The sequence below is a fragment of the Battus philenor genome, unplaced genomic scaffold (assembly GCF_028537555.1).
Source record: "Battus philenor isolate CCGP_79_NKW_IND1 unplaced genomic scaffold, ilBatPhil1.0.hap1 SCAF_2, whole genome shotgun sequence".
Lineage (NCBI taxonomy): Eukaryota > Metazoa > Arthropoda > Insecta > Lepidoptera > Papilionidae > Battus > Battus philenor.
In genome coordinates this window covers 14,136,923-14,209,011 of record NW_027181682.1, presented here as the reverse complement: position 1 = coordinate 14,209,011, position 72,089 = coordinate 14,136,923, and the positions used below count along the sequence as shown (strand labels likewise).

Here is a 72,089-nt window from a genome sequence, read left to right as displayed (position 1 = left end):
TACTTTAGTTCTGCCATCAGCAATAAAGAATTTCGGAAAAATCAGATAAATAGGCGTATAAGTATGACGAAAAAAGCAAAATCGTAGCTGAGAAAAACAAAGAAAAACTGCAACATCACTATAAAAACCAAAATAAAACTGGTTCTTTTTTTCTCCTTACTGAGTTACAGGTCAAAAACGTATCTTGAATAAAGCCTATTGAGATTCTGTACATGCTTTCGAGATGTGATGTTGCAGGATGATGCTACGAATTTCGTGGACCGTGGAGTGTATACACGAAGATGTGATTATTTACGTGCATAAGCATGATTGTGTTTACGTCGCCGTAACTAGTCATTTTTTATTTAATTAGATTAAGTTTGAAAGCCTTTATGCACGCAATTATGAAAAAAATATCGCAATACGTGTAGTATTCAAAAGAAGGTGATCGGATTCTATACGGAAATTAAATGCATGAGATCATATTGTCACCGAATTTCTTAATTGTAGCAGCTTTTATCGTTTATCTTTAAGCGTTTCTTTATCGAAGTAGTTGTATACAGGTTGATAACACCAGAGGTTTCGATTTCCTGAAGCAGCTTTGGATCCCATACTGAGTGGCAACCCAGGCCAAAGTCCCGTTTGTAAGCCTCTCTGTCTCTATGGAACGATCGTTTAAATTTCCCTAAATCTCCGGGACCTCTGAGGTTATTGTTCCCTGTTCTAGATATTTTTAGTATTTTCCAGTTTAATTATTGCCGAACAGAGACCATTTGTCTCAGTAAAATAAATAGTTACTCTAATCCCAGTCATTTTTACTTTTGCTTACTTCTTTTTGTGAAAAAATATAAGAGGCCTCACGCAAAACACGAGGCAAGTTAGAGGTAACAGAATGTGTTTGGTAATCTAACTGTGAGTTTCTAGAACAATTGTATTTTGACATAGAGTTCTTTTGACAGCATCTTATATATGATTGACAGTGAATATCACCATAAATGCGAGTGCAAGTGATCACAGAGATACTGCTACAGTTGTCATCTACAAAATACTAAAACTATTCCCATTATATTCACAATGATGTTGAAGATGTATTAAATAATAAAAATAATAAAGCCATCATTCCTAGTAACGATATTTTCTTACATCACAAAGTTTTATTAGTATAGAAGGCAGTTATTATGTAGACGTTTTTGAGATGTGTTTTTAATGCAACTGGACGGCATACTAATGCATGCTCCTATACCATGGTTGCATAGACTTATTAAGACTAGGGGCCACTCGGGCAAATCACGAACTGATGGCGGCCCGGCCGCCGAATAGAATTCAATATTTTTCGAATGTACGAGAGTATTATTTTTGCTGTCGGCGGGCCACCAGAATTCGACCGGCGGGCCGCGGTATATGCATCTATGTCCTATACTAAGGCCCTCAAATTTATTACTTGATTCTCTACTTCATGCAATAAGCGAGCACTTGAGTATTTTTAATAAATTAATCGGATTACGATTGACAATCTGGAGAAGCTGGTGATTTGCCGATGTAAAGTAGGGAAAACTGCACTTGAACACAGTCAAATAATTATATGGTCCCATCAAATCCACTGTAAACTTGACATCATTATGTACGACGTCAAAAATATGTTTGACGTCTAGTCAACAATCAGAATTCATGGCGTGACGTCATAAGACGGAAGATGGCGGAAGGAGAAGGACTTTAGGAATTAGGAATAAGAATAATATATTTATATAACTTGTTGCGCTTTATGCGTGTTTGGCTTTAAGCACATTGCTCTTTCCGCTGATTAGTCAGTGACGGTCTACAAGGCTATGATTGTAAATCAAATTTTCGACCACTGGGTGATCCTGTTCGTTGAATACTTACATTACTGCGATACGCTTAAATTTATATGTCTATATTTTGACAAGATCTGTTTTAATGTAGCTTTTTTGGTAATAATTACATTTTTTGCTATTGTTTGTGTGTGTATTATTATAGTGTGAAATAAATGTTTATCTATCTATCTATTTAAAGGCAGTGTGACCACATCTCTATGCGGTTAGGATAAGGTCTTGTGATCGTTGAGTATAGGTGTACTCTATGGCGCTTGAAAGGACAACGTTATAAAACCGGAATGTATTAGGATTATTAGTTTGTGATAAAATAAGATGGGAAAAAAATAAACAAACAAAATTATTAATAGATGATAGTTTAATACACTCGTGACAGATATGTACAAAACTTTGTTCTATTTACAAGCCGATCATTTGAGTATTTCGTTTATATTATACAATGTTATCTCGTTAAGGTCTACCAGTATGATACTGGTGCGGAGTAGGCTGCGTAGGCGTAAGGTGATCGGGTCAAGTATGCAGGGGCGGCGACGGTGCGGGCGGAGAGGACCGGACCGGAGGCGGTATAGTACGCAGGGGCAGCGAAATTACGGGCTACAAATGAATGAGCGCCGGCAGCGTATAAAGATGGTGAGTAGTACTTTTGTGCGTACAGGGGAGCTGCGGCGTACAGTGAGGGAGCGGCGAAGGCACGAGCGGCCACTACAGCGGGCGCAGAGGCCACGACAGCAGGTGCAGAGGCCACGACAGCAGGCGAAGAGGCCACGACAGCAGGAGAAGAGGCCACGACAGCAGGAGCAGCAACGGTGCGTGCATCGACTACTGCCGGAGCAGCAGCGGCAGCTACAACAGCGGGAGCAGCGACGACAGGAGTGGCTACAACAGCTGGGTCTTTCCTCACAACCGCGTTGAAACCATTGACGTCATCGGCGGTGTAGTCTACGGTACGCTTCGTGCCATCAGCGTCGAGCAGAGAGTATTGTCCAGCCACGTTACCGCCGACGCGTGTTTCAACTTGGCTCTTGAAGTCGCCGGTGTTGGGGTCTGCTACATCGTAAGCGAAGCTTGTGTAGTCCGCGTCTACTTTCGCTACTGGTACCGCCGGCACCACTGAACTGTGGGCCACGGCCACCAAGGCGAGCACTACGACGAACTGTAACAGAGAGGAGGTGAGTTATAATCACATTTTTAAAAACACTCATTTAAACTTATCAAACACTATGTATATAAAACAAAGAGTTGTAATAATTTAGTATAAAAATTCTAATAATATTTTTAATCCCTTATAAAGAGTAAGCAAGCAATTCTGCACGTATTTAATAGCATCAGCCGCAAGCTACATTCTTAAGTAACCGCCAAAAGAATATTAATGTACTTCTTCTACGTGCACGGTATAGTTTGATAACATCCTGTTATTAAGAAAAAAAACTAATTTTTGTGGACAATAATGTTATAAAAGATAAAATATGAATAATCACATAATATAGGTAAAAGAAAATGGTTTTACAAAAAAAAAAAAATTTGAAATTGGAATGCAAAGAAATAACTCTTTATAGTCGACACAATATATTTATCACTGTACAATATTAATGATAGCACTTCACTTAGTGTAATCACCTTAGCTGACATCGTTTAGTCGGGAGGATTTCCACTCGTTGAATGAATGCAGACGAATGTGGACGGGAGCTTTTATACGGATCATACACGCGCGGGCGTGGCAGCTGGGTACTTGAAGATCTTTAAAAAAAAACGCGTGCACGTCAAGCTATGATCATTACGATGTATCCGGAAACGCAAGGCCGTTCGCTGATCTTGATGGAAAGTATAGCGGAGACAAAGAAAGACATGGTCTTTAAGAGTTCATTTTGATTATTAATATCATACGACATTAGTCAATCTTGTCCACGTGTGCATATTATAAACATTGTTTGTGATAACTTATAATGTAATTACGATAATATATTATTACGATTGATAGTAGGTGTAAAAGCTTTAAAAGGGGTGAATGTATAGTATGTTTGATTAATGTATTGAAACTGCATCTTAAAAATTAGTAACTTTTGAAATAATAAATAAGGTAATGATAATATAGACGAAAAAAGTGTTTTGAAAACTCGAATTAGAACATATCAAAATTAATTAATGTTTACCATCTGTCTCTGCAGAATGTTGTTCCAGAAGTAATAGGTTTGTCGCATTCCATTAGAAAAAATAAATGTAAGTAACATATTTAAAAGTGTTTAGTTTAAACAAGTTTAGAAATAGGTGTCTAAAGATTTTTGTTGACAAATAAGTTATATATTCACCTCTCTAAAGTTTTCTACCTTTAATCAAACGCCATGTATTTACTATATAAAACACATAAAGCAGAAATACGTATCTGTTGTATTTCAGATCAAATAAAACTAATTATTGAAAAATTAATCTGTTTGAATAACAAATAGGAAATTAATATATTTAGTTATATTTATAATTTAGGATAATCGATTCACTTGTTTGTATAAGTGAACATCCAAGGTTAATAGAAGATAAAACATGTTAACCTTTATAAAAATTGTACATGAAATAAGTAATCTAAGGTGTTATTAGAATTTGTACATTTTATTTAATTAATTATATTTAAAATTATGAATAAACTATGAAATTCTTTGTATACAAGAAAATGACAATGCAATGCTCGTGAAACATTTCAAAAGCGAGCTTTGACTAAAAATATTGTTGAGGCGTTGCATAACGGAGTCAGTATTTATTTTTTCAGAACAATTGTAACAGTTTTGGAGAGTGATTATTTTTTATGCAAAACCTTTTGTATTTAAATAACAGAAGATGGCTTGCAGACACTTGACTTGGTGACCGCTTCTTTGTTTTTAAATTGAAACTGTACTGTTCAGTGTGAACAAGTCCGTTTAAAGCTAACGAGACCTACATACATTATGAAGATACGATTGTCGGAACTAACATAATTACGTCACAATTTCATGTGAAAATTTTACACGAACAGTGTTATTGAATAATCACGTGATGTATTAACTAAGTTTACTTTAAAAGACCATTAGACAGTTCACCATTTATTGAATAAATAGGCATTATTAAATAAATTTTACTATTCATGGATTAGTAAACTTTATATATATATATATATATATATATTTTTATATATATATATATTTATATATGTATATATATATATGTGTGTTTGTGTGTGTATTTATATATACAATTATAATGAATGAATGAAAACCAGACATGTCAAACAATGAATGTACATGACACTGTCAATAAGACAATATTATGTTATAAGAAACCAAATATATTTGATTTCAATGATATCTAACAATATAGACTTCTCAAAAAATGAGACCAATAACGTATAGAGCTTCGAAGACAGACGTAGAGACATTTTTGCTTTCCAAAAAATACCTCAGAATAATCGTATTTAAATGTGATATATGTATTTATAATATAAGGTCCAAGATAAATAACTTAAGTATGACATGGACCGGAAAGTAATGTCGCGTTCTTAAGTAAAATTCACACGACTACATTTTTACAAGTATTTATTTCTAATTATCAATATATTCATCATCGTTATCAACAACCTTTTGTCATCTAGTATACAAATTTTCAATGCCAGAGCGGTAAAAATCAATCGGTTTTTCTGAATATAATAATAAAATAAATATATCGGCAGCAACGACCTTACTTCCGATCCCCCCAATATATTTGTATTCTAGATTAATAAAAAATGATTTATATGGGCGCCTATTTTCGCAAACAAACTACGTATAGTGTTTGGCTTATTTGAAATTAAAAAAAATAATGTAGGCAAAAATTTTAATCGTGAGAAACATTTTTTGAACTTTGCTAATGTCTGGACAAAAATAATATTTTAAGCTTGCGGTCATAAATCAAGCACATTCCTGTTAACCTTGAACAAACTAAAATCAGTTTACGGAAATGTTTCATGACTTATTGGTGGATTATGAATGTACAATTTATAGAGCAAACTCATTAGTTTGAATGCCTTAACATAACCTTTTTTTGCACTAGTGTTATTTAGTATCTAGTTGTCGCAATGATTCTCTAATAAAATTCAAAACGTTTTAATTTTTCGACGACATATATGAAAACAACATAAATTATCTCTGGAGCTTGTGCGTGGGTTCTCTTCTTTCTGAAGTCGATGCTGACATCCTAACGAGTTTCGCAGAAACAGAGCAGTCCGAGAACTATAAGAAACCGTTTTGTAAACAATTGGTAGTAACTGAAGATTTCCGGCAAACCTTTACCTCATCTTGGAAATTTCTAGAACATTTCCCCAATAAACTGCAAGGGCTGGTTAAGTCCAGAAGTGGACGTTCTACGGCTGAATTAATGATATGATCAGAGTAAATAAAATGTTGCCTATACGCTGAGCTTACATGATAAACAGTATACAAAACAAAATAATAATAAGTTTGAAAAAGATGATCAATGTATCATCTCTAACGTCATGATGTAAGTAAAAAGGGTATCCCATTCAGAACAAGTCGCGAACAAACCGTGACACTGATATTTCATAGACCCATCGCGAACTTGTAAACATTTGTTAAAATAGTTTTAAAATAAACTAAGCGTACTAACATAAACAACGAAGTTAGAAAATAAATAAATATAATTATATTAAATATTAATACATATTCTAGAGACAGTACGACATTGGTCTTCCAATGAAGCATAGCTTAGAGAATTACTTAGAAGTTTCATAAAGAATGCGATTAAACTAGTATTTCATACAACCCAAGATAAACAGGTATTTAAATGAGAAAGGGTATATTTAACCATATTTACAGATAAGTATCTTTAATGAAGTTATGGTATTCAGTATGTTTAATAGAGTTGGTCAATTGTCCAGTAGATTTAAACTGTGTAGTTACATACACCCTTCCACATTCTTCCATTTGACTTTTGTTCAGAACCACTTTTAATTCATAACATAAGAAAGATAGCACTAGGAAGAAGTATATAGTTTCATTTTTAAAATTATAAGTATCAAATAATATTGTACCTTTGTATAAAATATTGTTATATTATATAAACAACCTAGTTAGAATTAGTTCGTAGTTGTATAACCAGTTACTATCTACTCCAACCGAATATACCTAGAACAAGGTCTAGATATAATAACAGCCTACGTCTGAAAGGTTTTAGTCATTTGCTCTTTCGTAGGACACATCTATTTGATATTTAAATAAGGACAACATGAATAATCTAACTAAGTACTCGTCGTTGTTAAAGGTTCAATTTTTATTTAACTAAGTAACCAAGGCCCTTTGATACCATGTTTTACATACATTTAAACATATAATTAGTCCAATAAAATACTTTAAAGCAACTGAAAAAATACATAGAATGAATATATCAGTATCATTTTGTGACGCCTTCATATTAAAGATAAAAGTTTTTATATCACTTTCATTCTTATTATATTTGACGTAAAACAGTAGAGGACTGAGACTTGAGTTCGTAATTCACGGGTTCGATGCCTGGGATACAATCTTATATATTTGTACGTGTGTGTAAGACAGTTCACAAAAAGTTTTCGAGGATCGACAACAGCCTTTGTTCCGTATCTTACCATAATACCACACTGCGACCGCCCACATGCCAGCAAAGTATGGCGATTATGGTTTATCCTCCCATAGATACCTTTGGGGGAGACCAATGCCTTGCAGTGTGCTATGAGCTGAAACGACAATAGACAAGAGGTTAGGATTATTTGTTTCGGAGAGTTCGCTATAACAGCTTCTCTTTATTTCAACAATATAATCGAAATCCTTTATTAAAAATGTACTATATCTTGATATGTCTAAAGCAATGTTAGCCTAATTGTCAAGGACTTGGTTCTATGATTTTAGGTCGCGGTTACGTCTTCAAGTTTCGCGGTGATTTACGGCCCATACGCTATTATATGAATTATAACAATACACTGCATGGAGACTTTGCAGAAAAAAAAATTCTATTAATGTTCAATAAAAACGTAAATAAAAAATAAATAAATAAAAATTAAATAATATTTAAATACGTTTATACGTATGAAGTCAACACGGGTTCAAAACCATTAAAACCCAATAAAAAAGTTCCCAGTGATAGCGCTTTATCATGTAGCAACCCTAAAAAGTATGAGTGTGTGATCTACAGAATGCGCTGGATCTTTCATCCCTGTTTAGTAATGTTTTTCTTTGTTTGTCATTATTTGACCTTAAATCATTAAATGTTCTTAGTGAGACAGTTATAAGGTAACAATTGTGACAAATTTTATATTTCTTAGTTAGTACTTTCTTACTGCCTTTTGTTACTGTTTATCTCCAATAAAGTAAAGTATAAATGCGGCGTCTACAAAAATAAATAAATAAATTAATTAAAATAATATCTATCATCTCCATCCAAAGCTTGTCTGGTAGAAATCGCCTCGAGCGATAACACCGCTTCTTGTACCTCTATATAAATTGTTTCTATTTTTTTATTTATTATCCACGGTGAACAAAAAGTGTATTTTGAACTCCCAAAAGTTATACAGGTTGATTAGAAATAAGTGTAAAAGCTATCAAATGAGTTATAAATTCGTTTAAAAACTATGACGTTTACACCTATGACTAATCATCCTGTATTTAATTCCTGTATGTAAATATAAAATATAATTACTTTAAATTAATATTGCCTTTTAGATCTGAGCTAGTTATTATAACCTGGGAAATTATAAAGTTCACACCATTTCCTTTTCAAATTGTTTATAACGTGGATATCGCCTTTGATATTTCTAACAAAGTGTTGTTTGTAGTGACACATATTAAGTAGACGCAAGGCCGACAACTGTAATTATTCACTGCACCGGTCACTGTATAACGGAAATATAAATTGCAAGGAAGCTTATAATAAATATTTCGACAGCTTTTAAATAATATATTAAAAAGTATTAATTGTTACATTTACATATCCTTATATACTTGTTACATTATACTATACTTCTTCGACTTTTATTATATTAGTAGTGAATTAAAAAAAAAAGTACAAATCCTTTGACAATGCTGCGAGGGTTCCTAACAGACTGATCTAGGAAGAACTAACGACAAGATCAGTCGCGAATTATGACAACTTTCACAAATAACCTTAATACAGTAATATAATAAGAGTAATTGAAAAGGTTAGTGGACGAGTAGTGGTAGCCTGGCAGTAAAGGACTGGGACTTGCGATAGAAGGTCGCGAGTACGATTCCTGGGATACAATCTTATAAAATTAAAACTTTGTGTGCTAATTATATAGGGTTGCCATTGCTCCCAAACAAGCTTTCATAAAATGAGTAGCAGCATCTTCAGCGTACCATAATACCACACTGCTATCGCCAACCCGCCTGCCAAGCGTGGCGATAATGATATGTCTCCCCGTAGATACATTTAGGTGGTACCTATGCCTTGTAGTGGGCGTATATGGGATAAAACGTCGACGAGAAATCGAAAATTGATATTTCTAGTTTTCTGAGAGAATAATTTTCGATTATTATAAATATCATACGAAAAAGGAGCATTTTGTAATTTAATGAGTTTATGTACCATAGACAGCGTCAATGCCTTTGTTTTTACGAGAATAGCTAACATTTTCTAATTTATTTTGTTTTCGTTTCTGCATCTCGCGCTGTTTACTAAGCTATTCCGATTTCGCCATATCGACGAGTCAAGCTATATATAAATAATTATCTACATTGCCGAATGTATATATATATATATATACACATATATATATATATATATATGTGTATATATATATATATATACACATATATATATATATATATATATATATATATATATATATATATATGTATAACCCCGTTTTCCCTTCCTTGTTCACGTCATAAATTGAGAATGACATGGTTTTATTGGATAAAATCAGTAAAATGTGCAGTAACTTATTTAAGACTATTGAAACCGCGTGTTTCAAAGTTCGCGTTTTACTTTGCTCGTATAACAGTTCACGCGCTGCAAATTAAATTTATCGTTAAACAGCGGCACCGATCGGTGTTTATCGATTGGAAAATGAATATAGTTATTCCACAAAAAAAAATCCACCATTTATTTTTTATGTTGAAAAGCAACAGGTCAATTACTTTTGACAGTACAGTCAGCTAGTATTTTAACACGTATATTTTATGCAAAGAATGTTTTGAATATTTTTTCCTATACGTAACTATTTTCTAAGTTAGTTTTAAATAGGAATGAACTCCAGAATATTTTGTGTAAATAAACATTACTACTCACTATCGGTGAAAGGAAATATCGACCGTCATATGTCCTTGGACTAAAATCCAAGAGATAAAAGACCAAAATTCAAAGGCCACGCATAGCAACCCCTAGATGAGGTCTGTGTTCCTAAAAACGAGGACTTTCGAAACAATATAAAAGTCGCAGTGTATGAATATAAATATAGCAAAAAAATTTTCATAACTTGAAAATATTAAAATAGATCTTTTATTGATATTAACATTCTTAAGGCGATATATGTTTGAATTAAAGTTTTGTTACTATATTAACATAAAAGCCATGTACAGTCAGTTATGTTTGCTTTTATCACAAAATAATAAACGGGTTTAGATTGCTCTATATTCATAATTCAAGGCAGCCGCTGCTATAAAGTTAGTCATTTACACTAATTTGATTAATCTTATTAATTTTATTTAATTATATACTATATTTTAATACACTGGTGAATATTTATTCGTAACGCGAACTTAACTTTTCGCGATTTAACAATGTTGTGTCAATGATATATATTATTTATGAAGTAATAATAGCACAGTAGTTTAATCATTCTCATATAGAACGTAGGTCTAGTTTTCGAAACACTGTGTGACGAGTACACTTTGTATGTCATCGTTTCAGCCTATTGACAGCCACTGCAAGGCCTATGCCTTATGGACCTTTGGTCTCCCCGAAAGATATCTATCAGGGAATATACCATAATGGGTTCACTTGTCAGGCGGGTCAGTGACCGCAATGCTATGTTATAGTATGCAGAGGACGCTGCTACTCATCCTAAGAAAAGTTGTTTGTAAGCAGTGGCAATCCTATATAATTAATGCAAAAAGTGTGAATTATAAATAATAATGTATCCCGGCAATTAAACCTGCGATTTGCTATCGAAAGTCTCAGTGCTCTACCGCTGTGCTAGCTTTACTCGCTGCTGCTTTGTATGTAGTATACTTATTATAACTACTTTGGAAAGAAAACTCTGGTGAATAATCTTGTTTTAGTTTAAAAATTATTCAAACGATACAAACTGCCAGCTTTGAGAATTATGGATAGTAACACCTTTTTGATAAGTGACTTCTGTTCTAACCATGTGAAACAGTGGGGACAATACAAATATATAAATGTCTTAAATAACGTCTGTAGTTCTGAGATATAAAATACTTGAACGAAGCTAAACATGGTTAAATATTTAGCTAACCCTTTTTTTATATTTACGGCAGTATTCATTGGTCTACATGTATATAAATCTTCGAAAGTAATTTCATTTTACCGTCTCTCATTCACATTCGTACTTCTTATTCTATGCTGGTCCTTTGTAATATTTAAGCTTTTGGCCGTTCAATGCTATCTGTTCTTACGATTTTGTAATATTGAATAGATCCATAGCATATTTAGAATATTATTATGTTATTAATAAATATGTTATCATACCAGTACATACGTGATCAAGGATGGACTTTTAATTGAAGGGCATGGGTTCGTATCCAGATAAGAGTGAATACATTATGAGAATTATTTAATGACTTTATAGTGATTAAGTTCCAGTTGACTTTCTGGTGAGTAAGTTCCATCGTGTGGAAGCCAGTATATGATAAATGTGTTAGAATACTAATAGCGCAATACTTACAACTCTTCTCTTCCTTTTAGTAAGACTCTCTTCGTGAGAGACCACATATGAATAGTGGAGACTTTACCACATTAATGATACTATATTGCCAGTGGTCTCCGGAGCTTAAGGTTTTGGAGAAGAGACTAAGGACTGGCACAGGCAGTGCAAGACGTTTACCTCTAGGTGGACATACATGGGGACATAAAGGAGACCTACGATCAGAAGAGAACGGTTGATACAGGTAAAATAGTGATGATGATAAATGAGTAAAATTTCTGAACGAATTTTACTGTTGAATGGTACTGTGAAGTATATAGCAAATCAAAGATGTATTTAATGTGGTTATATGCAATATAGATAATAAAGACAGAGGAGAGAAAATAAATAAAATAATTTTAATTTTATTATTTTTGTGATAAAATCTATTATTTATTAGATTGTTGTGCTAGAAAACAATATAAACAATACAATTACAGTTCAGTTAGTCGCTGGATGCCGGAAGCGTAAGACCATGTCGATCTTTGGGAGAGACAGATGCCAGTACGCATACTGTAAGGCATCTGTCGATGACAGACGCATCTATCGTCTGACATGTTGAATATTAGTCCAACACAAACAACTAAACTATTCGACGCACGGGTCTCTCGGAAACACAAGTCGGGCTCCCCTTGGTACTTGCATTTCTTCATGGAGAGTTCGTGCAAGTAACCTAAGAGTTTTACACTTTCGTAATCCGGGAAAAAACTTTCATGTATATACGAGTATATATAGAGAAACTAAATTTCTTTACTGTGGAATTTTGACAGGATTGTCATATGTCATTTTGTTGATTTATCATAAAATTTTCCTCATAGGGGGTTATAAAATATAAAATAATAAAAGGACACTTTACAATTAACTTTAAAAGTCGTTTCTTTGTTTTCCGGGAGACTATTGTATTATTTGGTTTGAATAAAATGTAAAATATGTCAATATAAACTACTTACATACTAAAATATTTGTTGTGTTGAAGCAGCGCCTTATTGTTTTATTTTAAGATCAGAAAAGGTGTCTTATATATTTACGGTACCCTCAGTAGAGCCATAGATATGTTTCTTAAAATAGGGTTAAGACTAGCTGTAAATTTTTTTATCCAAAGAAACTTTAAATGTTCGAATTTCGACAAACATTATCATCATCATTATTTCAGCTATAAAGTGTCCACTGCTGAATATAGTCCCACACCGTAAATTTCCAATAAGACCAACTGGCAACTGTCTGCATTCAGCCGGACTCCTGACGTTACGCGAAAAGTGGTAGTCGAGTGTAAATTAAATTACTGACTCGTCTATTTGTTCTAAAAGTAACTCCTGGTTAAAACAGATGCGTTTATTATCCTTCAATGACAGTAGCATTAAATAATCTTTAAGTTTCAATGCAAAGTACCAGTAGAGTTGAAAATTCCAAATCGCAGCTAAATAAAAGCAAAAAACCTAAAAAAGTAATACACATATAGTTTACAAAATATTTTGCAATAAATATATGTTTTAATTAATTACTGCCTACATAATCTTGCGTTAGTTGAATAAAATTAACATTGCACGTTTCGCTCGTGAACAATATCAGCGTAAATAATTATTTCACTTTTATGAAACAATTAACACTAATTTATGTCTGTATCGAAAGTATTTAAAAATATTCCTGGATATATAATTTAGTTCTACACAGTAGTAATTAAATATTATCACCACCGCATTGAACGTTAGTTTGGGGTACGAATGTCATCATCACCTCCTCACTTATTTCAGCTGTAGGACATCTAACACCAGCCTTCATAGATATATAATAGGAGCGGCTGGAAGTGGCATGTATCGGCCAAGGTCGTCTATTCACTTGTGGATAGACGTATATAACGCTTTTCGGTCTGTGGTCTCCCCTGCAAAACCTTAAAGCACCCAACGATCACCTATTCTATGCAATATCTGGCCAGTACATTGCCTATTCAACTTGCCAATCCGCTTTCCGAAATCCCTAGCATATCTTTTTTCATAGCTCTTAGAGCGACTGTTTGCTAATGAAGCTCGAAGTGAGAGATCACGTTACACTGCCGTAAGTTATCACCGATGACATATTGGGCGTATAGATTCATCTCTAGGTATTACCAGAGGGAAACCATTGGAATATCACAACACAACAAAATTAATATTGTTTTGTTTTAAAATGAGGACTCTCTATTTATGAAATGATATATACGGGAACCTCCGGAATTTTAAACGAGTATTGAATGACTTTACAAGCCGATATCCCATAAAAAGAGCCGTCGTGCCGAGTCATTTTAAGCAGCGTCCCACGAACCAACGTAAGAGTATGACATCGTCGAAAATTTGTAAAATGAATAACAGGCTTGACTGAGGCTACCAAGGAAACCTCCGACCTTACTGTAAAGAGAAAAATTCGTCTTGAATTTTTTAATAAAAACTAAACAAATGTATCTTTATGGTATTAGCATAATTTATGCTACCAAACACAATAAGTTCGTTTTGCATATGTGATGATTTATTAAACGACCAAGTAACTTCAAGTACATTTATATCCTTAATTTACGTAATGATATCCTTGTGTCTTAATATCAAGGACACGGTAAAGTACATGTTAGTTTTTTGTACAGCTACAAAACCAGTCATACAGGAAATGGCACGTACAGAAATTGCTTATTTCAAAGTTGTACGGCCCATATTTAAGCTATTTGCGCGGGCGCAATTTATTATTAGTCAAATTGTCGGCGGATTGAAACCGTTCTCTTTAATTGCGTGCGAAAAGCATAGCGTAAATTAAAAATATAGAATAAATTTGAATATTATAGCTAATTACAAACACACATTTAGAAATCAAACGCTTGAATATTTTCTTATTTTACTGTTTATTAATATAATTAATAAAAAAATACAGAAATTCCATGTTATAATGGAATAGTTTATATGTTTATCTATAAGTTATATATTATTTTATTGTATTTTTTTTAAACGTTACATAATATATGTATATTATTATGCATCTATATGTTACTTTTCTTTAAATATATGTTATATGCACAATGGTAGAGAACTTTGACTTGCATTCGTAGCTCGTGGGTTCAATTCCCCGGATAGTCTTTTATATATTTTCATTTTGTACATTAATTGCCTTGCAGGGGGCGTCTAGGGTCTAAACAGGACTTCTTAATAAGATAAGTACATAGGGTTGGCCTTTTGTTATCACAGTTGAACAAAAATTGTACAAAAAATACCACAACTTATCTCTTAATTTCTGTAAAAAAAAAGATAGCAGAGAAATTGTACGAAATAGGTTGGAAAAAATGTTAAAAAAAAATAATTTATGAATAAATATATTTATTTATCGTAATGCTTTCATACAATTTACACAATATACAAATAAAATATTCACATACACACTTCAACCGGCCTCTAACGGCATAATATAAATCTTTATATGGCGTATTTTATTGGAGTAGGCATACGGAGGTATGGACACTAGCAAACTTTAATATGAATAAATCACAGCACAAAATTATTACATGAAAAGTTGAGATTTACCATCCCAGACGTGCGTGGCCGAGACCATGAATACCGTGGGAAAGAGCACCGTAGGCAACTGCACCATGTGCAAGAGGAGCCGCGATAGCTGAATGGACTAGTGGAGCGCTAGCGTATGTGTTGTAAGCTACAGGTGCTACGACAGCGCGGGCGAGAGGAGCAGCATGAGCGACAGTGTTGCTATGCGCAGAGTATGAGACGGAGGCTGGACGTGCTAAGGCTAGAGTAGCGCCGTGACCTGCGTAAGCCAACGGAGCAGAGTGAGCTGCGTAAGTCAAGGGACTGGCATGGGCTGCGTAAGCCAGAGGTGCGGCGTGAACAACTGGAGCAGCGACGACAGCGGGCGCTGCGTGAGCGATCACTCCAGGCTCCCTGCGCACTACAGCGTTAAAACCGCTGTGTGCGTCAGCTGCGTAGTCCACGACGCGACGGTGGCCATCAGACTCCAGCAACGAGTACTGTCCAACCACGCTGTCACCAACACGCGTCTCATGTTGGTTCTTCACGTCACCGGTGTGCGGGTCAGCTACGCCGTAAGAGAAGCTCGAATAATCACCATGGCTCGCGCTTCCTTGCGCAACTGCCACGAACAGAGTCAGGATAACGAACTAGAAAATGAGAATATTCCATTAATAATTCATTGTAAGAAATATATTGTATATACAAAAAGTCCATTTTTTGTGTAAACAATATAGTATAATCACGTTATCTTTTATTGAGGATACTGCCTAAAATTATAGAAAAATTAATGGCAAATTTTCAAATTTCCCGTGTTTCGATAACCTTTACAAGGCCGTCTGTCCATCCACCTTATGTGTTTGAAGTAATACTATTTTCAACTTCTTTATGTAATAAAAATTACCATTAATATAACAGGTAAACAGAATAAAAACCCATATAAACACACATATACAGAAATGAAAAAAAAAACGAACGTCAAGTAATTAATACTTTTTTAAATTATTTTAGTATTTTTAACTGATTACCATTTTTCTGAAACGTTTTTCAAATATGTTTGTATATTATTATAAGAATAGCGTTATTAAGTGTTTTTTAAGAACACATTTTTATTATTTTGTTATTATTTTTTTTATATTGGCTATCCAAGTTCACGGGCCCTTCCATTCCGTGAACTCAGTACCGATAAAGCTGTAAAAGTCCTCGGGCTAACAGTATAAACATCTACAGACACTATACTACGTATTAAAATATCATAATATTGCTTCGTTATATATCTAAAAGTGTAAAAAATAATTTGCTTAGTGTAAAGTGTAAAAAATAATTTCTATGAGTTTTTTTACGTTACCATTTAGAATGCTTTAAGAGAAAGAGCAGTTTCCTAAGCATTATTACCTATATTGATCTTATAACGAGAGATTAAGACAAGCTAGTACGTAGGAAGTGAATAAATAAATGATTAAATTAAGTAGTTCACTTGTATTACCTTGGAAAACATTTTGTACTGTTCTTTGTCTTGTCAACCTTTAAACTGATGAATGTACAACAATGAAAGCGTTTATATAGTCGATAGCTGTTACGCAATACCATACGTAATCAGACTTACAGCAGGAAACACCCGTGTTCACAAGGATACCCCGTTCTCATAACCGACATTGCTAGCTTGTAAAATTTTATCTTTCCGATCTATTTTAGGAGAATTGTAGATAATAAAAAAATGCGTTTGAAATCCTTTTGCAACTGACCGGACCTAATGAAGGTAAAACACAAGGTTAAGTTATAATTACAGAATTGTTAAAAATTCCTATCTTGCAATTTAAATGTTTATAATAATTTTATATTGATTTATCATAATCACAAAACGTACTTACCGTTTATTGTGAGATATATTAATATACTAGCTGTCCCTGTACGCTTCGCGTGGCCCAAATTGCCTTTTGTGGGAGTGATTTAATAAAATCTATTTTTGTTCATTTTTAACATGAAAGAAATATTCTGGACAAGTTTTATATCTATAAGAGTTATGGTTTGAAAATAAACTTTTAATTTTAATGAGTTTCTCTTTAGAGAGTAGATCTTCGCAAAATCCGTTCCAAGTTGTCCCCTATATAACAAAAAAAAATTCCTTCCAAGTCTCAAGTCTTAAAGCCTTATGGTACCAGAGATATCGTGAGGAGTCAGGCGGAAATCTCTATTATATCATATAGATACACATATATACTTTGTGTCCTTAAAATTGGGTGAATACAGTTTTGTACACATCACTAATGTAATTGATGATTATAACAATTTTCCAAAAAAGCAAAGTTTTGCAGAATCGTCTTATGCTTTACCAGCAGTATAAACTACTTTTTAGAGATTAGTCGAACAACTATCTTCTTGCGCCGTTTGTGCCTCGTTATTTATGACCTATAAGATTTACAAATATTTATGCATTCTCAACAATTTTTATTTTATACGAATCTGGCATATCAAATATAGCAAATCTGTAATAATCACGAGTTTAGAAAGTGATTGCGCTGATATTTATATATAAAAACAGCCGATAAAGACAAAAAATAATGGTTTTTTACTTCATCTTTTCCATAGTTTATTGAGATGAAAATTTCCTCTGATATCTATTAATTATTTTTAATCACATTTACATCAATTGTCAGCCCATAGACGCCTACTGCAAAGCACAGGCCTACTCTGAACATATCTATAAGGGGGGTAATTGCAACGCTTGGCAAACGGGCCAGCGATCGCAATGTGGTTTTATGGTACGCAGTAGACATTGCTGCTCATCCTATGAAAACTTGTGTGTGAGCAGGGGAAATATTATATAATTAATGTACAAAGTGTGAATTGTATAAATTTATATCCCGAGAATCCAACACGCGACCTACGATTGCAACACTCAGTTCTCTACCGCTGGTCTACCACTGCTCTATATCCACATATGCCTGAAGGTAATTGGCTAGTTAGAGACTAGTCAATAGTCGTTATTGTCAACTCGCGTTTATTTACTCTGGCCAAAACCCATTACGATATTACAAGTTTCTAGTAAGTTTTATAAGTTATGAAGAGTCGCTTGTAGAAAAAGTCTTTTAGGTGGCTGCGTGTAATTTTCGTTGCTTCTATAAGAAGGCCTGTGGATCAATTTTACTAAGAGGGCTTTTAATATTCTACGTTTCTAATATAATAAGAGATTTATAACCTTGATGGGTCTACCTCGACGTTGCAACGAGCCAAGTATGTTCGCCCAAGCAAACACAAAAGACTTCTTTGCAACTTTGTTCAAAAAGTTTTCCTTAATTATGCAGAGTCCGGGCTAATTCCGTCCGGGTTAATTAATTCAATCGATTCTAAAGATAATTGCTGGCTTGTTTGATACATATACTTATCTTATGGTTCTGTGTTCATGTCAAATTATTACTAAAATATTTTAAGTAAAATTGTAAGTATATACGCATTAATATTTATAGATACATTGTGTCTTATATAAAATTTATTATTATTGTTTTGCAATAATATATTATTGCTAATGCAAAAGGTAATGCAGTTGCAAGTATTCCAGTGCCATAACTATTGCAATAATTTATAAAATAACATTAAACCTTATTTCTCACATAGATTAACTTGGTTTCCGTTTTTCCAATACTATTATAACAATTATCATGGGCACGATCTATTGTTACTGACATAAAAAATTCTAAATGTGTCACTTATAGAAAGTAATTCTCAGTAAAAGTACTCAATCATATATTACATTGCAACAGAAACCAAGACCCATGATTAGTCCGTTGTATAGTTTCTTCACAGTACTTTTTTATATTTCTTTGAAGGGTTGAAGCATTCGTCTGTATTGACTATAAGAAAGATTGCAAAATAGAACTATGCATAAACCGTGTGGAAGTAACCTTAAAGTCTTCTATCTTTCCATCACAGTACCTTTTGTAGTCAAAGTACACATATACTATAATTTAGTTCTAAAACTACACATTAAATCTTTAAATATACTTTACTAATTATTACCAGCAAAAAAATTATTAAACTAGATTTAATAAACATTGAACAAGCAATAAATAATTTCCTTATGCGCACCCAAAATTTAATTAATGAAAGCGATCGTGGTAATATAAAAAGAGAACGAAAACTTCAGGGTTAATCAGTAACACACTGACGTTGAACCAAACACACGTACGATGGCCGCTAAGGTAAAATTTACTTACCGGAGAATTTGCTGTCTCATATGATTCATACTATTTAACATCGAACAACTAAAAAAAACAATAGAGTCGCGGGTTATAGCACTGTTAAAAAGATAACTATATTCTGTCATGTAATATTTTTTAATTGAAATCAACTATTTTTTTTTATTTCAGTTTGTTGTTCTTGCTTTGTTCGTGGCGGCTGCGCACGGAAGCGCTAGCCATGGAGGCTACTCGAGCTTCTCTTATGGCGTTGCTGACCCAGCGTAGCTCCGTCGTTCACCCTGCACCTCTGGCATACTCTGCGGTAGCACCAATTGCTTCCTACGGCGTTCATGCCTCTCCCCTGGCATACGCTTCTCCTCTCGCCTACGGCGCCTATGGCGCTTATGGCCACGGACACGGTGCTCGTTTGGGTTGGTAAATTATATTAAAAAGATTTGATCAAAGCAAGACATGTGAATTAATTTAATAAATAAAAAATATTTATTACTAATTTGTTTTTCCTTTCAACCTATATAATTGAAATTATTAAACTCACTGGTAGTAGGTCTCTCTTGTCAGATGCTGCTATCGTCTACGTTTGCAACCAAATTGTAATCATTAAGGATTACTTTTCATCAGTTTGTGTGGCGATACAGCTAGAATATACTGAGACGCGAAAAGTGGTTCTCGCTAGTAATCATATAATTGCCTAGAATTTCGTTCCATAAAATTCTTTCCTTTACACTTTTATATAAATATGTACTTATTTATGATTTGTGATTTCAATGTGAGGCTTTCATCATGGTGAATACATATGACAATCAGTTTTAAAATAACTGATTGTAAATAGCGTGCATGATATAAATAGGAGATGATGATATCAAATCTAAATTGTTGCTAAGATAAGTAAATTAAGGTGATTAATCGTAATCATGCAATTTTAATGTTAAGCTGGTAGTCCTGAGAACCCTTGAGCTTTTTTTCGTTACAGGAAAAAATTAAAACGCCCTTTCAACATTCTGTAGTTATAAAAGAAACATCAAGTTAATATAAAAATAAAACCATTCCTCGTTGTCATTTTAAGGGTAGCTTTAATTAAATATCAAAATTGTATTTACCGTGAGTGGCATATAATACAACATCATGTTTATTTAAATTTAAACCCCGTTTTTTATTTTTATTAAAAGTGTTCCGATTACATTCGGTGGAAGTTTACAATATACCTGGCAGTTAGTACATGATGGTATTTTCATAAAAATAATAAATTATATATATTGTTATTATGCTTGTGGTCGTAGGTCGCGGGTTCAATTCTCGGGATACAGTATTATAATTCACACTTTGTGCTTTAATTATATACGATTGACACTGCTCACAAACAAGTCCTTTGCGTACCATAATACCACACTTTCATCGCTAACCCGCCTGAAAAGCGTCGCTGTGATAGTATATCCTCCTGTAGATACCTTCGGGGAAGGTCTATGTCATGCAGTAGAGTCTATGGGATAAAGCGACGACAAACATAGAACCTAATAACTTAGACTATTTTTAATAACAAAGCATATACTCATAAACAAATATCAATATCAATAACATTGTGCCACTTATATCTTTGGTTATAAATATGCCCATAATTGGTAAACATATTGAAACGTTTTATTTTTATTGCCTTTATTATAGCTACAACATTTTTATACGATAATACGTCAGCCATGATTATTTTTATTGTCAACCGTAATAAAAATTATAGTTAATGCAATTTCTACCTTATTTTTATGGTCAGCATAGTGTTTATTCTGAAAGATAATTCTTACATCGTTATGCGTTAGAAATCCTCCTAGTTTTAAATTGGAGGATTCTATTATTAGGGAGATGAACCTGAATCTTGTTACAAACCAACTGGACTGTTTTGATATTCAGTAGCTATCGCAATAAATAATCTTTAGTGGTTAAGAACATGAATAAAAAGCGAAGCCTTTTCGATAAAGATTAACATAATTGTTAAAGTGGCATTCGAAATTTAGGGGAGGCTTTCTGCCATTTAAAAGGTAGTCCAGCGGTAAGGACTGAAACTTGCAATCATAGGTCGTGAGTTCGATTACAGCAATACAATCTCATGTAATTCACAATTTGTACATTAATTATGCAAGATCGCCATTGCTTACAAACAATGTTTCAGAGAATGAATAGCAGCGTCCTCTGCGTACCATAATACCACACTGCGATCGCCAACCCGCCTGCCAAATGTGGCTATTATGGTATATACCCCCATAAATATATTTGGGGGAGGCCTATGTCTTGCAGCGATCATCTATGAGCTGAAACGACAACTATAATATAAATTAAATACAAAAGAGAAGTCGCAACACTGATAGTAATTTTTAAATATCGGTCATAAAGGATCGGCGCTGGCATTAAGAGTATTGAATAATTAATTCTTTTTTTTGACGATCAGATATTTTTGGTATATTTTTTTCTTTTGCAGCGCTTAAGATAACCGTGTCTTTACATGACATGGTAAGAGAAATTGTGCATATCGTCTTAAAACCAATGATTTCTTTGCATTTCAAATTGTTCATAAGCACGCAACAAAAAATTGTAAATAATCCTTTTATAATGATTTTAAGTGATAAATAAGCTTGGATATTTATTATTCAACTTAAAATAAAAATAAACTTTAGTGTTTTGGGCTCTTGTTATATCAGGAGGCTCGAAATCTCCGTTGCTTTTTACTTAAGACTGCCATTACACGAGAGCTCAAACGAAAAAGATTCTAGTTTCAAACTACCCAGGCAGGCTTGAGGCATCCGTTTCTGAAATTATTCTAATGACTTAAAAGCCGCAGTAAATATCGAAATGAAACATTTTTGTAATAAGATCTGCGTGGGTTAAAAGAATTAATCGAAGAATTAGAATTTGATGTCTTGTGTTTCAATCGATGTGCATTTAAGCGTAAATACATGAACGATTTATTGTTTCTCGAATTCAAAATAACGATTTTTTATATTATATTACATATGTACTTATATATTTATTAATTCGTAAGTTATTCGTTGTTACACATCCTATATATATAATATAAAGTTTATTAAGTAACTTTTTTCTATGTAGAATTTTTCGACCACTTCTTGTATAAGTTTTCAAGTTTCATCAATAAGAATAAATAAATAATTAAATAAAATATTTATACAAGTAGTCACTATAAATGCATGATAATTTGTATGAATAACTTACACCTGAGTAACTGTAATATTTTAATCAATAAATCAAATGCATCCACCTTGTAATAGCCTATTCACTCTTCTTAAAGGCCATACAGGCTGAATGGCATATACGTCAAACTTTACGAATTTAAAATTATCATTAAATATACCTGAATAAAACAGAGCATACTTCGGTACTACAACATGTATGAAGTAAGAACAAGTATCAGAACTCATTGGGTTAGTTATTTATATCTGTTCAGATGGCCTAAAGTTTCTAGAGTGACGACTCCGAGCCGATAAACGTGGCTGGGTCACACACTAGGTGATACCGCACTGGATGCATCGGAGGCCAGGTTTACGAGGTGATCTTTGAGGCATGCTTGTGCCTTACTGTGGGCTGACAAAATGATGATGACGATTAGGACATACTGTTATATACACCCACATATCTATGTATGTCCATACATATACCCCTACTACTTTATTAATTTATCTATTACTTGTATTTTTAGATATATAATCGTATCTGCTCCTGTAATAAATATATTATTCTAACTCAAACATTGCTTTCCTTAAAAGTGGACACCAAATACTTGTTGATGATTTATTTAGTTGGCGAAATAACAATTTTTATTTGAAATTGTATATCCCAAGGTGATATGTCAGAATAACGTGAACATTAAGTGCGGATATATTAACATTGTTAAAAAAACCGTCAATATTATATTGCCTTGAACATAATTGTGTATTACGATTAGTCGCTTATGTAATTTAAATGAAACACAGCAATGTGTTGAAGGAAAAATTTTGACATTAATTAAATTTTCGAAAGTAATAACTCGCGTAAATAGCTTCCTCATGCAGAACCAACTATTTTTATGGAAACGTGTATATAAATAGAGAACGTTAAGTCTTTGGGTCAATCAGTAACTGAGGTTCAAACACGATGGCCGCTAAGGTAAACTTCACTTACTGGAGATTTTGCTGTTAAAAAGATAGTAACATTCTATCATGTAATATTTTTTAAATGAAATCAACTATTTTTTTATTTCAGTTTGTTGTTCTTGCTTTGTTCGTGGCGGCTGCGCACGGAATCGCTAGCCATGGTGACTATTCGAGCTTCTCTTACGGCGTAGCTGACCCGCACACCGGTGACGTGAAGAACCAACATGAGACGCGTGTTGGTGACAGCGTGGTTGGACAGTACTCATTGTTGGAGTCTGATGGCCACCGTCGCGTCGTGGACTACGCAGCTGACGCACACAGCGGATTTAACGCTGTAGTACGCAGGGAGCCTGGAGTGATCGCTCACGCAGCGCCCGCTGTTGTCGCTGCTCCCATCGCTCCTCTGGCTTACGCTGCCCGTGTCGCTCCTTTGGCTTATGGAGCTCACGCTGCTCCTCTTGCAGCCCAGATCGCTCCAGCGACATCATACTCCGCGTACAGCAGCTCCGTCGCTCACGCCGCTCCCCTCTCGACTTACGGAGCTTACGTTTCACCTCTGGCTTACAACACGTACGCCTCTCCTCTATCTCACGGCGCAATCGCCTACGGTCACGGCGCCCATTACGGCTTGTGAATATCATGAATATTTATAAATTGAACCAAAGTAGCGCAGATTTGTACATAAAATAAATTAAAACTGATTATTTTAACTATTTAATTTTAATTTATCCTTTCATAACTATTTCTTTGTGATCTTTAATGCTACCATTGTCTTCTTTATAGTCGCCCAATGGATAGCATAGGCCCGCCCCAAAGATATGTATGATGATAAATCATAATCGCTACGCTTAGCAAGCGGGTTGTCGATCGTAGTGTGGTATTATGATACGCAGGAGACGGTGCTGCCCATCTCTGAAAACACGTTTATGAGAATTGGTAACTTTATATAATGAGTGCAAAGTGTGAATTATATGAGGTTGTATCCCGGAAATCGAACCCGCTAGTTCTCTACCACATGGCTACCACAGTTCATATGTACTACCATACTTTTTATTATAGTAAAGGGAACAAACAGTGTAATGAACAGAAAATAATAAACACAATTTTTTCATAACAAATTACAAAAAAGTTTTCAGCCTAAAACATTCATAAATCACGAAATCAGATCTATAGTAGCCGTATCATATCAGCCGTAGGAGGTCCACAGCCGGACACAGACCTTCCTTGTATATTTTCAATGGAACAAGTTTGAAGCAACTTGCTTCCATCATCGACAAACGATCGATTTGACGAACTTAAGAAGGTAGTCTCTTCACCTCGTGGGCAGACCGTCGTCGTAGCTGCTCTTGCCGATCGATGGTATTCATTTCAGAATACTCAGGTTCAAGTGGCCAGCTGTTCTACGCGTTAGTTATCTTTTTAAACTTACCATTAATTGTTATTTAAAACAGATTAATCAACTGTTACTGTTTGTTATTCAGCAGCCTTAAATTACCTTTAGTGGAAAAAATACATACTAGACTAGCTAACTGCGTGGTCTAGTAAGTTTAACCCTTTCCACTACAAGGCTGTTATGTAGCATCGATAAAATTTAATTTAATTATAGTATCTTGCGATTCTAGAATATGTTTCATTCATTCGTGATTCAAATATTTTAGTAACAAAAATCTTTCCTGTTTTAAAATTTTCCGCAAAAAGAAGTATTACACCATGTCGAGTATCACTCGACAGTGGAGCTTGTGGAACAAAATCAGTGTCGAGGGACACTCGATATTGGAGTGGAAAGGGTTGACCTGTTTATTATTATAATACATGCACATAAATTCTTAGTAACTTATAGAATTACAATAAACATTTAGAATCGAATTTACAGTAAGATCACCTTAATTAACAATAGATGCGTTGCTAGAATTTCTTTCGCTATTTCTTCTCCCGACGTTTTATTTTTACAAAATAGTGATAATCATAGAATTTCGCAGCGGTCAAAGCAACCGATTTAGCCAAGTTTTAACCACAGGCACTAATCAAGGCATCCCATCAAGGGATAACACGAAAAACAAAACGAAATTCTGAGCATTCTTTAGAGCATCCACGTGGCTTAAAACCTGGAGGGCCTCCCAATCTATAAGAGTACATAATGAAACATTTCCAACCGTGGTTCGTGAGGTAGCCTTCAAGTTAAGTTTCTGAAAAAGGTTTAGGCCAGGCGATAAATTAAAGAAATAATTTGTAAAATTACCGTTGGCAAGCTGATGGCGTTATCTATGTTAAAAAATTAAAAAGATTGCGAAAACAAAAAAAATACAATTAATAATCATGTAATGACTAATAGACTTAAATTCCTAGTATAAAAAGGTTTATAACGTAACAAATTCGAGTGTCATATTAAAGGTATTGTCCAATATTTTATTAACGTTGTGTAGTTTCGTTCTAAATTTTACGTATCAGGAAATATTTTGCGAATGATAATCGTAATATCTCCTTTCACCTTAACACCGTCCTTGCCCTGGTGTTGTTATCCTATATACAATAACGCATAACAACTCCACCCGGTATTAATCGGTTTATTGGCCCATAGTAGAAAGTAAATGAAGGTAGTTAAAATACAAGTTGATTTACCTAGCTTTACACCTATACGTATAAAGATAAAGGACATAAATATAGATAAAGATAAAATTCGTTTATTCAACGTTGGAACATTTAACAGAACTCTTAACGATTGACAGATAATTTTATATAATTTATTTTGTTTTCTACTCTGGTTCGTAAGAAGTTCGTAAGAACAGGAAGAATGTCATTATTAATCCACAATCCATAAATATGCATTGAGCAATTGCATATGCATTGAGGCGTAAATACGTGAAAGATTACTTTGTTTCACGAATTTAAAATAACAACTTTTTTATTTATTTATACATTGTATACATATGTTTATGTGCATACAATGCATATATGTATATATGCATGTGAGTTTATATGTATCTTGTAAAACTTCGTTGCTCATCATGTATGTGCCATAGAGTTTATTAAGTAACTTTCTTCTACTTAGGATTATGACCCTTTCGCACGTCCTCACAATGTAAATAATGCTAAAGCCAGAAACTTGTAATGACTCCTTGTTGTATAAGCCGCCTGTTATAGTGTAACTAGTTTTTAAGTTTTCTGAACGAGTAAAAATAAGAAAACAAAAATAAAATCAACACATCTTTTTATAAAGTTTAATACAGATTTATACATATACACTATATCAGATATAGTCTAAATGGAAATAAAATTATTACACTATTTTTTACATATAATTATAAAAAAATTATGATTAAAATAACGATGTAAACAATTTTATTTTGAACCTGTAAGACAAATATCATCATCATCATCATTATTCCAGCCCTAGGACTTCCATTGATGAACATGGGTCTCCCTGATATATTTTCATAAGGCGGCCTGCTTCCAGCGTTCTTCCGAAGACCGTAACAAGGGCGTAGCCGTGGTCTGCACTCCATAAGCTTGGGGCACCAGCGATCATCTGTTGGAGATTTTTTTAAGAAAGCACTATGATAATCAAATTGTATAATTTGAGATCGTACACCTTAAATTTGCTATAAATTATTATATATGAAGATTCTTCCCATCACAAATTAATTAAGCCTTGTAAAAGATTATTAAACAAATATAAACATTATTTAGTTCTATTATAAATCCGTCAGTTATGGTATGAAACCGTTTTACACTTATCATTGTAGGCGACAAGTAATCAGTCACAAACAACTTTCTAAGCTATCTCTTCTTAATTACATTTAGAGGAAATTTAATTAAAATACACACGTGTAATATGTTCTAAAGTGAAGTTGCTAAGTAATTTTGTTACAAGTGTCCTCGGGTATATTGAATACTAAAGCGGAACTAAATTATAATGTAATTTGCGAAAATGAAATGTAATTTCGACACTTTAAATAAATCAGACAAAAATAAATTACACGGTAAAAGGTTTCAAATTATTTATTTCTCTAATAGGGTCATTGCTCTCTTAGATATTGCTAATTAAACAAGAGTTGTGTATTATTTTATATTCATTATTTTTTTTATTGCACTATTTATTATGCCAAAAATAGCATGGATCTTACCGATGTTCTGACCCTTTTTAAGTATTAGATAAGAAGCTGGGGGAAATAAGAAGCTGGGTTCTGTAATTTAGATGTGAAAGCAAATCCAGTTAAAGAATTATTTCAAAAAGAGGCCTAGGTCCATTCACTACTGGACAAAGGCTTCTTTTATAGATTTCAAATAAGGCCGGTTAGACTACCTGGATTGCCTGCTTCTAGCCTCTTCGGAAAAGTTTAACAAGGTCACCTGGCCGCCTTCTGGGTGGACGTCTTAAATCTAGAAATTTAAGGAGACAGCGGCCACCTGTTTCGCATGCTATGTGGCTTGCTTAATGCTACTTGAACTTGCTAACCCTCTGGGCTATATTGATTACTTTTGTTCGTCTACAGATCTCTTTATTCCTAATTCAATCACGTGAAGAAATACCGTGAATAGTCTTCTCCATGGTTCGTTAAGCGAATGCGTGTGAACTTGCAAATGAGACCCGAAGTGAGACTAAACGTTTTTACGCCCTAAGGCATCATAGGTCATAGATTTTCGCCTTAAAGCACTCAAGAAAATTGGACGAGAAGATGTTTCGTAGTTTGCCAAATGATGTCTAGCGGAGTTAGCTTTGACTCTTTGTCCAAGTATAAGGAGCATTATATATGTTACAATGTTACTGATTACCCACAACAGCTGTAGAGTAAAAAAAGTCCCGTGTCAAATTCCCGAGAAAATACATGGATTTTTTTAAGTCACCGGAAAACCCCTGCCGTCAATTGGCTGAGACCTTATATAGTGCGTTACATTTTTTCATACATTTGGCTTATTACTAATTTATTGATAATTTTTGTCTGTGTGACCGATTCATATTTACATTAATATCTTGTTATTACGAAATTCCTTATTACTAAATGTTATTCGATATAAATTAATTTTCTTATTTTAAATATTCATTTTATGTTCTACATATACGACATGTGTGCCATATATTAATAAAAAAAAATAGACGGCAATGTGGTATAATTGTCACATCTGATTATCATTATTTATTTAATTTTTTTACGAGTCTGGTACTTAAAGTTGATCCGTATATTTTTCTCTTGGTTTGTGTACTATCTATTGTTCTATTTTGAACTATCAGGATGAGCGAATAATTAAAAAAGAGGTTTAATAACAATTTACACAAAAAAACCAAGCGCGTTTGGCAGTTATTAGCACAGATAAAAAATATATAGCTTTGTTAATGGTATTATGCACTACAACATGTTCAAATAATTGACATTTGACAGACTCTTAAACTGATCTTCACTATCTATTTATTCAACATTCATTTCCAGTTTTTTATGTTTTTTGCCAAACACCGTCTGGTATGTTACTCTCTATTAATATTTCTTTTTTCAATCAAAGATGTATGGAAATTGATGTTTATTAATTTAAAATCGTAATGTGCAGTGTATCATCATTCTAATGATATTTAAGTGTTTTTGTGATTAATATTTTTAATTTTAATGCTAAATAATATCACAAGTCCTGAGAAAGCAATAAAAAATATTGTCTAATACATTTGCATTTTGCCAATTTAGTAAAATATGTTATATAGCGGTAACCGATTTTTATATATTATAGTTTTAACAAACAAATTTGCTTCAGTGATGTAGCTGGGATTTTATAAAAAGATAGTTTTGAACTTATTAAAAGTTTATTCATTATTTCAATCACAGTTTCACAACATTTACTCACGTTTTCTTAGAATAAATTACAGGTATCCGTTGTAACATTTATTATTGCCTAGTAGTTGTTTATGCGTTCGATTCTTAATGATGGTATCCGTGGCCGAGAGCGAGTCCGTGCGCTCCGAGAGCAAGTCCGTGCGCTCCGAGTCCGAGTCCATGCGCTCCAAGACCGAGACCGTGCGCTGCAAGACCACCGTATGCTACGGCACCGTGAGCGAGGGGAGCGATAGCTGCACCATGGGCAAGAGGAGCGGCTACAACGGCAGGGACACCGTGGTTAACGGAGGTGCTATGCGCGGAGTAAGATACTGCACCGGGGGCAACATGTGCTCCGTAAGCGAGAGGAGCAGCGTGAGCAGCATAGGCCAGAGGGGCAGCGACAGCGGGAGCGGCGTGGGCAACTGGGGCAGCAACCACAGCGGGCGCGGCGTGAGCGAGCAGAGCTGGGTCGCGGCGGACGACTGCGTTGAATCCGGAGTGAGGTCCAGCGGCGTAATCTACGGTACGACGATGACCGTCAGACTCCAACAGCGAGTACTGGCCGACTACGTTGTCTCCGATGCGAGTCTCATGTTGGCTCTTCACGTCACCAGTGTGAGGGTCGGACACGCCGTACGAGAAGCTCGTGTAGTCAGCTCCGTGGATTGCGCTGCCTTGGGCGGCAGCCACCAATACGGCCATAACGACGAACTGTAAATAATATGAGGATATTATATTTAATTGCTGCGATAATTTTTAATTACTTAAATAGTTGTTACATTATAAAGTAGTTATCGTATTTACCTTAGCTGCCATTTTGGTATGTATGAGTTTGTTGCACAGTGGACTGTGAATGATCAATCTGGGTTGGTGCTGGTCATTTTATACAAGTCCTGCACAATCATTGTGTGCTATTAATAGGAAGTAAAAGACAGTTGTCCGCTCTAGGTCACGCGGCGTAGCTTTTAGAGTTCAATTTCGTCGGTTAACGTTTAAGCAATAACCAACGCGGAACTCGGCAGGACATTCTGACCACGCCGCGTAATGTTATTTACCTCAAACTTGCGTCTTAGCACAAAAAACTTCCCTTTGTAGAGACATTGAACCGCTTAGATCCTATCCATAAGGACGAAAAAAAGTTCTTCAGGTACTAACATACCGACAACGTCTAAAAAGTTTCAGATTCCAATTGTATTGTTTTCCTAATATAAGACTTACCTAATAAATATCTTTGAACATAGACTGTCCTCTTTGTAGCTTTGTAATTTTTATTATCGTTAGAAAATTTAGAAAATTTATCATATATCAATTGTAAATGAAAAGTCAAATTAAATATGCAAATATTGAATAATGATCCTTCTATGTAATATTTCCTTTATTATATTATAAAACTATTTTCATTTCTAGTTTAATGAAAATCATTGTTCACTTCTGCTTTTAACGTAAGCACTTGTTTTGAGTTAGTACTGTATGTTATTACGAGTATATTTATGCTATGGTTACAAATGTACATATTAAAATTTAAATAGTGATAATAAGCTGACGAATGAGATATATGATAACTAAGATTAGTTATCATATATCACAGTTAGTTATGAAATTGTTAGTTAGCTTTGAAATTGAAACTGTTAACCAAAATAAGTCATATTATTCGCTTATTACGATAATTTCCATATTATTTGATTTCGTTATATCTGAGATAATAATAATTATATATTAATATATTTAAATTTAAGATCTCTTCTAGATGTTAAAATATTTTTCAAAGTAAATTGATATCATTGAAGTATAAAAAAATAACTATTTTGTATGTACTCGAATACAATTGAATCAGATTAGATATTATTTGACTCAATGTTAAAATCATTGCCATAAGTTGGTTATTGTCCGGTGACCTTGTACATAAATTACATTCCCCGACTTCAATTGTGCTTGGTTGTAATTAAACAGTTAAGACATTTGAAATATGCGAAGGCAATGTTAACCTTTGTTTGTATGTTCCCATTTTCCGTTTTATTGATTTCATTTGAATCTAAGATATAGTTTAATTTCTATTCAAAATCAACGTCTAGAATTGTTAACATACAGCAAATTTATGGATAAGAAAAACTACACTCATGTTACAAAATGTAACATACTATGTTACCGGGAATCGAAGAAATCGTTATAGAACTAAAAAATACTTTCATCATGGAACGGAGTAAAGCACCGTGTACTTTTTGTAATATTTTCGTTATTATCATTTCCTCTAAATTTCCGACCAACGACCAACGACCGTCAAGGTTATCTCTTCACTTGTTGGTAGACGTCCTAAAAAGCAGCAGCTTATGACTATCTGTGATCTCCTGTCTAGAATCCTATGGTTCTAGCAGACCGATGTAATACAAATAGATTACAGAGTAAGAACCATTGTGTCATTACAAAGTAAAAAGTGACGAAATAATTTTTTAGCTAATTAAGTTCCTTAAGGAATATTCGAACGGGGTATTTAAATAAAAAGTGGCAGAAATCAAACGTATTAACAAATGTAAATGTGTGGAATGGCGGTCATTTTATTTACAAGTCAATTATTTACAAATGCAAAGTCGTCACGTTGTCTCGTTCAGAATAAACGGTTGTAAGCGTAAGGCGCAAGTCCGAAACGAGGGTAAGCAGCCCAGCTTCCGTAGCCATAGGGAGAGGCATAGGCGAATGGAGCGGCGGGGATCAGAGCTGGGTCTTTCCTGACAACGGCGTTGAAACCTTCTTGACCTGCAGCATAGTCTACAGTACGGCGGGTACCGTCGGCGTCGAGGAGCGAATATTGGCCCTGTACATTGTCTCCAGCACGACTTTCAATCTGGCTCTTGTAGTCTCCGGTGTAAGGATCAGCAACACCATACGAGAAGCTGGAGAAGTCAGCGGCGTTAGCCACAGCTACCAGGGCGAGCACGATTAGAAACTAGAAAACATAAATTATAATAAACATTATAAATCATTTGCAATGAATAGCCATTCCTCGATACTATCATTACAGCTATAGGATGTCCACAGCTGGGTATAGAACTCCCTAATAGATCTCTCATAAGATCGATTGGAAGCAACCTGCTTCCAATATCTTCGTTTGAAGGTTAATAAGGTTGATTTTTTTTGTTTAACTTCTAGCTTGTAGAAGTACGTTCTACGCTGCTTTTGTTGATCCAGAACTTTAAGTTGAAATCAATAGTCATTAGGTTAATAAAAAAACTTGGAGAGAAGTGAACAAGATAAAAAAGATATGAACAAAATTGCTTTATTCAGTCATTGTGCAATGGCCTACTAGAGAATATATAGACTTCTAGACAAATAAAGGAAGGAAATAGTATACAAAAGCATTTCAATGATTAAAATTATGTATTAAAATTACAAAGATTGGTCTTTACCTTCATGGTAATGGAGATGTGAAAATGTTCTAGGTGTGAGAACAACGGTGAATCCCTTGACTATGATCTTCAATCCAACGTCCCAGAGCATTTATACTACGTAGGGACTGTTCCAGTTTCGCTGCTTAACCTGTTTGCTTGTAAAGAAATTCAGGAAGTATCTAAAAGTCAAGTTCGTTCGGGCGATGCACCGTGCAATGTGTCTCACTTCACCGCCAGTTTATTGGATGTTTTACCATTCTTTATTGAGTACTCGATAAACTAGTATCGCCTGCAGAGATCAACAAGCAAACCTTGATATTATTGTTCTCTTTAATATTGGGAATTTCATTATTTATATTTTTATATGGATAATCGACAAATTGTATTTATAAATAGTACATTACAGTGTGGGCATCACATCGCAAAATATTCAGATAATTCATCACGTATCTATTCAAATGTATTAAAAACTGTCAATATTTAAATATACGGATTTTAAGTAATATAAAAATTAGCAAGTAAAATAAAGACACGTACAGCGATTGACAAATATTTATTTATGTTTGAAAACAGTAAATTTTATTAATTTTAAAAATCAAATATATGTATCATTATGCCCAAGATTTATGACCACGTGAATAACTCTGGTGATAAACCGATGTTTGAGCGATAGTGACGGGATTTTGACTCCGATGTTGGATGTTGGAAGTTAACCACGGTTTATTTGCACCTCCATTATTTGATTGATTATCTTCATCGTTAACTTTATCCATAACTCTATCAGTAACGGCACTGTTTTGTCTTCTGTCTATATTAATCAATGATTTAAAATCTGGATGGACATCATCTTTGTAATCAACATTTTTCCTAATGCTGTCTGGATGTAGGAGAGAATATTGTCCAAGTGCAATATCGCCTAGATGACTTTCCTGCCGTCTATTGAAGTCATTAGTGTAAGCATTATTAAATTCATATCCGAAATCGTAGATGGGTTGTGATTGCTGGAGCACGTAGATCGGCAGAGGAGCTTCATGTAGTACCATGCATGATGTAGAAACTACTAGTGCATATAAAAATGCTATCTGTTGAAAAAAAAAAACAGTGAAATAGTTGTAAGATTTAACAATAATACATAATGTTTAAATCGAACCGTCTATTGGTAACAAAGTAACGTAATTTAATTTGAGCCTTTCACTAGAGTTCATGGCTGATTGTTAGTAAACGTTATTAACCTTTTATAGAATAACATACAAAGTCATACATACATATACATTTTCATACCGTAAAGTGGTTATAATGAAAGTAAAATTTTAAAATATGTAACTTAAATTTATGACTTCTATAACTTTTATTTTTTTGTCACGTCGTCTTTTCTGACAGGGTAAACGGTTCGGAATCATACTTACAGGCTCAGAGCAGAATTGTACATTTTTCGGTTATAAAGTTAGTATAGATTTTAATACCATGTCTGCAAGGAACTGCTTGTTGATTTTAACGATATATTTTTAAAAATTTGATTTGTTTTGCCACAGCGCCCGCAAACAATCGGACTTCGACAAACTGTTGATTGTACGGAAAAACAGCAGATGGGCAATCACCTATCTGCTGGTCTAATCAAGACAAATCAATGACTGGAATCGTCAATACTACTACCCCCAAGGAAGCAGAGAATAGGATAGTATGAAAAGAGTCTTTCTTCAAGGCATTTCAAGGAGAACTTGACGTTCAGAAATAAATAGACGAATGATAAGATTTGACAGAAATGCAAATGTGGTTACTAACCTTTTGAAACATTTTTGATTGATGCCTTCTCACGTTTGATCTGGTTATGATTATCCTGTAATATCACCGCAATTTATATACAAGTTATATTGAAAAATAATACTACGTTTCGTAATTGATACCATTTCGTAGTGAATTGGAGCGTTAGACTGATAAATTGTTCAATATCTACCCTTCTCGGATTCCTCCGCAAATGGATCTAATGTCAAACTTAATTACTGCTCAAGTCTGCTATGCATGAAAACATTAAAAGCTTTATTCAAATGTTGTATAATTCAAATTGATTTCATAAATCATTATTTTATTCTTCTTTTTCTTGTACTTTTGCAAAATTCTATATTTATATACAGTGATTGGTTGTATACCTTTTTTCTTTAAATGATATTCATCCCTTTTTTACTTTAAAGGAGTAAATGTCATTTACTGTCAATTAACGCGTACTCTATCTGAAAATCAATGATTTTAGAAAAAAAAGTAATGATTATTTCAGTTATTGTCCAGCCGCATTCCAATAAAAAAAATATACATTTACAGTGATAATCCTTTTCTACCCATAAAGCGTATACATTTATAAATAAATACCCTATAGAAATATTATTTGATAAACCACTTCAATGAATAAATTCTCTATATACCGATTTTCATACCGGACACAAATTTTTCGTGCCATTTGTGTTATGAAAAATATATTTGTAATAAGGTAAATATAAATAACTATAATATTGTTTTTTTTTTTTTTTTTAAAAAGAATCAACGCAGTCTTTATTTTCTTTAAAAATAATACATTGTTATTTATAATATAAAAAATATTATACACCGATATTACCTGTTAGATTTGTTTTTGATAGATGTCCACTTTTTTTGACAAATATGTTCTATCAAAATAAAAATTTGTAGATATTTGTTACTTTACCACCATGTAGAGTTTAAAATTATTTTAATTTTAACCCATACATATATGATCAATCTTCTTCGAAGAAGATAGTAAGTAAGATATTACTTTATTTGCAGTTACAAACAAGTTTACAGAGGATGGGTAGCGTTCTCTGCTTGTCATAATAATCAAAAACCCGCCTGCCATGCGTGACGGTTATGTTGAACCCCCATAGAAATTTTTGGGGGGAGTCTTTTGCCTTGCAGTGGGCGTCTATGGGCTGAAATAACGTCGTAGTTACATTACCAATAATATTGTGTATCGTGAAGCGTTCATCACATCGGAATTATGAAAAAAAAAACAATATTAGAAGCCTACAGGTTACTTAAAGCGACTAAAATATAATAGCATTGTAATAACTTCAAAACAATAATAAACTTATTTACACAATAAAACCAATAAAGAAAAAACTAACTCATTCACATACACGTGTGCAACAAGAAACTAATAAAATAATTTTACCACACATGGAGAGTAATTACTCGGCAATCATTAATTACATCGGGCCGAAATGCACGATGCTTATGCAAGAGTTATGACGTCATCGCATCTTAAAATAGTTTGGCCGTGGCAATGAACTTCATACGATATTGTTCCATTGCGGCCTTGGAGTACCCAAAACTTGCGATCGTAATATAACACCGATAAAAGCTGAAATCAACTTTATTGCTCTAGTAACAATATTCAAAATAGTATGTGATCAGTGAGAAAAATTATTCATTAGGTATTAAGTTGTTGTTCCAAGTTAATATATAACAAATTGGCACAATTTATAAGCGAATGTGGACAGAAATGCTATAAATAAGCTATTTAACAACTTGTACGCGATTAAAATTTATAAGTTACCAATTTTTTTTTATTTTCGTCTTAAATACGTTTTTAATGTATTTAGATCATTTAATGTAATAAATAATTTAAAAACACATTTTTGGCACATATTTATGAGCATAATTAAAATTTTTCAGGAGATCTATGTCCAACAGGGAGATTTCTACAGCCACAATAATGTTATAAGAGTCACAAAATGTTAAAAAAAATGAAGTGTTAAAAATAGCAGAAATAAAAGTTGATATTTTAAGTATATTATTTTATTCAGTAATTACTAGATAAATTATATTTTTGTACATAAATATTTATTTAATTTTCTTAACATATTTGTTTGCAATATTTACATAGATCATTATATACCGTTTCCTCTATTGGTTTAGACCGCGCTACAGTATAAGTGGCGTGTAATTATATGTCCATTTTTAAAGTTATGTAAATGTAACGGTTGACTGCACGAATTGATTTCGTCTATTTAACCATAAAAGAAGAAAAAAGTTTTATTATTTTTTATTTACTGTTCATTGCCCTTTTTATTAACAATTCTTTTATTAATTTAGCGTGCGAGATTATCCTATTTACTTTTAATTGTTTTCATTACAATTTTCGCAAGATTTCCTAACGTGAATTCGGTACTAATTGTCTGTATGGTGTGTGGATCTCTGATTTGTCATTTATATAAAAATAAATAAAAATTTTTTTAACCAAAACTCTTAAAAAACCATTGTATACTATTTTTAAGTGATATTAAAGTTAAGAGATAAATTGTTCTCCTGCCAAATTAACGTTATGAAAATGATCACCAAATAAACATTTTTCAAGTTTGTCGTGGTGTGTTTTTATATCCAGTTGCGGAAATCTTGTAGATTTAAGTATAATGATGATATTAAAGAGGAGTTCAATATGATTCTAGTTTTATGTAAGACGCTACTGACTATCTGGGGAATTGTTGTTGAGCAGTGAAAATCTTATAATTATTGCTCAAAATGTGAATAGTATAAGACTGTATCTCCAGAATCGAACCCGCGACCCACAATTGCAGGTCTCAGTCCTGCTACTGTTACTTGCTGTTACCGCTAAGCTTACTTTGATGATTACTTTGATTGACCTTAATGTAAAGTGTGTATAATATTATAAACAAATGAATATCTTATGACCGGCAGAGGGTTTATATTATTCATAACTATATGAAATCTATATTACCCTTTTTTGTTTTAAATACTCTTAATTATTAATTTCACATAAAAATTATTGTTAAAAAAGGAATTAACTTACATGAATCTGTACGCGTATAATTGCTTGTATCGAGTTTGTACGTATCGGAATGAATAAGAGATGTTTTATTCATATTTTAATCGAGAAATATATAAAATTGAAATTACTTTTATTTTAGTATTACTTAAAAAATTAAATACAGTTATTATTGCTGTTAGTTAATGCAGCATAAGCTATAACAATAGCTGGAGATTTCAAAACGCTATCAACATACCATAGAAATATATCTAGAAATAAAAAGAAAAATTGAATAAAATAATGGTAAATGCTTCGTCTAACTCTTCTGGATACAGACTTTGAAATCATATCGCTAACTATTTTACACTTGAGACATAGGATGATATAACTTTACAAGTAGGCCTTGTAATTTAATTTGAAAAATAATTAGTTTAGATTCTATTACTCAGAAGAATAAATAGATGTCGCTGTAATCATCTAGCTGTAAAAGAAACCACTTACAATTAACTTGATAAAAATTCGGTGATGGTTTATAATTTTTAGTAATGTGATGCCAATAGGATGATATGTTATATTAGGTTAATAAAAAAAATCAAAACTTTATCATTCGAGTGGCACTGCCGCGTACGAAATCGGCCTTCAGCGAAAAGTGGGTGGGGTATCCAATGCCATATACATTCACCACTTTATATTTACCACTATATAAATGAGCGACAAAATCGACCATTCCTATTTATATTTCGTCGTCAAAGTTCTATGTAAGCAAATTGAAGTTACGTAAACCTTTTTGTGTTACACCACCATACATATTAGTAGCTTTTTGTTCAAGTATTGCGTAGTTATTTTTGATTGACAACTGTTGACTTTTTTCTCAACTCAGGTTTATGGGGTTAATTGTGAAGGCACATTCCCTCTCTACAATAAACCTCCAAAGCTCTCGCGATTATCACATTATTAAGTTGTTTAGACGGTCGCTCTATATTAGACGAGAGGGGACTCCGGTTTTGACTGTCCCTAAAAACGGGTTAACCATTCCGATTCAGTGGTGCCCGACATCGAACCTTGGATCGATTGGTTGTTATATTTTTGGGTGCAGATCGATGCTCTATTTGACCAAGAAAGCCTATATCCTTCTATATAAAGCACCATACTAGATTTAAAAATATAACTAGTAGAAATATATATATTGCGATATGATAATAAGGTACTCTGTGAATTTGCATATGTCCTTGTAATATTCTTGTGGTAATATTCGCCTGCCGGTCACTTAGAATTACGAAACTTTTGCGAAATATTCTGTAACGTATTTAAATTTATTTAGAATTTCCACTGCGTTACTTAATGAAAGTACAATTTTGATTATAGACCCTGTTAAAAATTACTTTTTAATGCAAATTTCGATAAAAGTTTAGGGTTCGAGATTTGAATGAGTCATTTTTTCTAATATGATATATAACACAATATTATAGCTTCCATAAATTATATTTTAACAGCAAAACTAATTATTATGTTACTCTTTCTACATATATAAGAAATTTCGACCTATGTACTCAATTAGATATTTCTTTAATCACTATGTCTAGAGACTCAAAATTTAGTAGAAATATTTCTTTTGATAAGTAACTAAGAAAGAATTTAATGAAATTAATGAAATTTGTTGAAGCAGAATTCTTTATAAGATATGTATATGAAATATATGCATAAATGCATTTATACATAAATGCATTTTATTAAAGTATAACAGAATATTTTTTGGCATGTTGTTATGTCCAAATATTTATTTAATGAAATCCATCATAAGCAGTGATTGCCTTCGAGTAGAAGACTAAGCTTGCATTAATTATACGTAATTGCTACTAGTCATAAATAAGTTTTAGCAATAAAACAGAGATTAAGCAATAGCGTTCTCTGCGTAACATATATCATGCTGCGATCGTCAATCCGAGGTGGATTTCAAGATCCAGAGTGGAGATTATGTTATATCTCTTGGGATACCTTTGGAAAGGCCTATGCCATGCTATGGACGTCTATGTAATAAAACGATAAACCAAATGCGTAGTACGAACCGTGCGAAACAAGCAGGAGGCAGCAATTATTTCAATATAATTATTATGTTAAGGCCACGCAATAGTAGGTTTGTTAATTCTGCTTGCATTATAAACCGAAGGACGTGAGGGGACGAAACTATGTTAGTATATGAAAGTGGTATCGTTTAAAATAGGAGAAAAGAAGACGGTAGAATTTTAGCCGGTAGAAATAAAAAAATATCTCTGGAAATTTTCAAGAGATACTACAGGGGATGTAAGATTCAGTGCCATAATGCCAGCTAGTGATTTGTAATTAATGTGCTACTAAGATGAACATATTACACGTCTAATTTGACGACCCAAACGTGTTATTGCACAGATTTTTCTAATAAAATTTAAAACGTTTCTTAAGTTTATATATGTGGTAATGATTAAAGAATGCGAAACTTATACAGGTTTCAATTTTTGACAGGGGCCAACCTATATACGTATCATAAATGGAGATCTCAAATATTTGGAGAAAACCGACATTTAATACAAACTAAAATGCGTAAAATATGTGACATCCGAAATCAAAGATCAACTATCATTACTGAGTCCACATAGTAAATTACTCTCATCATTTGCCATTTTCATTCCAACTTTTCCATTTACTTTTTGTTGATCCAGGTTATATTTAGCTCAGACTAGAAATTAATTAAAATAGCTGCAGATAACAGCAAAAAAATAAATAAAATAAAATGAAGACAAATAAAAATTTAATTTACGTGTATATTTAGGCAATACCTTCAATAATTACTAAAAACGATTAAAATGGTATATTATTATGAATATAGAGTATATTTTAGAGTATTAATTAGCATAAGCATAAAAATATAATATTTGAAGGTAAAAGATATTAACAGTTATTACATTATTTACGAATTTGGTTGAAATCCCTATAAATTCAATAAAATAACCAAGAATATTACAAAATAATAAAGCAAAAAAAAAAACTGAATTGTTTTCTGAAAGAATAATTAAAAGATTTTCTCAGAAACCCTAAAAGAATTAAGGTCTTTCCACAGACCTCTAGTCAGACCCGTCTTATACCGCTCTTAACGAAATTAGCCGAAGCACTATCGAAGAAAGGAAACAAAATAAAATTGCACTCAACGTTACATTTTAACAACATTGATACAAACAAATAAAGAATAAGGAAAAATAGTCTTATTTGTTTGTAAGTATTTTTCTAAATCTTCATTCGAATTTATGTTTAATTCAACTATCTTATAATAAATTCGTGATTGATTGATTTTATTTTATCAAAATTATGGATTTATTTTTAAAGTCAGCAAGTTTACATTGTAAGATAGCGTAATTGTTGAACATTTTTCAATGTGCGTTTTTGTGTGATAATTAAAAACTCTATAGACGATGGATGATTATAAGGATTGTCGGGAGATATATCCTGCAGCACAAAAATGAAAAGTTGTTGCTAGAATCACCGAACCTTTTGCATGTCTGAAAACATTATGATGTTAGTCGAATATACTAAACTCTGGAACTGTATATATCACTGAAATAATATAAGAGATGTTGTCAAAGCTGTCGGATTAATTAAAGATATTTATTCATAATTTTTACAACTAAAACATCCTTAACATTTCCAAATTGACTAGAGTGACTAAAGAATCTTTAGAAACAACGCCGCAACAATGTTCAGCTTATCCAAGAAAGATTTAAATAAGAAAATACACATGAGTAATATAAACACAATTGTCGCAGCAAGACACGTGTTTCTAGTTTACTCATCGCATGACATTTACGTTGGAATAATGATGAGTTTCATTCATAACTAACCGGTTTACAATTTATAGACTATTGTAAGGGTACGACGTCTATTATATTAATTAAATTAGTGTCTGAGATATAACGCAATGTAAATACATCTACAGATGGCAACGTCGTAAAGAACTGTCTCCTTGATTACATAATAAAATAGATTAACTTATAAGTTATTCACTCGTCGCTTCGGCCCCTTATGCGGAGATTTGAGTCAATTCTTGTAACTTTTGGCTTGTGAAGTCATTTTTTTACTTTAAATATGTTTGGGAGATGCTGCTGCCCATTTTAGTGAATATTTTTCGCCCAGCCGGCTTTTAAGAAACTACAAGTGAAAAAGGTGAAGACTATTTAACGCATTACAATCACGGTAAAGCATTCCTTTTGGAAATCCTTCAGAAGGCCTGTCACATGTCACTGTGTTCAGCGATGGACACCTATGGTTGAAATGATCATGACTTGTTCTGCCAACTCACTTATTGAAAAAATTGAAAGCTGAATTAGATAACAGGCATTTGCTGTATTTTGATATATTTCCACTCTGTTCTTCTCTTTCTGTTGAAGTCGACAGTGATAAATTTGCGGGCTGTCACAGCCTTGTCGAAATTAATTCGCGGATATATAGTGATCTATGAATAATAAATCTACTCGCACTCGCAAAATGCGTCGCAAACAATATTTATAGTAAATTGATATACGTATGCTTAGCATTTCCTGTGTAACGTGTATCAGCCCCAAAATGAAAACCATCAGTATTATTTCAGCCGTAAGAGATTAACTGTAGGACATAGCCTCTCCCATAAATTGCTAATAGAACTGGTTGGAAGTGGTCTACGTTTATCGTCTTCGAACGTCATTAATAAGGTTGTCAGTCCATCTTGTGGGTGGACTTTATACGCTTAACTTGTTGTACGTGGCTTGTAATTCAGAACCTGAAGGCTCCAGTAGTCATATATTATTTATACTATATGGTTTGGCCACTACTACTTCGACTAATCAATCCGCTGGACTTATCGTTTACTTTTATTCGATCTCAAAGAATTTTCTAAAGAGGTCGTCATTAGTAAAACACATTAAAAATAGGCGTAAAATCAAATATAAGTAATAAAACTATATGCATTCATTATTATTATACAAGCAAATACATTTTGTTACGCTTTATTTTAATGAAAATCTAAGCGAAGATAACACTTCGGTGCAACAGGTGTTTTTATGGTCCTCTCTAGTTCTATTAAAAAAATATTTGAAACTACTACAGTGTTTTTACCTCTCTCGTTTCCACTGGCATTTTGAACCATTATTTCTTTTCTTTTCTATAAGGACTACGTGTATTCTACAAATTTGCTTATTTCCCTTTTGCTTTTATGTTAATTTCTGTTTTGTGATTTCGAACATTTTCCGCTTATATCCTAAAATTTTATATTATCATTCCTTACACTGCGCACTAAACCAAAATGTTATTTTAACCTAGTTAACTCCAATAGTTAGTCTGGGCCTAGTGTAGAATGTTTTGCTAAGTAATAAATTTTATTACTCCACTCTATGATTTTAACTCTGTTTTTAACTTCCTCACTTCTACTTTTATATTGTATATTTTTCGTACATCACTATTTTCTGTTCTACTACAAACTAATATTGTCTTTAGTTAGTTCCATAGTACATTGACGTGATCCATGTTAGACTTCGCGGTTTTCATAGCCTTCATCGAACTAATTGCCCAGCTATAGGTTTGTAGACCACTTCTTGTATTTGTTTATCTGTGCATACAATATAAATATATACAAGTATATACAAAAATAAACGTCTTCAGAAGTAATTAAAATCGTAACGATGACTTAAAAATAAAAAACGTTTTCAAAATTCTGATTGCTATTTAAAAAAATATTATTGTTTACCATTCAGACGTTTTACTATCAGGAGATATTTGCCTGTCGCATTTGAATACAATTTTTTTCACAGTATTCATTTTACTAGATACGGCAAACGCAAGAAAATCATTGTGGTGATCGTTTGGGATGGGCATATGCCTTGCAGTGGATCTTTATCGGTTGTTGGTGATGATGATGGTGATTACTTTTCATACTGTAGAGGATGATGATAGTAAAATGTTAAAGAGAAAATTAAAAATAATTGTTATTGTATAGGAGATCTAAAAATTTGATTTCATAAACGAAACATTGTATCATCATAACAAGAGGTCATTGGCACGACTCGAGCTCGGAGTACATGATGACCGTTAAAGGTAATTTAAATGACCTCACGCGGAAGAGCTCGTATAATCAGCTGTGAGCATCAAAGTCATTGGCGGTCAGTGACGTGAGATGTGCGCGAGAGTGAATGAACGTACGTAACGTATCGATTGCGTTGCAACCGCATGGGGTCTGCGGTTAGACAGATGTTGACATTAGGACTGAGTCAGAGAACGGGTTTTAGATGGAATGCGGATTGCGGCCGACGGCTGCTTGGTACTAGCTGAAAAAATGATTTTATTTATTATTTTTAAAAACTTTTTGACTATTTTTATTGCCAGTATCTTTTGCATATTTATTTGTAACTTTTTTAATAGTTAGTATATGAAACATGTCTACAACGTAAATACATTAAAATTTATGTTAAGGAAGAAAGTCTGCTAATTAGCGGAAAAAAGCCAAAATAAAAAAATCGACACAAGCTTCGCGGCAGTCGTCTTGAAATTATCGAATTGCGGAATTTTCTTGAGTACACCAAACTGTAAAAGAAAAACTACTCATACATTACGAAACTCCATCTCGATTCCTTCCAGGAGAACTGAAATTTGTAGTTATTTATTTGTTTTTATTATAAGTTAGCGTACTTTCAATTCTCTTCCATTAACCGGACGAAAGCGACAAATTCTTTACAATATAAATGAAAGAAAATAGTTTTGACATTTGCAAGAATGAATAACTGTTAATATTAATTGGCTCTGATAAATGCTATAGAAACCAAGGGTGGGTAAGTTAAGTTAGGTTCAGAAAAGTACCAGATATTCATCACATTCATATAAGGAAACAACAAGTCATATAAAATTCATATAAGTGAACACATCAAGAATGTATACAATAAACTAGTGGAAATACCAAAATTAATACATTACAAAAATTACGTCAATAATTAAAAAGGATTCCAGGAAAACTTTAACTGATATCTAGAATTTAAATAATGTAGTTTATATTTACATAAGCAGTGATTGTATACAATAGCGTAATGATCAGTTATACATGTAAAACCTTTAAATGGCTTCACCTTTTCAACATTCCGATTGTTACGTATTAAAATAAATAATTGTTCACCATTTGTCTGATCCGAATATAAAAAAAAAATAATGTAACTTATTTCAGAGTATGCAGGTTGATCGGAAATAGGATTAAAAACTCTAAAGATTTATGCTGACAAGTAAGAAAATTTATAATTTAACTCTTTAAACTTGCTCACCTATAATCACTCTGTATAATCTCAAATTTATGTAAACTTGCATAGCAATTTGCGTAACAAAATTATTTTTTTGTTATTAATATACTTTTTGTTCTGACCGTACCCCAGTGGGTAGTACACGATACCCAAGGCTACTAAGTATAATTTGTTAGACTTTGTTGTTACAAACATTTTATAATGACTTTCGAAATTTATTAATTTTATACCATGTTTAATTGCATAACTAATTTTATGGATTAAAGCTGCGAGGCAGTTTGCCACGATAGGCCACAGACAAAAACGTTTTCATAAGTTTATAATTTAATAAAACTTTTCGGTTAAATAAACTAACTCACCTGGGGTATCATATTAGTTTGATAAACATAACTTAAGTAAAATTTGTTTGATGATGAATGAGTTTGAATTTTAATAATAAATGAACGCATTATAAAGATAATTTTGGCGCAAATATTAATGAGTGAGACGTTATTATTTTTAAGATAAAAATGTAATAATATATAATTTCATAGTTACTCTATAATAAAAAACCGTTAAAACTGTGTAGGTTTTTTTCAGTAGGTTAATATTAATTCGAAACGTAATTATTATAAGCAAGTCAGTTTAGCTGATAGCTGTTACTGTGTTAAAAAGAATACTGATATTCTAGGTCTAGATTTTGTCTTAGGTACCAGAGAGTTACCGTCTTTTACACGGCATACTATATTTGTAAAAGAAAAGCAATTAAAGCGATATATGAAATGTGTGTGGTCTTTTTAAATTATTAACACGTGGTGGTTACTAAATTGATAAGATATTTTAAGCTTAGATTAAAATAATTATTTTCGGAAACAATAGGTGTATTAATTATATAGTTGGGTTTACAGCAAGCCGGTAGATGCGTCTATCGGCTGAAAAGAGAAAGAAGAACATTCTTCTTTTTCTTCGGCCTCCCCCGCGACCTTTACTATTTTGTCAGTCCACCTAGTGGGGGAGCCCCTCACGACGACTAACCGCTAGTTAATTGGCTTTTGTCACCACTTCAGAACCTTTCGGTTTCTACGGTCTTCGGCTGCACGAGCGATGCATCCCGTCCACTTCCAGTTTAAACTAGCAACTCTTTGAGCTACGTCGGTGACTTTGGTTACACAGAGCTAACTTCTGATACGATCTCGCAGCAACATTGCTCTTTTTAGGTGACCTTGAGCAAAAGGAGCATATTTAGAAACAATAGCTAGTTAATAGAAAGCTAGAAAATATTTAAAAAAAGGAATATAATTTGAAATAATGTGTTACGAATGATTGGGTCATAATTTTCGTTTTTTAAAACTACTTGCAAATAAATGACGTTTTATATAATCGAGGTTATATTAAAAATTTTCATTAGAGAATAACTAACTTAAGTTACAAGTACTCGCTCGGTGATGAAGCGTTCAAATATTCAAGTTAAGTTTGTAAATGAAAGGGTTGTAAGTTCGGTCGAGGTTAGTTTATATGCCAGGATAAGTTGGGTACTTTCAAAGTAATGGCTACATTGTCGAAACGATCTTACGGACCATATCTACATCACTATTCATTGGGCTTAGATTAAATTGGTCAAAATGAGTCAATAGCCATGACTTCTTTTTTTCAATTCAGTAAGTTGCATTGTATTATATAAACACAAGAAACTTATACCATTCACACAATCATGAAAAAATAAATATTCGATATGTTGTTTATGTAGTATATATTTGAATGTATCATTTAATTATTTCACAGTTGATAATTAGTGCAGCTGTCAAGGGTCTACTAGAATTAAATATATTGTAATTTTATTATTCGCTTCACAGTGTTTATATTAATTATAAAAATGATTATCAATCAAATTAAACATTATATTTTTACTGTTAGTTTTAGAAGGCAATCTATATGTGACGTGTACATGACTATCAGTTCTAAAATATTAACCTTAATTGCATTCAGCGCCATCTATCGTACATTTAAAACATTACTTAAACAAATCTTGTTTCTTAAATATTATACTATTTTGTAATAACATTTTTGGCTGTAATATACAACTAATTTACTTTTATTATTTGACTGTTACCAAGTCATAACGTGTATGTATTGTTTTAAATTATTTTTGATTTAGTAATATGTTTCAGAGTTTAGTAAAAAATGATCTGTTAACACGATAAATATACAATATATTGATATAAAATAATCGATATCGTTATAAAAGTTCAGTAATCGACAACGTTTCATCTCAAAATTTGAATAGGAGAATCATGGTGTCCCTAATAGCCTCAATAACTTTTAAAACATGCTTTGCAAATGTACTTTTTGGCTACATCGGAAAAATGAAATAACAGAGATAATATTTTTTATGTATATTTCTTTTACAACGATTTGCAGACAAAGAATTTAAAATTGCAGTCTAAGATTGAAGTACTAGAAGCATTAAGATGAGCTATTCTCGGAACTTCTTTACGAGATCGAATTTGAAATGAGATATGAGGAGATTTGTTAACTAACGAAAGTAACAGGTATAGCCCAGTGAAATGGCAGGTTGAAAAGATAGCGGATAGGTCATATAGCGCGCAGAACAGATGGCCGCTGGGGCTCTGGAGTAGAGACTGTAGACCGGCAAGCGTAGCTGCAGACGATCTTGTCACTGTTTCAATAGGTCTTATTAAATATCTACGGGGTAGCTTCATATCAAGAAGTGGAACTCATACGCCTGAAATAATTTAACCAATAAGCTGATTTGAGGAACGGGGTGATGGAAATGAGGCGATGAGTCAACGATTATAAGTATGAAAAAGAATGACAGAACATTGCAGAATAAGAGAAGAGGAAGGATAGATCATACGAAGAATTATAGAAGAGTACAGAAATAAAAGAAAAAGAAAGAGGAAAAAATCATTAAAGAATATAAAACCCAGTTCTACAACAAGATAGGGAGTAGGAAAGATCTCCAATAACGGCCGCCATTAGAAAAACAATGCAATACAAAACAATAAATAAACATATATAAATAAAAATAGATATACATTACACACTCACGCGCATATATATTATATTTAAAAAATCCTTTACGATTCCTTAGATAATTTTTAAGGATTCTATCAACTTTTATTTAAATATACTACAAGAGAGTATGCAAATCCGTACACAGTTGAAAGATATAACAAGCTTATTTTTATTGTGAGAACTAAACTTAACTTAGTTATGCTAGCCGCTATATATGGCGGATATATATTATGATTACTTATTCGTAACGAAAATATCCTTCAAGAAAATAATTAACTATATTATAGACTGCACGAATAGTCCTTTTTTGTAACAAAAAAAAATCCATATCAGCAGCTTCACTCAGATTACTGTAAACACTGAAGGACACAGCTTAGGCGCCTATAAGGTTCTGTCACCTCAAGCTAGGTGAAGCTATATATACAGCTTGGCATGTGCCTAGAGATAAAGCTCATATGTCAATGCCAAAAATGACAAGTATAGCACTTAAAAAAAAGGTTGGCAAAGTAAATGACAACCCTAATGTATTAGGTGTGTAAAAATATACGAAAACTGATTTTAAAATATCAAGTCCACCGCTACTTAAGGTTAGATACATTACGCAATCCCGTCAAATGTACTCTTAACGACCAGAACATGTATGGACGGGACGTGACATTTGTTTTATAACACGTCGTCGCCGACCTTGCGTTTACTTCCTAGAACAGAGAAAGGCATATGGGCTTCCTTTAACGGTAACATAATAAACAATTCATAACATGTACACTCACAGGATAATCTTTTCAATATATACGGGCATAGAGCATATAATTGCGAGAACAATATCTTTGTTGTAACATTCGTGAGTAATAAGTATTAAAAAATAAAACTGTTACGCAAATAAGCAGTCGTTGAAAATTGTTTATTATTATTTTTATTCAAGTTGTAGATAGGCAAGTACAGGTTGATTACATTTAAGTAACTTAATAAAACTTATTACAAACTAAAAATGGTTTTGTTTTTTTTTTTTTAATTTATAGCATCATTATACCAGTTTAGGTAAATTAACGATTTCTTAATTTTCATTGAAAACTATAAATAACGTATTTATTACCGAACCTTGTATTTGAACATTTTAATTATCGTTGGTTTTATCTGCTTACTTTTTTTTATAGAGAGGACGAAACATGTTGCCCAATACTTAAAGTTATTAGTAGTATAAATAGATTCCAGTATCGGAAGTAATTACGTATTATTTTTATCAACCTATAAATGTTATTCAGAGGGGTAATACGCTATCTTTGACGTAAGAGGGGTCTAACGTATTTTACCTTGAGGGTCCGAAAGGTATTATATTGTAGGACATCCATACGTCAACCCACAAGGTGGATAGTTGGCCCTGTTAACCCTTTTAGTGCCCAGGAACGCCGTCGCGCTGCTTTCACTGGTTGTAAAAAATGCCCGCGACACGATAGCACTCTTTTTGATAGTGCACTTTTGGCTATTAAACTCGTATATAATTTATCAGTTATGCTGATAAATTATTTTTTCCATCCAATTCCAGTCTGGTTATTTTCTTGTTATTGGAATTATGTTCCAATAACAAGAAATTAACCAGACTGGAATTTATTACCAGTGTTATAAGTGCACTAAAAAAATGGCTAGATGGAAAAAATTAAGTTGAATCACATACTTCGTCGAAACCGACTTTCGGTTTGGAAAATTGGCAGTACAAAATTTAGGACGATGTGTGGCATGCAGCTGTAAGAACAGAAGTGCAGTGAAAAGATCCAACATGATTTGCTCCATGTTTAAAAAAGGACTGCACGGTGTTGAGTAAAAACACGTTTATTCATTTTCTTAATTCAGTTTTTGTGCGCCTATTATCATAGTATAAAATCTTCTGATGATAATGTTGTAAAAATTAAATTGATGTATTGTAACGGAAATGGTGAATATTTTTCTTGTCCATATAAATCATCTATAAAAATGGACTGTATTACTGGCATTTTTAGCATATGTTAGTAAAATATGCATGGCACTAAAAGGGTTAAGATTGTCAGAAGACGATGGATGCAAACCGCTTAACGGTTCTTTGTAATCAATATTCTCCACATTGTCCTACCTATGTCCAGGAGTGGATCTTCTACGGCTGAAGTGATGAAATGATGACGAATATATTTTTATAATCTTTGTTACACAACCCTTAATATAGAGTTACTATTAATTTTAATCTATTTTCATCTAAAATCCAGGGATATACACGGAATTGTTGTAGCTTTCGCTCATAAAAAAGCTATAAAAATTTTCGGTCCGCTTTAGGTCGAAATTATATTTTTTTATCAACGATAGCTTTTATATATGATACATTTTCATGAATATTGAAAAATGAACTTCTCTACTAGACCTTCATGTACACATTTGCAAAGATTAACTAAAATATAGCGGTATATAATAAATATGTAGGTTACTATTACAAATGATAATGAATATTTATTATACATAAAAGAGAGATAAAATTCAACAAAACAATGATATTTTTCGTAATCATTCTGTTTATTGTCATCGACTTTTCAAGCGTGTGAGAACTCGAAGTAATTACATATTGGATTCCATCGAGCAAGAGTTACATTTAAACCGGTTTTAAAAATATCATAAGACAAAACTCATGTGTTCCGTCGTTAAAAACGCATAACCGCATCGTTCACGAAAGTTCTATTTCGGAACGCTCGCGGGAGACCGTTCTATTTTCACATCGCATTTTCTTCGAACCGCTGTGAGTTTATGTTCGCCTGGTACCGGCGGGCACGAAGTGACTGCCGTGACGCAGCGGACATGTGCCTGTCACTGTCACTGGACTGTCATGTCGATTACGAGAAGATAGATAACAAATAATATTCATTCAATGATAACTTTTTAGTGTATTAATAATTAAAAATATGCATTGATAAAATTAGAAAAGTGCACAGAGTATGAAAATAAGTTTTTATGTTTTTTAAAATTGGATCGATTGACTCATTGATTAACGTGTTTGTTTTATTGCCGTAAAGTATTTAATGTTGTATGGGTTCGATTCCTGTAAATACATCATATATGTAAATGAATCATAATAACAAATAATAACTAGGGTATAAACAGGAAGTATTTACGGTTTCTTTTACTTTACCGTTTTTAAGCAAGCCAGAAAAAATATATATAGATCAAAAATTAAAAAAAAAAATGGATAAGGAGATTTTCTTACAAATCAAAGCCTGTGTAAAAAAATGACTACTACATTACGTAAATATTAGAAAGTTAATGATATCGCTCCGAATAATATCCAGATTGGATATATTCTCACGTATCTAAAAACTTTTCTAATTTGCTTTGTTTTGACCAATTGATACTGAAATCAGTATTGACGTCTTAGTTATTTAGGATTTAATACGACTGTCTAGAACGACTGCAGAGATGATATCTATTTAACCGTGAATCAGAAAAATGAATAATGGATTCCTAATTATTTTATGACCAAACTAACAATTAAAATTTCTGAGCTATAAAGACTTGGACTATAGGGACATAGTATCTTTCTTAAGTCCATCTACGACTAACTCATGACCGAGATTAGGCTCTCCACTATATGTTATTAACGAGTCTTAAGTTATTTTGACCACATTTCCCGTAGACAACCGGACAATTTAAACAATCCATTGATTGTACGTAAAGTAGACGAAAACCAACCACTTGAACAATCGATTACTAGCTGGACTGATCAAGTCAAGTCGATAAAGCGATTTATTATTACTACTGACCGCAAGGAGAGCCGAGGATGAGATTGCACTGAAATAGCTTGTCAACCAAATCATCAAAGCGTTTTAAGACGGACACAACTTACAGTAATGCAGAAACAATTGGGAAGAAGTGATAAGTCTTAAATGTATTCTGTTAATTTTTTTATATATTTTTTTTAATTTCGATAAAATATATTTTCTGTGGTACTGATAGTGATCTTACAGACTAAGGGGGCTTTTAATAATGATGATGTAATTCATATTTGGATTCTTACGTTGTATGTAACTAATCTACCGCTTATTTGGTCCGATCTAAAACGAAAAAATCAGCCACATTTTGCTATATCGTATTCTATGGTAACATATAGCTTATCGCTCTCTCACTTTTATGTTAAAGAATTTTTCGCAATTTACTCAAGTAGAGAAAGTTGCAGAGTATTTTATCACTTCTGTTGAGTTGACAGTACACTCGAATTGGATTTTATTTTAATACACTTTTATGTAGATTTTTAACCGTATCATATTATTATACAATTTAAAAAACTTGAAAGTCATGTTTTTTGATTTTTTTTAATACTTTAAAAATTCTTAATGTAATAGAATGATATTTATTTTATTTAATTGTTATAATGGAAGACTGCCATCTTTATTTAATTTATTTTTTTTTGTATTAGAAACTAAAAAATAAAATTTTATAAGTTTATATCAAACAGAACTAACTAACTAACTAACTCTGTCCTGTGTACGTTTTGTACACACGTCATGAAAATTTCCTTGAAATTTCAATAATAAGGTTAGAACTACCAGGCTAACAGAGAGCATTAGGCGTTTGTTTTCAGCCGATGGCTTCAGTGGTGTGCGTGCGTCCTCACTCGCACTGGTCGATGTAAACGCTGATAACGTTTGATATATTGACGGATATCGCGATAAACTTCGCGTACAAATTGTAGTAACACGAATAAAGTAGTTATATCTTTTTGCTACTACGGAATATATAGAGCTATCTTCGTATGATATATACTATTTTTAGTACAGTAAATATTTTTATTTACTTAGCTTCATTTGCGATAACTACAAAGATATTATAATCGAACACAAAACATTACATAAAATCAAGGATAAATTAAATTCACAATAATAAATACATAATGCCTGTAACGATATATACATTAAAAATGAAATTATATAAATATAATCTACAATTAAAATCTAATATTTTAAACCAAAAATGTAAGAAAAGATTGCAGAAATTAAATCAATCAATTAACTCAATACTATGAATGGAATATAAAATAAAATGGATCTTAATCATCTGATAAATTTAAAATTCTTTAAATGGTCAGACCCAAAAGTTACCACCTGAAAACGTCAATAGCACTATTGTTTTTGTGCGAAGTTTTTTCTTTATTTAGGAGGATACAGAGATCAATTTAAGTAATCCGTCACTTATTAATACGAATTTATTAAATACATATTAAATAACAGATAAGCAGGTACCTCGTGTGAATTATTTAAAACAGTTTTGAAGTATTGGCCATAAGAAAATCTTTCGGAGACAGGTTCATCACGGTGTGTTTTGACGCGTGTATGAAAAAATTGTACCCCAACAGTGTTATATAGTAATTAATTGTTATTTGAAAATTTTTTGACAATTTTTAAATACTAATTGAGAGCAAGACTGAAGATGTATTTCGCCTTCAAACCGTTAAGTATAGGAATATATTTTTTAGTTAAACAAGTTTTTACATATTATTTGACTGTACAGAATGAAATAAAATATCGCTATAAAAATAATTTGAAAATTTTACGTGAAACCCAGAGGCAGTGGGCCCGCTCCTCTCGTCCAAAAAATGCGACGCACTATTTGAACTTCGATTAAAATATGGGGTATTAAAATAAAACAAAGCTTTCTATTATCTAAATGATCTTGTAAAATATTTTGAATTATAATCATAGCAAATGTACCGCATAGCTTTGATGTTAGTACCAGTAGTTGCTATTGAAGAAAATCTTTTACGAAGATCATCTCTAAGAGGTCAATATGATCAGGTTCAAATTCGTATCGTACTAATACAGGAACAGTTGTGCGTTTTCTAGTAATAATTTTGTAGTTGTTGAAGAAAAAATATCCCCAGTGGAACGCAATAAAAGTAACATTTAATTATTTCGATGACATTTTGTGATACATACTAATCTGTATGTGTTTATGTTCGTATGCACCTACACCGGTTTTCTATTCATTTCTATATATTTATTTTATACATTAAAAAAAAAAACCTTCTTTATTATACACAATCATGGAAATCACTCCAATAGATCCTTAATATCAAGTTTCACGTCTCGACATATGTTTGTTACATATGAAGCGTTTTTTTTTTCTAATTTAAATTGTCGTAAGAAATATTGATAAGAGATACCCTACTCTAACGCGGTGCTATCGAAGATCTCGAACCCATCCACTTGAGATGCGAGATGGTACTTTTCATCGGAACAGAGTTATTGTAAGTAATTGCCAATCAGAGACCACAGTATAATATAAATTCAAAAGCACCACTCAAGAAAGACGCGGTATTTGATTAATGATGAAGAGAGGGTTGTCTTCAATATTGTAAATTGGATGTTTTAATTCTATAAATCTATAAAAAAATACAGAAAGTTATACTAGCAGCAGTTAAGTGACGAATTGTGTCAATTGCAATTGGAAAGGAAAAGAGAAGGAAGGTAAGGAATAGTAAAAGTAATAACTTAGTTCGAAGGAGCCTAAACCCAGTGCAGGGTTCCAAGAACGGACTCTCATATCATATAACAACTAATTTTAAGGATTTTTTATATTAGTTAAAAATAAAAGGCTAAATTTATTATTTTTATACATATTATTTAATCAACAGCACAGAGGTTCAACTTTAAGATTGTTTTATTGATATACCACATGTACAGAGAATAATTAAATACATGTAAGTTCACATGGTTACATTCGTTACGTCTTTACTGCATCTATAATAACAGATGGACGCAACTTAACCAAACTACGTCTTAAAATAACTTTTTATTGATCTAATTTAATATACTATAGTTCTACAATATTAAGATCATAATATTTAGATCTTGTTATACTTTACATATAATTTCAGAATGCTCGATTATTGTTGGTTGTACGAATATTATGAAAATACTTATTTATCACTAGCTCATTGATAAAAAGGTTTAGGTTTTCTGATGAGTACACCTCGCTTTGCGTCGTTTCGTTTTACTTAGCACTAATTTTAACTGTGCGTCCTTAGATTTTCGTACCTTTCGTAACTTTCGTAACTCTGGATCCTATCTTCGATCTTTACATGGTTTGCTATAGAAAATCTTAATTCACTTTGCAGCGTTTCAATTTGCGTCGTGTTGACACAAAGTGAGGTATTGGTGTACTAATAATTTACATTAAGTCCGATGAGATCTACAGTAATTTAATTCGTTGGGGTAATTAATATGGGGGTCGATTGCTAATCCCCCTTTGCTATTGAAAATTCTTAACAAGTTTGACAAAGGACCTTGTTAAGGTCGTCGGAAGACACTCAATGAAGGCTGCTTCCAAGTAATTTTATTAGAAATCTATGGAGGAGGATCCACTTTCAGCGGTGGACGTTCTTCGGCTGACATAATGATGATTCAAAATTGAAAATGGACATTTATTTTGAAAATATGTAAAGGGTTAAGAATTTTCTTGCAAAAATTGATCTCTACTTATTAATAACTTTATGAATTAAATGTAAAATTGTTTACCGGTATTGACAAAAACCTTTTTCTTGAAATTAAATATTCTATTTGATATTTTTTTTTACTTTTCTTTCGATTCTTAGTGAATTAATAATAGCAATATGTAATAAAGTGCTGAATTAAAGCTTGCTGTAGTTGAATACTAGTTGTGGTTAAGAGAATTAAAAAGTTACGATTTTGACTGATAAATTAACTAGATTGTTATTAATTTTGTGTAAATGCTTGAAGATTAAATAACTTATATATTTTCTAAGAGTAGCAATAAGAAAATAAAAGCAAAACTTTGTAAACTTAGAAGCACTTGTTGATTGGAATCAATTCAACGTGCGCTGAATTAGGTAGAAATAAATTCCCGCCCAACACAGACCGTGGAGTAAATATACAATTTGTCAAGATCTGAACTGGATTATCGTGGTGTGAGTTTAACACACAGACTAAATCAGTGTTAACTTCATAGACTGCTTGGCGCTTCCCGATTTAGCTTTGTAGCTGTTGCGATCGCACCCCTATTTTTAGCGTACATCCGTCCTTCTCTCGCCCGTCGCTTTCCCCTAGCTTTTCTCGTTCGAGCATGCGCCCTGCGTCCCGACGCACGTGCTCGGTTTACTCTTGGTGAGATATGGGCTCCTGGTATCGGGCGCGCCTAGGGCGGCTGGCGCGCCGCCGCCCAACGCCTTTGCCGCCCTAGCATACAACCCTCCCTCAGAAGCTGAATTGTGCGCATCCGATACGGTCCGCTCTAGTAGTTTCAGCGGCGGGTTTTCGCACGTGTATGTAAAGTTACGCGCGGTTGTGGTATTCAAATAATTTTCAGGCTTGATGATGTTAAATTTAATGTTCTCCTCTTTATAAATAAATATCCTTTTTAAGCATTTAAATAATATTTTTAGCAGTAATATTTAGGATCGTATTAAAGTTTTCCATCTATTATTGTTTTAGTGTTATTTTAAAGTGTTGCTGTGTAGTGTGTGTTCCAGTGGGTGGTCTGCTGATGATCTACTGATTCTGCTTCATCGAGACTTCGGAGATGAGGCGTCAAGTATCCTTGCCAGGTATCAATTCGTGCACTCTGATAATGATTTCTTAGTATTTTAATAAATTTTACGACTGTACGCAATCCTTCAATTGCAACTAATTTTAAATATTTTGATTTAGTTTCTTTCAAATGCTTTTATATCTTTGGATCTCAAAGTTAAAACGTACATAGTAATATTTACAGTGACTAAAAAAGTAAAGTTACGTACGTTATGAGATGAATGCATAAAAAATGATTTAACAGAGGATATCCAAATATATAATGTATTTTTTTCATTCTTGATGTAACTAATAAAACTCAAAATTGATTTATATGTATTTACATACTATGTGTTTGGAATGTAATAAATGATAAATGTATAAGTAGAACAAGCATGGATAAAATAAAATTTTAGATTGGTACATATTCCAAAAGCTATATTTAACTTATGCTGAACTTAATTCAAACACGTTCGAAGCCCATATTCCTTATTACTAAGTTAGTTGCGAACATAATTAAATATACCTGATGGAGTTTTTCTTCAAATTTTCGCTATTTGTTCAATTGATCTTTTAAACATGGCTGATTATAGCAAATCAGCAAAAACGTTTTTATTTAAAACCTACCATTAAATTAAAAATAACACTGTTGACACATTAATAAAAATTTGAAATAAGAACTATGCATTGTCTGAGAATATCACTTTTCAAATCTATCGATTTCTTAAGTCGGTCCTAAGAGACTATTTCGTGAAACTTTGATTTGTTTGCTATCTCTTTGCTATGCTACAAGTGTAAAAACTACGTTAATGCGCGGAGAATTTTTTTTCGTGCAAGACTAGAGTATCATAAATTGCCGGCCCATTAGCCTGTCAACTACTTAATGTTGTTAGCGGGCGATCGAAAGGATATATTTAAAAAAAAATTAAAAATATCTGCTCGTAAATGTCACTGGTCATCTTGAAAACATACTAGAGTGTGGAACTATATATACGTATTAAATAATGTTTGCATCATGAGGTATTTTAAATTGTACATGCAATATGATAATCATCAAATACGAAATTTGTGACCGAAATTAATTTTAATTATTTATTACTTATTACGTTCGAGTAATCAGTTTAATAGAGTTATCCAAAAAATAGCCTGAAGCATTACTGGTATTTCGAATATAATGTTATTTATTGTAGCAATGTACAATGGTTCGGTTCAGTACTAATCGCTTTCAAATTGAGTGACAATGTTTCAACATAGTACATTTATTTACGTACTTATGGGTAGTAATATGAACAAGTATATCGGATAAGGAGTAATCTTTGATTTCGATAAGCTGCACTATTAAATCCTGTATTTGGAATCGCGGAGCGTATTACAAAGGTGGTACGTGTTGAGCGGATTTGATCAAACAATCTGATGGTACTACAACCGCTCGGAGTTTTGCTCTTACCATCGGTAATGTCCGTGTATAAGTCGTTGTAAACGAAGGCTTCTTTATTAGATCTTAAATCTTGACATTATGTAGTCTCGATCGTTATGCTCTGGATTATGATCGCCGATACATTATAAAACTGACCATTAATCATAATTTATGATCACTTAGAGTATAGCATCTGAAACACTGGCTGTGAAATTATTTTTTAAAAGAAGTCTGGTTTTGGTTAACTCTAAGTATAAACGACTATATTAAACCCAATGGAGTTTATTTTGAATGAGTTTTATTTACCTTTAATGGTATTCTTTTCAAATAAAAAAAACAAAATGGTTTTTCTTTATACAATATTCATAGAAACACGAAAGTTTATGTGTTTTGTTAATGCTTAATGCACAGTTTGTGCCCACTTGTGACTTTCGGCAAGTATAAGTAGCCTGACTTGACCAAGAAACGTTTATCAACAGAACATTATTATCGATATTTCGAACATTATTGTCTTATTAAAGAGGAAAGTCAGTGTTCATAAATTCGTTGCAAAAAAAAATTTAAATTTAACTTATAAATATGTATCCAACTACAGATATATATATATATATATATATATATATATATATATATATATATATATATATATATATATATATATATATATATACACATATATACTGATTCATCACGATATCTTTGAAATCATATGGCTTCGTTGCCGTTTCGTTCCATAGACCCCCATTGCCAGGCATAGACTTCCTGCAAAGATATCTATGGAGGAATATACCATAAACGCCATGCTTGGTAGTTGGTGCTTGGAAACTCTTTTGTGAGCAGTGGTAATCCTTTCTTATTAATGTACAAACTGTGTCTCGGCAATGTAAAGTCCCGGGAATCCAACCCACGATCTATGATCGCAAGTCTCAGTTCTATATCGCTGGGCAACCACTGCTCACCAACTGTAAGTCTTAGTGATTTGAAAATTGATAGAAATATTTTTTTTGTCGGCGAGAGGCTTGCTAAGATCGGATTTTACGAAATATTACTATATAGATTGAAGAGGCATTCGTTAAATAAGGAATATTTTTTCAAACTATCTTATATAAGTATGAAACTTGGCCTGAATATTTTTTTGGCATGTTGAATATAGTCAAGAATAGATTTTATGAAATGCCAACCAAAAAAGGTAGTCCTGGCCAAGTGATGTGGACGGGTGACAATACATTATATACTCAAAGTTTGCTGTAATTTATCAAAAGCTCGTTTTCAACTTTTTTCTTATTATTTAGGTACATATTAAGAAAAAAGTTGAAAACGAGCTTCATCGTGTGCAAGCACGATCAATCTCAATTTTGAAAAGAAACAGGTCCACGATAAGTGCTTCTGTTCTACCACGGACGTTCATAAATTAATAAATCATACATACCAACACTTTTACTCTTAAAAGTGGTAATATAATAAGATATATGATATATAATGCAAAAGTTATAAGAGTAATACTATGCCAACGAGTATTCATCTATGTTTTAATTGAACCCAATTCGCCGCTATCTTGGCTATTCAGTATAAATGTTTCAATATAGTTCCGGACCAAAGGCGGATGAATTTTTTTAAACAAACTCTTTCGTTGTCCGAGTGGAGTAAAAGCTTTGTACCATTAAATCCTAGGTCATTTGTTTGATTCCCCGTAGATATTAACTACGTTGATGAGACGTCAAAAAAATTTACCCTAAACTAATGCGAAGTAAATATCTTCTCTATTTTACATCTGGCAAAAGAAAATTTATATAAAAAAAAACCTAATTTTATATTATTGCATGTAATTGTAACATATACATTTATTTATACATACATCAATGGATCTGTGTCGTAGTTACTTGCGATAGATTTTATAAGATACTAAAGGTTACCAAGAGAGCGACTTGAGAAGGCTATGCTAGTAGCTTCGCAGCGAGTTCGAATTAGAAATTAGAAGATCTGCAGAATCATTACCGGCCTACTCGAACAATAGTGGGCGGGATACATAGCTCGTGGAATTACGGGCTGCTGGTGGAAAAAAAATATAGCGAAAACACAAGCGATACAAACGATAGAATTAACAAAAAAAGTACTTGTAGTTTAAATACGATTAGTATTTGGTTATAAATATATAAATAATTGATCGCACCTAACTAAAATTTTTGAAGCGAATAGAAGAAGGATTCTTGTTGAAAACTTGTACTACTTGTTTGTTACATTAAGAGCTCAAACTATCTAATAGCTGTACTAACTTCGAAATATGTGGATGACGTTACGAATTATATTGTAAAGGAGTGAAAAGCTAATGCTGAAAGTTGTTGACATTAGGCTTGTATATATATACACTAACTGTGAGAGACACTACAATGCAATCATCGTTTCCGCCAAAGAGCCGATTGCCATAATCGCCACTCCTTGTAGGCAGGTTGGTGGTGATCACAGCGTGGTGTTGTGTTATGCAGAAGAAGCTTTTACTCATCCTCTGAAACTAGTTTTGTAAGCAGTGGAAATCCTCTTTAATTAATGCACAAAGTGTGAATTACATGAGATTGTGTCTCAGGAATCGAACCCGCGGGCTGTGATCGCAAGTCTCAGTTCACTACCGCTGGGGTACCATTACTAACAATACTAGTATAAGAATTAAATTCTAAAATATGTTTACTTTCATTATTAGAACACGTATAATACATTGTTATTAACGATAAAGATGTCACACAAATTTATACAGGCTGTTGAAAGACGTAATTGTATTTTCCAATTAAAAGTTTTAATTCAAAAGCTTATTGGGACCACAATGTAGAAGGACACTTCCGCTCTGTTTGACGTCTTTTTTTTAATTTTCATTTCATTGTGATGTTAATTCGGCCCAAAAACGTGGGCGAAATGGGAATTTGCATTAATTCACCTTTTTCACAAATTAACACTTTCATGGATTGAATTGCTAAAACCTTTGAGAAAATATGTTAATATGAAGGAGATGTTTTTATGAATAGATTGTGTTTCATCGCAAAACATACGTCTGTAAAATTTCTTCATTTTTAAAATTTTAAAAATGGAACGTTCTGATGACGCAAATAAAAATTTAATTTTATGAACAAAGTAATAACACTTAATGTTCTTCATATCGAACTCCACGATGTTTATCTATCTGTGTAATTATATAGCATGGCAATACGACAGCCTACAATCCTCTATGTCAAACTTAAACAAAAATATTGCGACGAAACCTATCATATCCGGGGTTAAATATACTGTAGATTAGTAGTTTTGTTATAACTAATTAAAATAAAAGTGTTGTGTACACGTCAAAAATATATATATCTAAATGGGTAATAACTAAAAAGGTACATATTCTGCGGTAATACTAACATTTATATGTTGATTTGTACACATACTTATATACATACATTTACTAATATACCATTAATAAATATATTATAATATTAATAATGAGCAGTGGTAGTCTAGTGGTAGAAAACTAAAAGGTCGCGGATTCGATTCCCGTGATACAATCTTGTATAATTTACACTTTGTGCATTAATTATATAAGAATGCTACTGCCCATAAAAAACTCTGCGATCGCTAACCCGGCCGCTAAGCGTGACGATTATGATATATCCCCCATAGATATCTTCGAGGGAGGTCTGTGACTTGCAGTTAATACAAAATTAAATAAAAACATCCAATTAGCACGGATTAGCTCGCACGAGTGAGAAGAAAAATGAAAGAAAAAATGTAATTATTGGATACATAATTAATCGACAATAAATATAATGAAAGTGTAATGTTTGTGTTTATTAGTGGCTTTGACCAATATATACTGCCCTCTTAACGGATTAACTTCAATTTCTTATTGTATTTACTAAGTAGTGCATAATATACTTTCTTAATTTGTATCGAACAAAATTACATTTGGAAAACCTTCATATTTGATGTATTTTATTATTTTATTAATTAAATGTTGAGCTATCAGAACTTTCTCAATTCGGCACAGAACTAAAATTAGAGCACAGCTCCGTCTGTATAACTCGACAATAATTATTCTATCGAAGTCAAACAATGTCGTCCGTGGCATTCAAATGAATTCGTCACAATAATTGTTTTGCCGCTTCATTTGAATTTTTGTTTCTGCCTCTTAAGAATGTAATCACTTTATTTCTGTTATTTCTATGGTATATTCATAAGCTGTGTATTCTTTAATGTCTCTTAAATAATTTTGGACACGTTTCAACTAAGAAAGATAAACCTGCTGAAAATCTTACTGTAGTCATTTTAATTATAATTGTTATATATTATTTATTGTTTAAATTAGCCATTATGATTGTTCTCCTCAGCTGATAGACGCCCACTACAAGATATAGGCTCAAAAATCGCCACGATAACTATTCACATTAAGTAAATAATGGAATTTGGAGATATTTATGAAATAATTTATTTTTGATCGGACAATTAAACGTATTTCAACTATTTGAACGCTGTTCAATCTTTTGCTCAATGTTTGGTGGGTAGAAAAATATTAATAACGTCGAATTTTATTTCGGTGTTCGAAACTGTCGTTTCGGATTGTCGGGCAGTTCCCGTGCGGTTCCCTGCGCCATAGCATCGCTACGATCGTTTTGTCGACTTCTAATTAAGTGCTTGTATTGTTAATTATTTTCACTAATTATTCGTGAGAAGCCGTGCTGAGTGTTGTTTTCTTTAAGACATTTGACAATATATTTTCTCGTTTCGCCATGGCTACCATTACACGTAGTACCTCGCTGCTGCCTCCAAGCCTGGTATTCCACCTTCCCAGGATGACAGACGTCGAAAGGTTAGTGGAGTCTTTGCTTTCATCAGACTGGGCAGTGATTTGTCATACTTATTCATCAAAAGTCCGCTAAATTATTAAACACCAGCGAATACTATCCTTTCCTCGTACAAGCGCCATCTTTTCGTAAATTTTTCAGTATGAAATTTTTTCTATATCTTCCACCGAATAGACTTGTGGCCTTTGTTGGAAGCATGCAGAAATAAATTGAGAATATATGTTATTGATTAGTCATATTGGTTTAAATTTAATTCTATGGAAATATTTATAAATATGATTTATCGATCCATAGACGAATCAAAAAAAAAATTGATATAGCCATTCGGATTGGCAAGTTGAAGATAGCAGTGAACGTCCAGTACCCGAATTGATAACGGTGATAATTTATTTGTGAAGTCTTCAAATTTAGCGTACTGCTATATGGTTATGATAAGACTGGTATATTGTATACGGTTTACTGTATTTTACAAGCCACTAGAAATTATTCAGTATTATTATGATGTAAAAGATTATTTTTAAAAATAGAACACTTATTTGTCAATTTTGTTTTAATTCAGGTAGTCGCGGATTTATTAAACCGCCCACGTGTATATGTATTTTTTTTCGTAAATTAAATATTTACATCTTACTTCTTATAAAGTAATTGTATTGTATTTTTGGTAGGTTTTCTTACAAGATTCTCCGAGTATTAATATTAAATATGCTGCAGACACGTGAGCTTCTACGGCAGAGATGTCCGCGTCAGAAATATGTTCCATACAGTCGCTATTTTCATTTGTCAGAATACTGTCTACGGACTTGCAATGTTCTTATATAAACGCATTGTTTTCCTCTGTAGTTCTGGCTATTTTTGTAAGACTCATAAATATTCCTATTTTTTTTGGCCGCGTGACAAATAATTACAGAGGGGTAATATCATATTCATATTAGGAGGTCCGCAGAAGAAACAAGATTACCGATGTAGGTCGAAGAATTGCTCGTGCGAAGTAGCAGTAAGCGGGGCACATTGCTCGTGCCCACAATGGCCGATGGGGCCCATTTTGGGTGGAGGTTTAGGGGCGTAAAGGCGTTTGTAAGGGGCGTCTATCGGCTGAAAAGTCTAACTAAGTGTTCACTTTATCGCTCGAACAACTGATGGCCGCTGGCGCTGAAAGTTTCTCGACTGGCGTGCCGGTAGACACGGCGTGGGTAGACACTACTTGATGGGCCGACGATATAGTTAAGAAAAAAAAAAGCCACTGCTATTATACAATACATTTTTTGAAGTTATAATAAAACTTTTAAGTTAAACGGTTTTTTGATACCCATGTTGTGGTGGTTGTGGATAAATATGTACCTAGTCCGCCATATTGGAACTGCGTCCATCTTGAATTTTAAATTTTGACATAATGATCGTGTTTTACTAGTGTAGCCCTTTCATTTGATACCCATATTGAGGGGGTTAAGTAAAAATATGTAATCCGCCATTTTGTATCGGCGGCCATCTTAGATTTATAATGTTATTGATTTTATAATATTGTATTGTCATCTAAATTAAATGTGTGTACCAAATTTCGGATCAATCTGACAACGGGAAGGTGCTTAAATTTCAATTTCTAATTTTGACCCAAATAAATTCCGTACGGGACGAACTAAATAAAACCGTTTAAAAAGTGCTGGCCCCTGAAAATTATTTACTGCACTGTTTATTTCGCTAAAAACATAACGTTTAAAAAAAAATTCGCTGACCAAAGAGTAATGACCCTACTTTAATATAAGCTGAATTAACAAGTCCACGTCGCTTTATTTTATAATCTGTATGATTCATGAATGAAAAGTGGAGAAACTTGAGAAAGCAATTTGTTGAGACAGAAGCTTAACGAGTTCGTTGACCTTTGACGAAGATTAATATTAAGTAATATTTTCGTAGTTAGGAAGTTATCTAATTCACCCTTTGCTTGTATAGGATAGGCCATGAACCTTCACTTTTGAAAACTTTTGAAAATACAAGAAATTTACTCTATGCTTTATGCGTCAAGGTAGAACTTCGGGAACGTAATTTCAAACGACACTAAAGGTTTTCAAAAACACGCCTGCATGTTTAAGCTATTGGAACCGAAGCCATTTCTTATCGAATGCTTTGTTTTAATTTAACACGTTTTTCACATAGCCACAAATAGTATGCTATACGCATTTCACTTCTTCTGGACTTCATGATGGCCTTTTTATGTCACCCGTCTTCAATACAAATTTTCTTAGAAACGTTTGTTGTACGACCACCATGCGTTAGGTGGCATTGTGGCTTTTTTTTTCATTTTGATGTCCCCCTCCTCTTTTTCTCTGGGGGCCCCCTGGTTAACATATTTATTTCTATTTCTTACAAGGCTTACAGTTTTCTATTTTAGTTTCATATCTTTTAATGCTCTCCTCAATTACCACCCTGTAAAATCTTAGGCAGGTTGGTCTTTTTTATTAATTGCCAACAATAACGGCGATAATTTTTTTTTTACTCCCTATCTCCAGGTCACATCCTATCCTGGATCTTTTGTATGCGGGACAGTTGACGATAAGGTGCATCACAATCCTGTCCTCCAGGTCACAAGTGCACGGGAAACTCTCCTCGAGCTTAAACCTATGCAGGTACTCAGAGAATTCCCCGTGCCCGATGTACGACAATTGGTGCCGTCTAGCTGAAAGCCACAACCGAATGACGTTCTAGTTTTTTAAATAACTCTCCGTTCCGCGTAGTGTTATCTTTAAACCAAAAGTTTTTTTTTTATATTATGGTCCACCCTGTACTATTCACATACCATTCACCTTACCTGACTTTAATATACAATATGGATAAAGTATATATTTTAAATAAATTAAAATTAATTCGTAGTATTTTAAACCGAGGTTACATCTCACGGGATAGCCATATTCGAATTTTCCGAATTAAAAGCTTAATGTCACATTTAATCTTACCTAGGCTTGAATTGGATTATAAACAGTTCGGTCAGTGGACCCTTATTCTGTTATGTGAATTGTATTTTTCTATTTATTGTACTTATTAATTTTTTGCATGTAACTTTGAAATATTACAGTATCAATCCAGAAATATTATAGAATTTTCGCTCTAACTCGTAACTCGCAATTTATATACAGACTTTTGAATGTATATGAATTATATAATGTATAAAGGATGAAGATGTAGCCACTTGTGTAAAATTAATAATTAATTTTAAATATAATTAACAAAAAAAACATGCTTAATATACAAGTGTATATTTACATTTTAAATATATATATTAATGTTAGGTCACATAAAAACCATTATGAAGGATCTAAAAGTATTAGCGACAAGAAATAAAAAATACAGTTCTTGAACGTTAATTAATAATACAGTTTTACAATTCTTTTAAAAGTCCCAAGAAATTCGGCTTTTTTATTGATACGCGTAACTCATTCCTCATAAATATCAATAAAATGATTAATTAAATAATTTCATCTTTGATTCCAATTGAGGTTAATTTCATTATTATAAATATCAAGTGGTTATTATATTTCAATATATTTCATTTTCAAACGTTCAGAATAATCGCAAACACTTTCAGGAACATATGTGCGAAAATCATGGGTCTGGTGTACTATGAGATAAAACATAATTCACAGGACCTTCGACGGGAATAACGCAGTAATCTAAGGACAATATAAAGATGAATAGTTCAAGCAAACGATATAATCCAGGATATCTTTTATTATATCTCGAGCCGCGAGCCTGCATATAATGTGCGGAGGATAGTTAGCAAACAAATACCCGGCACGGGTTGACTCGAAGTGGCTTCGTCGAGATTAAAGGGCCCTGCCACTTGAATAGATTCTGGGGACGCCATTCCCGATAGATGTCTGATTATCAATTCTATTTTGTGAAATCTCAAGTACACTTGTCCATTGTGTTTCTCTATTCGTAAACAACTATGTTTAGTATTATTTAGAATAGAATATTCTTAATTGTACACTTACTTGGATGAAATATTAATAGAAGTTATTTGAAGAAATACAATTTGGTTTTGTTGTCGTTGATGATATTATTATATATTTACTAATAGAGAAGGAATTGAGAACACTTATCTAACATCCAAGAATGATTTAATAGTCGTAATGTTAAGGATTGATAGACTAAATGTTTCAACATATATAAATAATTCTTTTTAAATGCACAAGTTTGAAAACATTGAAACATACTATATACGCGCCAAATACAACTGCAGCGAGTAATCTATGTTCATGCATAAAAATTAACTCCTATTTTATATTCTATTAATTGAGAACCACTATAGATTTTGATTAATATATATTAAACAACTTTTATTAAAACTTTACAGAATTTTCTTATAGAAAAATTTCGCTGTAAATTGAAAATTTAAAAAAAAATGTGCTTTTGAAACTGGTCAATAGAAAGTTCGATGTAAGTTTCGTTTTGAATTTTATTCAGTTTGCGAGAAAATTTATATTGTTGTTTATCAGCTGCATCAGTCTTTAGTTAAAGATTACAAAATTAATTTATTTATTTCATTTTTTAGCCCATAGACGTGTACTTTAAGGTAAAGGAGGGCTCAAAGATATTTATGGAAGGATATAGCATGATCGCCACGCTTGACAGGTGGGTTAACGATCGGAGTGTGGTGTTATGACACGCAGATGACACTGCTGCCCATCCTTTGAAAACTTACTTGTGGGCAGTGGCAATCTTATACAATTCATGCACAAAGTGTGAATTACATTTTCCATATTATCTTATATTCTCTGTGCAAATATGGATGGTAGATATTTAAAAAATGCCGGTTTACCATCTTCTCTACGGACTTACAGAAAACCAGAGTTATATAAAAAGAAAAATATGAAGCGTGTTTTATAAATATAATAATATTAACAATTCTTAAACGCGACCTTTTTGTATCTTATATTATTTATTTACGAGTAACACTGTTTAAATTAATTATATCTTAAATAGCAAGGGTCTTTTTAAAATAATGACATTATTATTATGCGTAAATTTTTATAAGAATTTTTTCCAATTTTAGAGACTTCATCAAATTGTAATGAAATAAAATTATGACAATTATTTAGATTTGTAATATTTAAATAATAATAATAATAATACGTTTGGCGTTCCTTTAGTGAAGATTTTGAAGTATGGGTGACTCGCAGACATTTGTACAATGTATTAATCGATTGATTCAATTCACATTTTAAAAATAAATAAGGTCATAATTTTATTTGAGAACAACAAGGCGTTTAAATTTCTAGCGGTATAGAAAAAGAAAACTTTAATGCGAATAATCACTAAAGAGCCTTATTTCATAACGATGCAGTTACAAATGGAAAAGCCGAGGAGCTTACATAGCAATTTGTTGAGACAATAACTTTAATGAGGTCGTTCCCATTCTGGGGTAAGGCGAATAAAATTTAGCTGTTCATTTTTCTCTATCTTTTTTTTGTATGGACTTGTATATGCTACATATTTTTGCGTATTTAAAACGTTTGATGCAAAGTTTCAAACTAGACACGAATTTTGAACAAAAAAAAACTTTAATAATTTTTACCAACGGCATTCTTATTCAACCGAATGAAAGAAATATATTATTTATTACATTATTATTAAATTTATCGTTTGTATTATCAAAAAAGAAAGGTTATGGCTGCTTTCTTTCTTCCAAATTTAAATATTGTTGTAATGTTCATCAAAGTGATCATTTCAGTCGTGGGCTACCCACAGTTGGACATAAGCCTCTCCCATAAATTTCAAATAGGAATCTCTTCAGCCTATCTTTACAAGGTCGTCTATCCATCTTGTCAGTGGTCGACAGTTGCCACTTGAACTCTTTAATTTTATTCCTTTATAATTCTAATTATTTTTTTAGTTTTAAAATACGACGTATTAAACACATTTCTTTTTCAATGTTCATAAGTATTATTTAATTTTATAACTTTAATTAGTCGTTTCATTCGTGCGAATCAATGATTGAGAAATAAAATTTATTTTAAATTTTGCTGTAAAATTGCGACGTGAAATTGACTTGACATTTGTATTAAGTTCCTACATATTTGTTATCGCGAATGTAAAAAGAGTTTATTTGGATCGTATAAATATCTGTTCTGGAGATACACAAAGTATCAGTCATACAGAGACCATCAAAACGGTTACAACTCTGATTGTAATATCATAAAAATGATTGCGAAGGTAAGTGATTCATCGTTTAATTTTACTGTGTGAAATTGTTAACGCGATATTAATTTTTACATTTTTATTACAGTTCCTTGTTGTGTTCGCCCTCGTGGCTGCTGTCAGTGCTTCTGATTACTCCGCCTTCTCTTATGGAGTTGCTGATCCTTACACTGGCGACTACAAGAACCAGATAGAGAGACGTGTCGGTGATAATGTCCAAGGCCAGTACTCTCTTCTAGAGTCCGACGGAACCCGCAGAACTGTGGACTACGCTGCCGGCGCCCAGGGCTTCAACGCTGTTGTGAGGAAGGACCCAGCACTGATCGCTGCCGCTCCATTCGCTTATGCCTCCCCTGCGTACGGATACAACTACCCATACGGATACGCAGGCTTCGCCGGGTACGGCAGCTACGGATACGCTTCCCCCTACGCTTACAGGCGGTTCTTCTAAGCAACCCTCTGTAATTAGCCTCGTTTGTAAATATACGATTTAACAAATATATAAATATATATACTAACAGCGAAACAGTTTTTATTATGAAACACCCATATGCCCTTGTAAGTATAAAATTATAGTACGTTGGTTATTCTACTTGTTGAATATTTTTATGACTGGCTATTAAAAATAAACAATCTTTGTAATTACGAAAATAGAACTCTTTTGTTGTAGTCGACATTACATAATTATGTCGTTTATTTTTTAAGTTAGTTTATTAAGTTTCTGCGTCATTATATATTTAACACGTGAACATTTTTGGTCTATATATTTTTTACGATTTTCGGTGCGGTCTCAATAAACTTGGCGTGGATTTTGGTGATGAAGCTTTATTTCGCATTTCTATTTACAACTATTTTTACGAGTTCAAAACTAATTTCAGCGATGAACTTCGTTAGGGATGTCCTTTACGAGCGTAAACTTGGTATGACAAATTTAGCGAATTAAGAATATTTTGCATGATCATTACTGCATTTAGAAGCTTTGTGTTCGATTGGTGTCTTACACTTGACTGAAGTTTAAAAACGGTGTCGTATTAAAGTGGTAAAAAGTGGTATTAAATAGAACGATGTAGTTGTGATTGCGTTCGAAAACACCTAAAGAGGGTAAAGCCCACTGCTTCTCAGTCCCATTGACAAAAAAATTAAGAAAAAAAAAACAATGTATCATAAATTGGATACTTGTTTCTGTTGTTCTACGTACTTTCATACAAACGTACACATACAGGACGATTGGTTACAGTTGCAAACGCTTTAAAGGGGTAAACGTAACTGACTAGCTGTCAATTAATGTATCATTCTATACAAAAAGGTTTTAGAAGTTATAAGTATCTTAATTATAATTTACTAAGAAAAGTGATATTATTAATTATTTTTTTACTATCTATCCTTGTAGACTTTGTACTGCCAAAAGACCTGTCGTATTGCAATAGAAAGAATACATTATATGTCATATTTCAGAGTAATCACTTTATACAGGGTGATTGGAAATAGGTATATAGCTTTAAAACTGATTAACTAACTTTACACTAGCCCCGCTAAAACTTTTACACCTATAAAGAATCACCAGATACAAAATAAGAAAATATTTTTTTAATCGGATTTTAACGTAATTTATGTTAAGAATTGCGATCAGTGTGCATTTTTGCATGTGTATCTTTGTAATAACATTATAAATGAATTAGTCATTCGTAATAGTATTAAAAACTAAATAGTCGTACAGTTTTCTTAATTTTATTCACTAATATTTCGTCTTTAAATGTCGGTTATATACTAACAAGAAATTTTAAACACGAAGTTTTTTAATTATAATTTTAAGTAAAAGTAAAATTGATTAAATCTTAGATATTCTTTCAAGTGACAACTTGACATTTATTTAAGCTGGAGGGAAATGAGATTTTCCTCCATAGTCTTGTAAATACATATAATACGCCCTTTGAGCTTACAATATTAAACTCAGCTGATTGACTTCTGATCGAGTTTCCGCTACTACAACAACTATTCCAACTCCTCTGCAATATTGAAGGAAATAACTTTTCAAGCAATATTTTAATAATCTATGAAGTAAATAAATTAAATAAGTGTAACTACCAAATTAAAAAATCAAACTTTAGTAACAAACGCTTTCCCATACTATCATAGTGTAGGCTCTGGCCTAGTGCCTTACCAACTTTGGACGAACCTTGGTCTCCTCCGAAAATATCACAAAAAAGGCTTTTAGAGGCCATGACATATTTGCAGCGGGTCAAACTCTGTCACAAACAAAGTATAACCAGTTCTGACACCTTACATTTCCAGGCATTAAGTATGATGAATTACTGATCTTGTGTCTATCACTCTTTCTCTATCTTCTACAACTTCTACCAGCTAATTTAGAGAAAGTATTAAGAGAGAGTATTGAGTATGAGAAGTACTGATGTTTTGTCTCTCTCCCTCACTACAGCTATTTTCCGCAACTTCTACCAGCTAATTTAAAGAAAGTATTAAGCTAATTAAGAGAGAGTATTGAGTGTGAGAAGTACTGATGTTGTGTCTCTCTCCCTCACTAAAGCTATTTTCTGCAACTTCTACCAGCTAATTTAGAGAGAGTATTAACTTCTTGTATCGGTAGGGGCCAAAAAAATACCCATTAGTTGATTTCAATCTTTAATAATAAATAAATCTTATAATCTAGGGTTCGCTATAAAACTATTTATATATTATGAATATTAAACACTCTTCTATAGAAAATTTAGTTTTTAAAGTTTGGCCATTCTTTTTATTAACGTGTACACGTATAAAGAGAAAACATATCTCGCTTAGTTATACTCGATATCCGTATTGAAGCATTACAATAAATAAAAAAATGTAAAATGTCATATTTAATAAAGAAAAGGTAAAGGTTAATAACAATCCTTTCACTTAAATTTATAGATTATAACGGTTACAAACATCTCTTTAAATTAATTATATTTAGGTTGAAGTCAAATTGTCAATAGTTTTTTTGTTTTAGTTCTGTAACCAAGAGACAATAAAACGATTTTGAGCGAATTAATACATACAGCACATAGACGCCCAGTACAAGGCACAGGCCTACCTATAAGATATCGATGGGACGATATATCATAATCGCCACGCTTAGCAGGTGCGTTGGCGATTGCAGTGTGGTATTTTGGTACGCAGAGGACGCCGTTGACCACCATCTAGAAACTTGTTTCTGAGCAGCGGCAAATTTATATACAATGAGTGTAAAAAGGGTAATATAAGATTTGTATCTCAGATATCGAACCCGCAACCTGCTATCGCAAGTC

The 72,089-nt window shown here is 32.8% G+C and overlaps 6 protein-coding genes across 6 annotated transcripts; 2 read left to right on the top strand and 4 right to left on the bottom strand.

Moving 5' to 3' along the window:
* Window positions 1-2,169: 2,169 nt before the first annotated feature.
* On the bottom strand, window positions 2,170-3,486 carry LOC137922089 (cuticle protein 19.8-like). Its single transcript, XM_068764945.1, has 2 exons — window positions 3,447-3,486; window positions 2,170-2,982 (listed from the first exon to the last, which is right to left on the bottom strand). The coding sequence occupies exons 1-2, from the start codon at window positions 3,456-3,458 to the stop codon at window positions 2,287-2,289; spliced, it is 708 nt and encodes a 235-aa protein (XP_068621046.1). The 5' UTR covers window positions 3,459-3,486; the 3' UTR covers window positions 2,170-2,286.
* Window positions 3,487-15,072: 11,586 nt separating this feature from the next.
* On the bottom strand, window positions 15,073-16,773 carry LOC137922052 (cuticle protein 18.6-like). The gene is made up of 2 exons (XM_068764899.1): window positions 16,741-16,773; window positions 15,073-15,904 (listed from the first exon to the last, which is right to left on the bottom strand). Exons 1-2 carry the CDS (start codon window positions 16,750-16,752, stop codon window positions 15,293-15,295), a joined length of 624 nt encoding a protein of 207 aa, XP_068621000.1. The 5' UTR covers window positions 16,753-16,773; the 3' UTR covers window positions 15,073-15,292.
* Window positions 16,774-23,665: 6,892 nt separating this feature from the next.
* LOC137921973 (larval/pupal rigid cuticle protein 66-like) lies at window positions 23,666-24,237 on the top strand. The gene has a single exon (XM_068764781.1). The coding sequence runs from the start codon at window positions 23,666-23,668 to the stop codon at window positions 24,215-24,217; it is 552 nt and encodes a 183-aa protein (XP_068620882.1). The 3' UTR covers window positions 24,218-24,237.
* Window positions 24,238-29,356: 5,119 nt separating this feature from the next.
* LOC137922106 (larval/pupal rigid cuticle protein 66-like) lies at window positions 29,357-30,251 on the bottom strand. The gene is made up of 2 exons (XM_068764978.1): window positions 30,189-30,251; window positions 29,357-30,095 (listed from the first exon to the last, which is right to left on the bottom strand). The coding sequence occupies exons 1-2, from the start codon at window positions 30,198-30,200 to the stop codon at window positions 29,487-29,489; spliced, it is 621 nt and encodes a 206-aa protein (XP_068621079.1). The 5' UTR covers window positions 30,201-30,251; the 3' UTR covers window positions 29,357-29,486.
* A 1,676-nt stretch (window positions 30,252-31,927) lies between these two features.
* On the bottom strand, window positions 31,928-32,835 carry LOC137922411 (larval/pupal rigid cuticle protein 66-like). Its single transcript, XM_068765393.1, has 2 exons — window positions 32,786-32,835; window positions 31,928-32,325 (listed from the first exon to the last, which is right to left on the bottom strand). Exons 1-2 carry the CDS (start codon window positions 32,789-32,791, stop codon window positions 31,987-31,989), a joined length of 345 nt encoding a protein of 114 aa, XP_068621494.1. The 5' UTR covers window positions 32,792-32,835; the 3' UTR covers window positions 31,928-31,986.
* A 35,973-nt stretch (window positions 32,836-68,808) lies between these two features.
* Window positions 68,809-69,256, top strand: LOC137922456 (larval/pupal rigid cuticle protein 66-like). Its single transcript, XM_068765452.1, has 2 exons — window positions 68,809-68,820; window positions 68,894-69,256. Exons 1-2 carry the CDS (start codon window positions 68,809-68,811, stop codon window positions 69,254-69,256), a joined length of 375 nt encoding a protein of 124 aa, XP_068621553.1.
* Window positions 69,257-72,089: the final 2,833 nt, after the last annotated feature.

Excerpts from the sequence above, each read along its gene's own strand:
- LOC137921973 (XM_068764781.1), top strand. The coding sequence starts at position 23,666 with ATGAAATCAACTATTTTTTTATTTCAGTTTGTTGTTCTTGCTTTGTTC.